The sequence below is a fragment of the Oryza sativa genome, chromosome 3, assembly GCF_034140825.1.
Source record: "Oryza sativa Japonica Group chromosome 3, ASM3414082v1".
NCBI classification, from domain to species: Eukaryota; Viridiplantae; Streptophyta; class Magnoliopsida; order Poales; family Poaceae; genus Oryza; species Oryza sativa.
This window is the reverse complement of record NC_089037.1, coordinates 19,613,757-19,674,654: the sequence shown is the minus strand read 5'-3', so window position 1 is coordinate 19,674,654 and position 60,898 is coordinate 19,613,757. Positions and strand designations below refer to the sequence as shown.

The window sequence follows — 60,898 nt, the reverse complement described above, 5'->3', positions numbered from 1 at the left end:
TTCTGGGTACGTCTATAGTACTCTCTTCTTTGTGTAAGATTATAGTTGAATTAATAGAATTATCTTATTAATTTATTTATACTCATATTTTTTATAATTCTTCATTAAGTATATTTCCTATGAGTAGTATATATTTTATTTATCTGCTTCATCCTAGGCTAGTCGAGCCATGGTACGGTAACGGTCCAATGAACTTTATAGGTTGCTCTAGCTCTAATTTGTTCATCCAAAAGGTAAGAGTCCTAGGGGAGATTGTGATAATGTTTACTAGCATAAACGTTGTGTTTAGGCAAGATAAACATCGTTGGATGTGGATGTATCCCACGGAAAATGAGGTAGGCGGCAGGTGGTGACAGCGCTGTGTTGGCAGATGTTAAATGCCAATTTTATGCCGCCAATACTTGCATAAAACGTAGTTAATAAAGCATCCAACATAGTGGTAGGTTTAATTCTAACATATTCCATTTGGATCCAGGTGATAAACCACCAAAAGTTGAGATGAAATCCAGACTTATGTGAAGCAAGAATTCTATGCATACAAGAGTGGGCCTTAAACTTCATCGAAATATTAGAAAATGGGCCCAACTACATGAGAAATGGATAGGGCAGGCTAAGGGAGAGACATAGGCCAAGTTCTGGGCCTGTTGGGCTAAGCCAGGGTTTGGCCGAACCCCAATCTCAGTGGTTCGTGCTGGGGTTAGGCATGGACACTCCAAATGCTCTCCTGATGGTTGTGGGGGCATTTTCAACAATTCGCATTGTAGTAACCGTCATACCTGCCTATAAAAGGAGTTCATCACTTCCCTTCTCACACACACTCCAAGCTTCAGCTAAATTATAAGAGGCTCTATTCTACTTTACTGTATACTAGAATTAGGGAGAGAGTAGAGTAGAAGAAATCGGAGGAATTTTGGAGTTGTTGGTAATCCTCTCTTATTTCTTATACTTTGTTAATTACTCTACTTTAATAGTAATTAAGATATGCTCGGTGAGAATTAATTCTTGGTTAGTTCCTAAATTAGCGTGCGGGATCATTGATCACTATAGTCCAATAAAATATAGTGGTTGCTTTAGTGTTTAGCTAGCTCTAAAATAGTTATTAATTGCGTAGACATGGAGTCTTGGTAATTAATTTCCGGTGGTTGCTTCGTATCCCATAGTAGATTTGAGGTGGGTGTAGAGGTGGTGATAGCCCTCAATTACACTAAAGTCCTCCTTGCCCGAGTATGCAGCAGAGCGACATCTGGGAGCAGCGAGCTGGCCAGTGCCTGAAGTATCGCCTTAGGATTAAACTGAGCTTTCCGTAGACACTGTTTCTCACTAGTAAATCATCACTATCCTTTGCCTACCTTTGCTTCGTGTCCTAGGATGAACCTGACGAGGTGCTGAGCACACACGTTTCTTATGGAAATCGATACCTTGGAATACTCCCGGGTGAAGTGCTACATCGGTAACTTCCATACGATTGCGGATTTTATCTATGACGTTAAGAAATACCAACAAGCATTTCTAGCGTCGTTGCTGGGGAATGGTTGCTGTTCATCTCCGAACCTTGTCCATCCTCGTATCATTTTTACTTTTCTTTCTTCTACCTTCACCCCTGTCACACCCTAAAAATCCCAAATATATAAATTGTTGTCTAAATTGGAATTATTAGAATTTATTTTAAAAGCCTAGAAGAGAAGATCTAGTTTTAATTAATAAATTCCAATATAAAATGGGGCCAAATAAAATTTCATTAAATACTTTGCTTAATTCTATAATTCCTAGATTTTTCTGGGATTTATTTGAGCTAAGGAAGTATTTTTAATAAATGGAATTGCATTTCATGAATAATTTAAATTGGAAAAGGTTTTAAAGTTCTCTTTTGGCTTTGGGCCGAAAGTCGGCCCAAAACCTTCTCTCTCTCTCCTGGCCCAATCTGGCCCGCAGCCGAGCCGCCCGCTCGCGCGCGCGCGTCCGCCCGCCCACCTGTCAGGGCCGTCGTCTTCCTCGCGCCGTCGCCCGGCCGAACCCTAGCCGAGCCGCGCCGCCGTCTCCTTCCAAATCCGGCCGCCCCTTTCCGTTTCCGATGAAATTAGTAGAGGGGAAATGATCTTCGGGATCTTCTCTACCTTTTTCCTTTTGGAATCGATCGCCAATTCAGTTTGGAAATCCGTGGATTCGAGTTCGATTCGGATCGATCTCTCTCCTCCGAACCCTAGATTTTCCTTCGCGTCGCCGGTCGCCGTGGGCCTTCGCCGCCGCCTCCTTGCCCCTTTAAAAGGACCCCCAAGCCCGCCGCTACCTGCCGCCACCCTCGCCTTCGCCTCTCGTCGCCAGTAGAGCCCTAGCGCCGTGTAGCCTAGCGTCGCCGTCGCCGCCGTTCGTCCAGCCGTGCACCGCCGCTGCTCCGGTCGTTGTCGTCGCTCGGGAAGGCCGCCGTCGTGATCACCAAGCCATCGCTGACCTTGTCCGCCCCTCCGTCGTCGCCGTAGGCCGCCGGAACACCGTCGCCGTCGTCAAGCCGAAGGTCGCCGCCGCTTCTTCCTCGACGCCGTCGCCGTCCGTTGATCTTCCGCCGTCGTTTTGGTCACCGGTGAGTTCGCCGCGTCGCCCTCTACGTGTTGGTGTCCTCCGTTCGCATCATCGTGCCATCGTTCGCCGGCGAGCTTGCACGCCTGAGCCGCCGCCGGTGGTGACGTCACCGCTGACGTCATCGTCGTCGTTTCCCGTGGCCTGGTCGTGGACCGATGGATCTTGGCCGTCCCTTTTGGATGAATCGATCTCGGCCGTTCGTTTCCGTGATCCGCCGCCGTGCACCCGGTTCACCGCGAACCCTAGCCACTGACGCAATAATTCCCTTTTCCTTTTCAAAAATAATTCGTTATTGCGTCATAATTCAATTAAAACCCATATAAGTGTTTTAATCCGATTTAATCTTTAAAAATTCATAACTAATTCATTTTAGCTCGGATTTAGTTGGTTCAAGTCTCTAAATTTTTCTAAAATTGAGATCTACATGTTAAAAATATCCACATGTACTGTTCATGCTTTTTTATGTGTTGTTTTGGTGTTTTGCTCCTTTCTGTTTAGATTCCGATGTTTCCGGAGAGTCCGTTTTTGCAGGAGAAGAATTTGAAGAGTTCCAAGGCCAGCAAGGCAAGTCACACAGATCCCAAACAACCCTTTGAGCATGTTGATCCCGTTTAAAGCTATTGTTTCTATCCAACTATTGCATTTATTTTCGAATGTCATTGGGTGGAATTAACCTACTGTTTGTTATAGCCCTTTTGTTCTTGATTACTTTATTCCTTGATACCTTGGGTTATTATAACTTGACTAGTTGGGCTTTATATATTGGTTCAGCTATATATTAGATATGATTGCTTAGCCATGCTTAGAAACATTAGCACACTATTGGGATAACTTATAAATCACTATTATTTAATGATGGCTTAATGATAGTTCACGATGGTCAATTGTGATTGGTTAATTAATTAAATTGCCAACTAAAACTTGATAATGGTGGGTTGTGAGCACATGGTTTTGATGGTCGTGCTCATGACAATTAAGGACCGGTTCACGAGTTTCGGTTGTGAAACATTAACCGTGCCAACCACAAGCCAGCGTGGGCAACGGCTTTACCTTTTGTATAGCATGGTTCATTGCGGAGCACCAGACTAAGAAGTGGCGGAGATAAGCCCACGGGGGTCGCTGGGGAGTCCATGCCTTGTTTATAAGGGGGTGATTATGATCCAGGAACGGTGCGCTGTGGTGGATTGTATTGTGCGAGGGGTACTGTCACAGCTCCTTTCTGAGGTACCATGGTGGTATTGAGGCGCATGGTGACATGTTGTGGGGCTGTGTCTTGTGGGTACAGTGGTACACCTCTGGCCAGAGTAAAACTATTCGAATAGCCGTGCCCGCGGTTATGGACGGGTCTAACAATGTCTTTCGTGATTAGTTTCACACTTCTCACCATAATAAAAGATGCTATAACTGGTAATAATTTGATTAGCTCCTGGTTTAGAATGGTATATTCCTGGTTTGGAGATAGAACTGTGCAGCCGGGATGGTTGTTCAGAATGGTTGGGCCTATGCAATAGGGTATGTTGTATAGCGTTGGATTAATATTGTTTAATTATTACTTAACTGTTTTATTAAATTCTGAAATGTTCATTAAATGTTGTTTATGCAAATGAAACCCTACTATGCCATCCATTGTTATCCTGTGCAGTTGCATATTTGCTGCGTGGCTTACTGAGTATGTCATATACTCACCTTGCAATCATTCATCAGAGGAGGAGTTCTACAGTGATGCTGATGGTGTGGAGGATTAGGTGTAGCCCTGGTCACGCTGCCTGTGGAGTGGAGTCGTCTGCGCCGTTTATCTTATTTTTCCGCTGCTTAGATCTTTATTGATTGAGAGGAACTATCTACCTCTGTAATGACATTTTATTCGCTTATTAATTAGAGTAATAATTGTACTCTATTATCAATTTGTTATTGTGTGCCTCGGCTGATTCCTGGACGAGGGTTCACACACATGTAAGCGTTTGGAATTTTGGATAGAAATTCCGGGCGTGACAACCCCTGCTATCCCCGAGAAGTACTTCTGTAAAACTCCTCAACTATGGAGCCACAATCTATCTTTCAACTATCTACTCCGTGGGGCAAATCCAATGAGCCACCTCCTTTATCGGGGCCAATTTTTACAACTGGCTACAAAATTCTCCCCGAATTAATAAGTATGGTCAAGGAAAAACCTTTCCCTGGTCTCAACCAGGAAAATCATTTCCATCATCTGCGGGAATTTGAGCAGCTTTGCTCATGCCTTAAGATTCGAGGCATGAAGCAAGAAACTATGCGGTGGAAATTGTTTCCGTTCTCTCTACATGAGAGAGCAAAACAATGGTACACTGCTACCGTTGGGTATGTAACCGGTGACTGGGAGAAATTGCGAGACAGGTTCTGCCTCGCCTTTTTTCCAATAACCCATATTACTACTCTTTGGGTGGAAATTCTCAGTTTCCAGCAGATAAATAAAGAATCGATCGGTGCAGCCTGGTCCAGATTCACTAATTTAGTGTAGTCTGGTCCAACCTTATCCATACCTGATTATGTGCTATTGTAGCATTTTCACGCAGGTTTAGATAAGGAGTCTGCATTCTATCTAGACATCACTACCGGAGGATCATTCATGCCCAAAACTCCATCAGAAGGAAAAGTAATTCTAGATTGGATTCTAGAAAATACTTTTCTTCATGGATCAATGTAATGAACCCTTCCCAGAGGCGTCAGTGTCTAGGATTGAGGAACCTGTTGGCGGCTATTAAATGCCAATTTTAAGCCGACAATACCTGCGTAAATCAAGGAAATAAAACATCCAACATAGTGATAGGGTTTGATTCTGACATATTCCGCAAGTGTTGGTGTATATTTGAATGCAGGTAATAAACCGCCACAGTTGGATGAAAATCAGACTTAAGTGGAGATGAAGTCCTATCCATACAAAGAGTAGGCCAGAACCTATATTGAAATATGCTTAAATGGGCCTTCCACTTGCAGAAATGGATAGAAGAGGAGGAGGAGATGCAACAGGCCGAAGTGTGGGCCTGTTGGGCCAGGCCTGGGTTCGACCGAAACATGGGTTTGGCTGAACCACTCCCTCAGCCATCCGATTCAGGGTTTAGCAAGGACGGTCTGGATGTGCTCTTGAATGGCGGTTAGAGGGCAGAATGGACTTTTCGCGTTTAATAACCGTCATACCTACCCTATATAAAGACTTCACTTCACTCACTTCAAGACACACTCCAAGCTTGAGCTGAATTATAAGAGACTCTATTGTACTTTATTGTATACTAGATTAGGGAGAGAGTAGAGTAGAAAAAGTCGGAGGAGTTCCGGAGCTGTTGGTAATCCTCTTCTTATTTCTTTTGCTCTGTTAATTACTCTGGTTATAATAGAAATATGTTTTGAGTAATTTAGCTTTGCTTGGTGAGAATTATCTCTTGGTTAGTTCCTAATCAGCGTGCAGGATCATCGTTCACTATAATTCAGTAAAATATAGTGATTGCTTTAGTGTGTAGCTAACATTAAAGTAAGTAATTAACTGCTTAGACACGGTGTCTAGGTAGTTGATTCCTGGTGTTTACTCCGCATCCCACAGTAGGTGTGAGGTGGGTGTAGAGGTGGTGATAGCCCTCGAGATCACTAAAGTCCTCCCTTTCCGGGCGTGTAATAGAGCGGTATCTGGGAGCAACGAGCTCGCCAATGCCCGAAGTATCGCGTTAGGATTGCAGTTAAGAAATACCAAAGCATTTATGGCGCCGTTGCCGGGGAACATTTGTTGTCTATCTCCGAACCTTATTCATCCTCGTATCCTTTTTATTTTTCTTTCTTCTACCTTCACCCCTGCTATCCTAGAGAAGAATTCTACTAAAACCTTCTCGACCGGTGGAGCCATCATCAATTTTCCAACTATCTGCTCCACAGGGCGAATCTTACGAGCCACCTCCTTCATCGGAGCCAATTTATACAACTGGCTATGAGATTCGTCCCGAATTAATAAGCATGGTTAAGGAAAATCCTTTTTCTAGTCTCGACCAGGAGAATCCTTACCATCATCTGCGGGAATTTGAACAGCTATGTTGGTGCCTTAAGATTCGAGGCATGAAGCAAAATACTGTTTGGTGGAAATTGTTTTCGTTTTCTTTTCACGAGAGAGCAAAACAATGGTACACATTGTAACATCCTGAAAATTTATAATTTTCTAATTGTGCATCATGCCGGTTCTTATGTTATTATTAACATCTTAAACCTAGAATATTATAATTAGAGAGACCTCCTAAAACTAACTCAAAACCTCTCCTTTTATTTAATTTCTTTTTGTGGTTTTCATTTAAAACCATCTTGGGTTATTTCTCGATTTGATTTAATACTTTCCTCCAACCATGATTTCCTTTGTTTAAATTTAGTTCGAAAACCCTTTCTATTGTTATGAATTGTGGTCCAAGAAAATCCTTTAACCTAAACCATCATAATTCCAATTAGTATTGGGATTAATTCTCGATCTACCCTTTGATTCCAAATATATCCTTAGTTCCTTTTCCAAATTTCAAATATCTAAGTTCCCCCCTTTGATCTAGCCATCATTAATCTCTATGACTTGATTTCCTATTCGGCACAAGAATAGCAATATTACAAATATTGTGAATGATTGCTCTTGTGCTAAGAAAGTAGATTATATCCTTGTTATCTAAATTTCCTTTTAACATCAAACAATTCCTTGAAACCCATGCCATACATTTTGAGAGCTAAAAATCCTATTTATCTTCCACTATTTATTTCCCCTCCTCTCATTTGAGTGCATCAAATAAATTCCATTCTATCCCTCAAAATATTGCACTCAAACTAGAAAACATCCTTTTTGGGAATTATCTTTAAATATAATTTCCTTCCGAAATTTCCTATTCAAATTCCTCTAAATCAATTATCTAAATCTCTAGGAAATTAGACTTCCTTCCTTTTTGTTTTTGGGCCGAATTCTCTTTCTTTCCTGCTTGGCCCAGGTCGGCCCAACCGAGCCACCGCCCCCTCCCTTCCCTGTGGGCGTGTGCACCGCCCACAGCGCCACCGCCGTTCACAGCGCCACCGCCGCCCACGGCATGCGCGCCGCCGCCGCCAACTTGCGCCGACACCGACGTCGTGCCGTGTTCGCCCTCCTCCGCCGCCCAACATTCCCGAAGTCGCCGCGTGTGCACGCCGTCATGGCCGGCCAATGGAGTAGCGAAGCCGGCGCCGTTTTCTTCTCTTCCACTCCACCGGCGCCGTATTCCCCTTCGCCTTCTCCTCCGAAACCGCCATTAATCACCGCCCCTCGTCGCCTATACATAGCCGGCGAGCTCATCCCATTTCTTCCACATCCGAGCTCAAGCTCTTCTTCTCTCTCTCCTCCCCATGCCGGCCGTCGGCCGATCTCCCTCGTCGGAGCATTGCCGACCAAGCCCTCGCGCCAATACCTTCGCCTCGACGAGGCAAATCCATTCCCTAACCTTCCCCTTCCTTTCCCCTTCCGAGATTAGCCACCACCGTTACTTCCCAAACCGGCCGGGGCAAGCTTTTGGCCATCGCCGTTCCGGCCATCTCCCTTTTCCCCTTGGCTAGCCACCACCCTCCCCGGATGCGCGTCGCTCGGGAACACATTCCGCCACCGACGTCGCCGCCCCCCAACCACCAGATCCCTGGCGCCCCTCCTCCCCCACCTCTCGTTTGCTCGGCTGGAAGAGAAGAGGAAGACGACGGGAGGAAGAAGGAAAAGAAAAAGAAAAGGATAGGCTGACAGGTGGGCCCATGAACAGTGCACTTTCATCTTTTCTAGATTTAATTCAAAACCCAATCTTTAGAAGCCCATATCTCCTAAACCGTAGATCCGATTCCGATGAAACCTGGACCTAAATTCATATAAATTCAAAATCTACATTTTGATACCAAATTTGATATTTTAAGATTTTATTTGAATTTCCTTAATTTATTCAAATACCATTTGAATAAATATTTGATTTAAACTTATAATTGAAACTTATATTTACCTTTCAAATATTTCCTTTTACTTTCAAATTACCCTTAGTCACTAAACAACGACCGTTTGGAACTTTACGCCTTCCATGGGGATGTTCGCGCAGTCTACTGACCCCGACGTCGAACTGTTGGTTGTAAAGTCCGACAAAACCCAAACCTAAGGTTGAAATGCTGCTCCTGGCACCTTACGCCTTAACGCATATAACAGTCGGTGCTTCGCTATTCCCTCGACCTCCACAACACACCACACAGTTCGCTCTTGAACTCTGTGTGATCCTAGCCGCTCCGCCGCCACTCAAGGTTGTCAGAGTAACATTTCCTACACAAACTTCCTATTCCTCTAACCGTCATGCTGTTTGTTGACACCGGCTAGAGAAGACACCAAATCTAGTCGTTATGCTGCTCAACACTAGCATCGACTAGCACACAACCAAACCCTAGCCGATACTTTCTTAGTTAAATTCCAGTCATCATCTCAATTCCATACCTACCTATCCACCATACTCTCAGCCACCTATTCTCTTCACCCACCAAAACCTATACATAAAATATAAAGCCTAGCCGATATATTGCCCTATCCACAATCGGCTTAATATAACCAAACTCTAGGTATTATACTACCTAAACCTACCACTAGCCATATACCAGCTGAACCAGTTCAATTATCCAATATACATCCTATCCTTTCAACCAAGCCTTCACATAAAATATAAGCAACCTTAGTTACTTGATCCCCTCTCCACCTTAGCTTCCAACCCTTTAGAATCCTATACCCTTTAAAAGAGATAGGCTGTACCCTAAACCCTAGCCCTCATAACCGTTTATCGCTTTCTTGCTATTTTATGGCTTTTATTGAATTCGGTTCTTCCTCTTCTTCAGTAGAGTCTATTATATTTAGATGGCAACCTGTGGTATTTCGAGCATCAGATAATCAGGTTGCCTATCTCGGATTTATTTGCCTTTCTTCCTCTATATTCTTTACTTTCTGCAAGTAAACCTAGCTCTACATAAATATTACCATTTCATGCATTCATTGTTGATTAATATAATAGCTTGCTGAGTACGTTGTACTCACCCTTGCCTCAACCCCCTTTTAAGAGTCAATTTGGAGTTTTGCCGAAGCCGGGAGTTCAATCACATAAGTTAGTTTCCTTTAAACCTAATCCTCAAGTCTAGTATAGTTAGATGGTTTAATTCTATAGCAAAACAGCAGAGTTGGGTCATCGTATAGCTTCTGCTGTAATAGTTAGCCACAAACTTGTAAATGTCCTATTATTTTATATAAAGAAATCTCCTTTGGAGCCTTGTCAAAATGTATGCAATGAAGATCCAGGTTGTTGAACCTATATCAATCTACTGATCCAGGGCTTGATACAGTCTAAACATGTTGGTTACCGAATCATTAGTTTTGGGACCCGACACACATCTACCATCGGATGTGTGAACGGTGACTAGGAAAAGCTGCGAGACAGATTATGCTTTGCCTTCTTTCCGGTAACCCATGTCACTACTCTGCGGATAGAAATTCTGAGTTTCCAGCAGATAAATAAAGAATCAATTGGTGCAGCCTGGTCCAGATTCACTAACCTAGTACAATCTGGCCCAACCTTGTCTATACCCGACCATGTGCTGCTGCCACATTTTCATTCAGGACTAGACAAAGAGTCTGCATTCTATCTAGACGTTACTGCCGGAGGATCATTTATGCATAAAACTCCAATTGAAGGAAAGGTGATTCTAGATTGAATTCTAGAAAACACCTCCTTCATGGACCAATATAATGAGCCCCTCCCCGAGGCATCAGTGTCTAGAATAGAGGAACCTCCGGTTCTCGAATCCGAGCCCGAAGTTTCTACTTCTCTTGTTTCGACCAGAGAACTTCCTCCTAAGCCATCACTCGTTGAGACCGAGGAAATTCAAACTCCGGGCTGTGCTATCTTGTTCAGGGATGGATTTGATGAAGATTACGGGAACACCCTAAACTACTTCAGTAAGAGAAAACCACCAGTTCCCTTAGCACCTCCTGATCCGATAGAGTTCCAGTTTCTTAAGGAAACAGTTCGGGAGTTGACCTCTATTATGAGTGACGAATGGCTAAAGGATGCTGAGCTTTCTTCCGAAGAAATTCGGATAAATACCGCTCCTCGGCTCATTCCTTGTCACTTAGAGGGGAACGATGTTGGGATTCTCTACAGCCCAACAGTCAGTGTCAATATTGTCTCAAAATCCTTTGTGTTTGCATACCTGAGTAATAAGACAATTACACAGACTGACAAATTCTTCAAGCAACCCAATGGGAGCATTATTGAAGAATTTGGGGTTGTCCAAGATGTGCCGGTCATTCATGACGGCAAGGAGGCAATCCTGGATTTCCACGTTTTTGAAGTCCGGGATTTTGATGTCCTAATCGGGTACCATTTGAGCAGTCAAGGTTTGCCTTGACTGACTCCCTGCCCGAAGAAGAGTATGCAGAGGAAGTAGCAGCTATTCTACCATCCAAGTCTCCTGAATCACTCCTCGACGATGATGTCCCTGACTTTGTCGTAGAAGAAGATGACTCTGGAGAAACTCTTGATCTTCCTACTCTAGAAGCGCAGCCGTGACCTCCGCTTGAGCTCAAACCCCCTTCCTCAAGGGCTACGCTATGCTTTTCTACATGGCGACAAGGAAGCTCCCGTTGTCATTAGTGACAAGCTTTCTAAGGACGAAATCAATCGTCTTCTAGCCATGTTGGAAAAACATCGCTCTGTTCTTGGCTACTCCCTTCAAGATCTCAAGGGAATTAATCCCGCTCTTTGCACACATCGCATTCCTATTGAGCCTGAGAGTTCGCCCTCCAGGGAACCTCAACGACGGCTTAATAATGAGATGCGTGAAGTTGTGAAGAAGGAGATCCTGAAACTCCTGCACGCTGGGATTGTCTATCCCGTGCCGTACAGTGGGTGGGTTATTCCAGTGCAAGTAGTACCTAAGAAAGGAGGAATGACGGTCGTTGCAAATGCCACCAATGAGCTAATCCCTCAACGTATCGCCACGGGATAGAGGATATGTGTTGTCGAATGGACAACTATGCCACGTCGAAAGGCGTGGTTCTCTCAACAACAGTTGGAATGTAAAAGCAATTGTATTGATTCGTAAAATTTTTTGGGGATCCCCCCATTACATGGCCCTAGAGGTCTATTTATAGCCTTAGCACAAGCTTGCACCTTCTAAGGTTTAGGGTTACAGGGGATTTTACATGGTTGCCCTTATGAAAGGGACATTTACATGGGTACGCAGTGTCATTTGCACATATGGGCCTTTAATGGGCTGATAGGCTGGGCTTGGTCTATGGCGATCGGGCCTAAAAGGCCGGGGGCGGCCTGTTGGGCCTCCTTGATGCCGAACTCGTCATGGCGAAGTCTTTGTAGTTCGCCCGAGATGCCTTTACTTTCGGAGTACCGACGCGGCTTTCCAGCCTTCGCCATCTTCGCTTATGGCTTTCGCCATAGGGCTTCGCCAGAATGGTCTTGACGTCTTTGGCTTGAATCCTTGCTGGTACTATGGTTTCGGCAGGTCCGGCCGAAAGGCTTCATGGCATGCCTCCAACAAGCCCCTCACGGGCAAGGGTGAGAAAGGAGCTTCGCCGGAGACCGTGTAAACTATACGGTATGGCATGAGGTGCCCCCTTTCGGCCGATGTTCCTGCTGAAACCTCTTGTTTGACTCCTGCAGAAAGAAAATAAATATGAACACTGGCGTTCGCCTTTCGAGAATGGCGAAGCTGTATATGACACTGGGTGAGTATATTTTGCCAAGTTTGTTTGCTTTGCGCGATTCTTGACTTGTTTTTTTTCCTTTCCCCTTTTCCCTATTGTTTTAGCGGGGATTTCGCCGAAAGTCATGCGTTCGACCACCTTTCGGGGATTGGCGAGAAGATTTGTTGACTTTTCAGCTTTCGACTTCCGTTTTCGACTCGTAGCATTTTGCGCTGGGAAAAACGCTTGTGTTTTGCGTAAGTTGAATGTAACGGCATTCGATATCTTTATTTCGAAACAAGCTGTCGCGGTTTCAACGTTCAGCGAGCGATGCTTCAGCCGATTCGTTTCGCCCCCCTGGCGTTTTCGTCGATCAAGCGTTCGCCTTTTATGTAGCTATGTGGTTGTCAAAATAGCGAATTGGAGGCGAAGACATCTTGGTCGAACCTTAGAGGATTACGACCGGTGCCACATCCAGCGTCGCGATGACATTGCCACACTTTGGTTAGACTACAAAATGACTAATCGTCAAGCTGCTATCGCTTGGTGTCGGTGTGTATTTCGCCTCCTTCCCCCCTTAAAGTCGTGTACAGTATAGAAGACGAACCGTGTTTGCCGGACTTAGTAGGGGCGAGGCAAAAATGTCCTGAAACGGATGATGTAATATACTCATAAAATTTTTTGCTCCTTTGTATAACATGTATGTGCTTTTGCCCGATGGAGCTTGTGCGTGTTTTTAAGTTTCTTTTCGCTATCATCGCATTTTGTAACTTGTACGTTCGGAAGGGCGAAGCGTGTCGGCCCCCTTGCGTGTTAGCGAAAGGAATTCACATTGACTTTTCAGCCCTCATCATTCGCTCTCGACTTTTGGCATATGCGTCCAGAAACTCTTAAGTATTTGCATAAGTTGAGTGTAGCGACGATCGGTATGTTTTCCGAAAACGAGCCAGCGGTTTCAACGTTCGGCGAGCTGTGCTTCGGCCGATTCGTATTGACCCCCTAGCGTTTTCGTCGATCAAACATTTGCCTTGGGGTTTTTCCACGAAATATCATACACAAAAAAGGAGAAGACGCCCATGAATTTTGTATGACTGAGCGTCAGTTTGCATAATCCACGTTTTTCCTTCTTCACCACTTAAAAATTTTTTTTGTGTTGATCTAACAACTAGCGATGAAGAAGATGCTCAAGGGGTAGTCCTTCGCCATTGAGGACTGCTTTTGCTGATGAATCGGATGTAAAGACTGAATGCCTTTTGGCGGGCAATGGAATTTATCTGTAACTTGTGCTTTTTGGCAAATAAATGGGGTGTGGTGCGTGTTATGGCTGTTCAGCTCGTACTTTCCCCTTTTTGCCTTTGGCATAGGTATTTTTAGGTACTTTGATCGTTTTGACCGTTGTCGACTTTCGGTCTTTTTAGTACTTCGACCTTTTAACTATTACCGGCTTTCGGTCTTTTCTTTAGTGCTGCTAGGGTTTTGCCGTTTGTCCCTTTCGGCTGCCCCGTTCGTCTGCGGGTGTGCAACCGATGCGAACTTGATTTCAAGTTTTAGCCCCTCGCACATTTTCTTGGACTTCTCGGACTCAAACTGCTTGTTATTGTCGGTAATGAACTCTTTTGGCAAACCGAATCAGCAAAAAATGTTTTTCCGAACGGATTTTTACACTAGTGCCGAAGGTACTACCTTAGCCCATCGAAGGCGGCTTGACACTCAGGTGTCCAATTGAGTTTGCCGGCTCCTCAGAGCATCTTCAAAAATGATAAATCTTTTTCAGATGCTCTTGGGAGCAACTCCTTAACTCATTTTCGCCCCCAGCCCTTATCGCCGTACCTCGCTGGTACTGTGGCGAAGGGTGTGGGTGTGGCGAAAGGCTCTAGAGGCTAGGGTGGCTTCGTAGCCCCCTAGCTTGGAAGCAACTTATTTTCGCCCTCAGCCTTTGACGCCATACCTTATTGGTACTATGGCGAAGGGCGTGGCGTGTGGCGAAACCTCTTCGCCCGCAGCCCTTGACGCCGTACCTTATTGGTACTATGGCGAAGGGCGTGGGTCGGCGAAACCTGTTCGCCCGCAGCCCTTGACTTGACATCGGGTTGAATTGAGGTGCTTCAAGGTGATTGCCGCACATGGATAGAGTCCTGAGAAGGCAATTGTATCTATTAATTAGGATGTTTTATGTAATTTCCTTAGAGATATGCTTGGGCAAAAATCTGCCGCAAAGACTTATGGTATCTTAGAGTTTGTTAGAGATAGTTGTCGTGTCCGTTATGGACATATCTTGTAATTTTCGGGTATAAATAGACCCGAGCCCTATGTAACTTTTAACACACATGTTCAATACAATCTCGGCGCATCGCCACCTTTATGCTTTAGTTTTATTTCGACGAGTTCTTGCTTTCGGGTTGAGCTGCATCGGTTTCGATCTTCAACAAGAGGTAAAACTTGTTATGGCGGCTTGCGTTCTCGGGATTAGTGCTTCCATCTTTATGACACTCTAATCTTGTTTATGTAATTCGTCGAGTTATCATATATCCTACATAATCCTTGGCAATATCGATATCCAACCTACAATCGGCTAATATCCGTCAATAGAAGGCAGCCGATTAGGTTAAATACCGATGTTGACTTAGATTATATAGGATATCTACCACTCCATGACACATCCAACGGCTTGATTGTCTAGATATTGTCCTTCTTTTCATACTTATAGCTGCATCAGTTAAGTTTGATCTTATGAGTCGTGATTAGAATCTCAATCTCTAGCCCGCTTCTTGGTTGCTGATTAGGGTAGTATCGGAGTTTCAGCCGATCTTACCTGATTTAACTACTTTTTATCCTATATGCTTGATTGACATGTTAAATCTGCCATTTACGTTAAGATCTTGCTACATTTAAGTATATTAGGCTGTTGATTAGTATATTCTACTTGCTTTAATATCTTAATATAAGGTGGTATCGGGGTATTAGCCGATACATGCTAGATCTATCTGATCGGCTATGCTATGAATGTATATAGTCTCATTGTTAATATATATTTCGATCTAAGTGATTTATACTGTCTCGGCATGGCGACTGATCTATCCCAATCACTTGATTTAAGTATATATCGATATAAAGATTATATATTGGTAATATATGCAGCCGATCGAGTAGATTCAGTCCTTTCTTATTTATTAATGACTGTCGATCGATGCATATACGACATCAGCTCAAAGATAAATAATATGTCATCGGCACCTAGCCAATCGGCTATCATTTATAGATTTAACTGCGGTTTCTTTGCTTCTATTTCTTGTTGATTACAGGATCAAATCAACTGGCACGCTCATACATTCGAAAGCGAGCTTTGGACCTGCACTGGAGTTAAGCAGATCTCCCAGGCCTCGTGTTTTCCGTCTACAACGCCGTACCTTATTGGCACTATGGCGAAGGGCGTGGCGTGTGGCGAAACCTGTTCGCCCGTAGCCCTTGACGCGGTACCTTATTGGCACTATGGCGATGGGCGTGGGTGGGCAAAACCTGTTCGCCCGCAGCCCTTGACGCCGAACCTTATTGGCACTATGGCGAAGGGCGTGGGTGGAACCTGTTCGCCCACAGCCCTTGACGCCATACCTTATTGGCACTATATCGAAGGGCGTGGGTGGGCGAAACCTGTTCGCCCGTAACCCTTGACGTCATACCTTATTGGTACTATGGCGAAGGGCGTGGGTGGGCGAAACCTGTTTGCCCGCAGCCCTTGACACCATACCTTATTGGCACTATGGTGAAGGGTGTGGGTGGGCGAAACCTGTTCGCCCACAGCCCTTTATGCCGTACCTTTTTGGTACTGTGGCGAAGGGCGTGTGTGTGGCGAAACCTCTTCGCCTGCAGCCCTTGACGCCGTACCTTATTGGTACTTTGGCAAAGGGCTTGGCGTGTGGCGAAAAGGGTCCCATTTCGCCCTTTCGGTATGGGTATCCCCACGGACGGCGCCAGCTATTGTCGAATGGAAAACTATGCCACGTCAAAAGGCGTGGTTCTCTTAACAGTAGTTGGAATGTAAAAGCAATTGTATTGATTCGTAAAATTTTTTAGGGATCCCCCCATTACATGGCTCTAGAGGTCTATCTATAGCCTTAGCACAAGCTTGCACCTTCTAAGGTTTAGGGTTACAGGGGATTTTACATGGTTGCCCTTATGAAAGGGACATTTACATGGGTACGCAGTGTCATTTGCACATATGGGCCTTTAATGGGCTGATAGGCTGGGCCTGGTCTATGGCGAACAGGCCTAAAAAGCCGGGGGCGGCCTGTTAGGCCTCCTTGATGCCGAACTCGTCATGGCGAAGTCTTTGTAGTTCGCCCGAGATGCCTTTAATTTCGGAGTACCGACGCAGCTTTCCAGCCTTTGCCATCTTCGTTTATGGCTTTCGCCATAGGGCTTCGCCTAAATGGTCTTGACGTCTTCGGCTTGAATCCTTGCTGGTACTATGGTTTCGGCAGGTCCGACCGAAGGGCTTCATGGCATGCCTCCAACAATATGTATTGACTACTAGAAACTTAACGAGGCCACAAAGAAGGACCATTTTCCACTACCCTTCATCGATGAAATGTTGGGACGGATAGCATATCACTCCTTCTTCTGTTTCCTTGATGGGTATTCCGGGTATCATTAAATTCCCATTCATCCCGAAGACCAAAGCAAGACCACGTTCACATGCTCGTATGGAACCTATGCTTATCGTAGGATGTCATTTGGACTATGCAACGCTCCCGCCCCTTTTCAGAGGTGTATGATGTCCATCTTTTCAGACATGATCGAAGAAATCGTGGAAGTCTTCATGGATGACTTCTCAGTCTATGGGAAGACCTTCGATCTCTCCAAAATTTGGACAAGTCCTTGCAGCAATGCCAAGAAAAGGACCTGGTATTTAATTGGGACAACTGTCACTTTATGGTCCGCGAAGGGATTGTTCTTGGCCATCGAGTCTCTGAGAGAGGTATCAAAGTTGATCGTGCAAAAATCGAAGTCATAGATCAACTTCCACCTCTCGTCAATATCAAAGGAATCAGTAGCATCCTTGATCACACTGGCTTTTATAGAAGGTTCATCAAGGACTTCTCTACAATCACCAGACCGCTAACAAACTTGTTGGCTAAGGATGCCCCCATTGATTTTAACGATGTGTGCCTTAGATACTTTGAAACTCTAAAAAAGGCTCTCGTTTCCGCGCCAATCATTCAACCTCTTGATTGGACGCTTCCTTTCAAAATAATGTGTGATGCCAACGACTTTGTTGTTGGTGCGGTTTTGGGCCAAACCAAGGATAAAAAGCATCATGCAATCTACTACGCTAGCAAAACTCTAACCGGAGCTCAGTTGAATTATGCAACTACTGAAAAAGAGTTTCTTGCGGTTGTTTTTGCTATCGATAAGTTCATACCTTACTTAGTGGGTGCCAAAGTAATCAATTACACTAATCATGCTGCTCTGAAATACCTGCTCACTAAGAAATATGCTAAGCCACGTCTCTTGAGATGGATCCTCTTACCCCCAAGAATTTGACTTAGAAATTAAGGATAAAAAGAGAGTAGAGAATTATGTAGCAGATCATTTGTCGAGGTTGCAGATCACTAACATGCAGGAACCCTCGATAAATGATTTCCTACGAGACGACATACTAATGGCAGTATGCAACTCCGACCCGTGGTATGCCAAAATCGTCAACTACATGGTTTCTAAGTACGTACCACCAGGAGAGAATCAAAGGAAATTGAAAATGACAGTCATCGCCACATCTGGGATGAGCCATACCTATACTGCGTCTGCTCAGATGGACTCTTAAGGAGATGTGTGCCAATAGAAGAAGGGTTTAAGAAATAGAGAGATGCCACGCAACACCTTATGGTGGGAACTACGGTGCATTCTGCACACAAGCCAAAGGCAAGGAACTACGGTGCCAACAATGTATGAAGATTCGAAGGAATTCGTCAGACGTTGCTAGAGCTGCCAAAGGCAAGGAGGGATCACTACTCGAGATGCGATGCCCCTCACATACAATCTACAAGTAGAAATCTTTGATGTATGGGGCATCAACTTCATGGGACCATTCCCTAAGTCCCAAAACTGCGAGTATATCCTGGTGGCAGTCGACTACGTGTCCAAGTGGGTGGAAGCGATGCCATGCAGAGCTGCAGATGCAAAGCATGCTGAAAGGATGTTCTCGGAGATCATTTTCTCTCACTTTGGGACCCCGAGAATGGTTATAAGCGATGGGGGATCTCATTTCATCGACAAGACCTTTAGAACTCCTGCGCAAGATGGGCGCCAAGCATAACATCACCACACCTTACCATCCTCAGACCAGTGGCAAGGCAGAAACATCAAACAAACAGATCAAGAATATTCTGCAGAAAACGGTCCATGCAATGGGAACAGGATGGAAGGATAAGTTACCCGATGCTCTCTGGGCCATAGTAAAAAAGAACTGACCGGGGGTCGACCCGCTCTGGCCGTTGGTTCACCGGTTCAACGGTCGAACCGCCAGTTTTAATTTATTAATATTATATTTGATTTGCATTATTTTTAATATAGAACCATCACAAATTGGTGAAAATATGAATAAATAAACCAGTATATCTATTATTACATGGTCACAGCATAAAAAAAATAAATGTGGTGTGGTAACATGATAAATTCATCATGTCATACTGCCATAGGAAAAATAAAAACCAGTTCGATACTTAAACACCCGTCACCGGTTCAAGGAAAAACCGGTCGGTTCACCGGTTTTTTACCGGTTCGATTGCAGGGGCGGTCTTTTAGCAGAACCGAGCCGGCAAGGTGGCTGGTTCCCTTTTTTTGGGTCCACCGCTGGTCCGGTCCGGTTTTTTTAACTATGAATGTCACTATAGGTTATAAATTTTGGACATGCTTCTCTCAATGTGTCATTAAAATCTCTTAGCACCACCTCTGGCTGGGATTTTTAACTATTTACCACTCTCCCGGATAGCCACTCTTCAAATACCACTCTTTTAGTTCTTCCTAATATTTTGCCATTATAGCGATGTGAAATGTCACTTTTGCCCCCCTTCCCCTTCCATATCTCTTCTTCCTCTCCCCCGGCAGCGAGACGAGATGGACGCTAGCGGCGGCGGAGCTCGAAGCCCGCAACGCCTCTTTCAGGCAGCCCAGAGTTGCTCTTCCATTTCTCTTCTCCCCCCTCTCTCTCGACAACAAGACTTGATGGGCTATAGCAGCGCGGGGACGACAATGACAGAGCTTGAAGTCCGCAGCAGCGGTGGCGAAGCTCAAGTCTAGTGGTGGCGACGGGGAGCTCGGAGTCTTTTCCTTCTGTTCCCGGTGACGGAGATTGAACTCGAGCTTCTGCGCAAGAACGGTGCGCCTCCATCGATGTGTTCCGTCGCTACTACGGGCCCTGAGCTCTGCCGCCGCCACTGTCGAGGTCTGCCACTATTGGCCTTGAGCTTCATCGTCGCCTATCTCGTCTCGCCACCGGGAGAGAGGGAGAAGAGAGATGGAAGGGAAGGACACAAAAGTGATATTTCACATCGCTATAGTGGCAAAAGATTAGGAAGAACAGAAAGAGTCGCATTTGAAGAGCGAGTGGCAAATAGTTAAAAATGCCCCCACTTGGACAGGCCTCTAGTTGGGAAGGAAAGGGAAGAAAAACGAGCGGATAAAGAAATCTAAGAAAAGAAAAGTCTTCTTCCTCTTCCTCCCCTCCTCCCGTCCCCATCGCCCAATTCACATGGCTCTGCGTCTCCACGGCCAATTCGATCCAACCCGCGAAGAGAGCCCCCGCTTCTCCCCATCCAATTCCGCCACCTGCTCGTTCTCCCAGTTCCTCCTCGCCGCCCCAGCTGACGACGGCCACCTCTGTTCGATCCACCGCTGACTGGTCCCCCCCGCTCCTGGTTTCGGGGGCGGTTCTTCGATTCTTGAGATCTTAGCTCCTTCTTCGACGGCCTCACCGCTGCCATGGGCAAGAGTTCGTATCATGTCATCCATTTCGTGGATTCCCCTTGCTGGTTCTTCGCTGCTCGGTGTCATTGGGAATTTTTTCCGTTGTTTCTTTAGGTAAGAAAAACAAGGGTGGTCGAGGAGGCGGCGGCGGTGGTGGAGAGGACCAATTTGACGGAGGTAGTGACGTGGATAGCGTGAGTTCGGTGTCGACGGCGCTGTCCGACCTCCAGCTCGCGCAGGCCACCGAGCAAGTTAGCTCGCAGGATTTTGTTCTTGACAAATACATCGACGATCTCTATGAGAAGAGGTGGATCATTCTCTTTTCCCTTAGCTGGATCAATGATGTCTGCTAGGAGCCTAGGAACTTATATTTTTCCGTTGTACGTTTTTTTATCAGCAGTTGAATATTTTGATAGACGGATAAGCTTTATGGAATATGTTTGATTTACATTAATGCTATGTACTTCGTGAAAGAAGCTATTCTATAACAACTGCAGTGCCGGCTGGCACCGGTCTTATACAGGATATCGCAATCGTCTCAAGCTGGGCATTGAATTCTGTTGTTATATTGCAATTTTACCTATGTTGCTCAAATTATCATTCACAATTGCTCTTTAAATGATGAATTGTGCATGGTTTCATCTAATAATTCCAATTAATTCTTGGCAGTTCATTTATGGTCTCGGAGATGCAACTAACAATCTAACAATTAGTCTATGTTGAACTGTCTCTATTTATTTGTAGAATTGGAGTAAATATTATTTACCAGCACATGGGTTTTTATCAATAGAGAGCATGTGCTATTGCTACCTCTACTGGTAAATTTGAGTTTCATAATGTGTTTTTCCATTAAAAATACTTGTGAATACATATGCTCTTGCACACTAGATTATCAAGTTATATTAACAATGCTTGAACCATTAAATCCTCTACTAATAATCTTTTTTCTGTATGTTAGTGAGATTATTAGTTTTAGTAAAGAATTCACATAGATTAATAGATAGTTCATATACACTAATGCAGCAAAGAATCCATCAATTCAAATTGCTCTTTGATTTCTTTGTTTATTAGTTTGATAAAGTAGATAGATTGTTTAATAATTGGAAAAAAAAAAGGCAAGTTGTGAGTAGAGTTCAAAGAGTCATCAAATGTCATTCTTACATTTAGCCAATTTGTTGGGTGTCTGGTCATCACATAAAGATACTAAAGTTTGAACAGAAGTACAACATTTCCAGTTTTCTGTTTTGTTAACCAACATTAAACGGTCACATTGTGTATCATATGAACATCTTGTTTAATTCTTCCCATTCTAGATCAACTCCATGAGATCCCTTTCCTTCAAAAAGATAAGAAGAGTCCTGCTGAGCCTTTATGCTCTTCAAAAAAGGAGATTTGGAGGGAGAGACGTCCCTCCAAACATTTTTAAGAGGAAATTGTGAGTGTGTTGTGGATTAAACACGAGACCTTGGGGTTGAAACCACATACCCCTTGCCACTGCACTATCAAGTGCATCAACCACACCCCTTTATGCTCTTCACACCACCATGTTCTTTCTTTGCGGTATTTATAAAATGAATGATGAAACAAGAACAGAATACTATTGAAAGAGTCAAGCTCTCCCAGAAAGTGAAAAGAATAAAGTACACACAAGTACTATAAATACTGCTTCCAGGTTGTGTACTTTTCAGTTTTTGCTTTTTGTAATAGTATAAAAGCACTACTATTTGTTTTATATTAACGCGCATATTAAATCAACTGCTGTGATTGGTCCAGGGGATCCACAAGAGAGGCAGCATTAGGCGCTCTTGTTGATGCTTTTGAAAGTTTTGTGCTACTTGATTTAGTGGAAAACAAGTAAGTTCATGGTTGTTAAATATTGTATGCAGCTATTGAACTGATGGGCATATGACTGTACTATTCATTCATGAGAATTTAGATTCAGCAATTTGCATAACCCAAATTTATTGTGTTCTAGTTTCAAGTATCTAGTGAGAAGTGAGATTACATGCAAGCTGATAAACTGTAGGTCCTATGGTTCAACCATACTAAGTCAAATATTACAGTAGCAAACTTCTGGATAAAGGCATTCCCTTTTATCTAGCAATTTACATCATACATAATGAGTTACTAGTGAACAGATTGGTATATGTCATTTCTATGTTCATTCATAGGATTGTACCTTCCTCCTTTCCATACTATTCAATATGTATAGTGAGCTTACGCATGCATTATTGCAAGCAGACAAGCATTCTTTCCATAGTTTAGCCACAGTTGGTCCAATCATAACTTTTTCTTCTATAGGAGTTGCAAGCATTTGAACAATGTCATGCCATCTTTTTTGTCAATCTATCCTGAAAGTTTACCTTTCTTTTTAATCTTTTGAAGGTATGCCACACTTTTGAGCCAATTTATCAATTCAATAAAAAAAGGATCCATAAAGGAGGTCTGTCTGGCTTGTCACACCACTGGTTAGTATCCTTCTCTGTCCATGGGTATTCGTAGTTTAGGCTGTGCAGCAGAATATCTGCTGTTCTGAACTTCTTTTGTTCTTTTTTAAACTTGCGAGGCTTACTGGCCATTACACTTGGTGCTGGAAGTAGTTCTCATGAAATAATGGATGAATCCCGTCTGCAGCTTCTGAGAGTCCTCCAAACTTGGCCTGATGCTTCAAAAATGATATCTGTATGTTTAGTTTGTTTTTTGTTCATCCAGCAACTGAATTTGGATTTTCAGGAGGCACCACTAACCTGAACTCTTATAGGCACTTGATTGCTTAGCTGTTGTCACATTTGTTGGTGCAACTGATCTATCTGAAACCCAGCTATCTATGAAAGCCATCTGGGATGTGATTCACCCTAAGTCAGGATCCAATGTAAGGGTGAATAACTTGTGGTGATGGCTTGGTAATAATTGCAAAATGTTATATCTGTTGTCATCTGAACTTAAATCTTTTGCATGGATTTTTATAGGTTGGAATTGTCAGAAAACCAAAGCCTCCCTTGTTAGCAGCTGCTGTGTCTGCATGGGCACTTCTTTTGACAACTATTGTTTCATCAAAAAGAAACGTTGACTCTTGGAAAGAGTTAGTGAAGCTCAGTCTCCGTTTTCTTCTCTGCACCAAACTATATGTCAAACTATGTCTTGATATTCTTCTTTTGGATGCAGGTCAATTACATTTCTTTCTGCTCTTCTAGAAGCGGAGGACCGTGCTGTGCGGATGGCTGCTGGTGAAGCATTAGCACTGTGCTTCGAGTTAAAACTGCTTGATGTTTTCTCCAATGAAGAAGTTGAGGTGGACACTGCAGAAGCTAGTGGTTCTAAGAACCAACTTTTCTTGAATATGCAAGCATTGAAGGCCAAAATATCTGGTCTAGTCTATAATCTCTCTATGGAAGCGGGGGGAAGAGGTGCTGACAAGAAAAATCTGAATGATCAAAGAGACTTATTCCAACGAATCTCAGATTTTATTAAGGTCTAACTTTATTGTATTCTTGTTGTATCATGAATGTTTTAATAGCTTTTTTTTCTGATCATCTAATTACCTTTTTTGCAGACTGGTGAGTGCCTTGAAGAATCACTTAGAATTGCAGGCAAGCATGGTATTTTAAGAGTTACATCATGGCGTGAATCAATACAGGTGTTTGTTTTATTTCAATGATTATCTGAACTTTTGTGCTTGCACATTTATAAATTTGCTAATTTGTGTATCTTTGGTTAGTTGAACTATTTGAGGCGGTTCCTTGGGCGAGGATTTCTGAAGCATGCACAAGTTAGTATCGGTGAAATTATGCATATTAATTTCTTTTCTATTACTTATATTTCTGCTTTATATTCAGACTGGCATTCATAATTTTTATGACAGGACAATGGATTGCTACATGATATCTTTGACATCAAAATGGATAAAACTGAAAACATGTCAACCACTGAAAAGGTAAGCTTTTCATAGCTTTGGACTTGCTTTGCATTCTGATTATGTTTTGTAGGGTGTTATTTAGAGTTTTGTTTGGTATGTCTGCTTGGCAATTTCCGGTGATATGTACTTTGATTTTCAGATACATTTTATACTTTTGGGTAGTGCTGCATCCAGGCTTCTCCGTGCAGTGTTGATTTATTTATAAGTTGCAGTGTTGCCCTCCTGGGGATAATCAATCACCAGTTTTATGGTACATATAGAATTGATTTGAATAGTCTATGCTCGCATATCAAGTTTTTATTAATTGATTAATTCGTTTCTTAACCTGTTACTGGCTTATATTTTAACTAGCAAAGTACCCATGCGTTGCGACGGATGAAGTCAATAATAATTGCATACATGGATGATTATAAGAAATATATTGATACTAACTTAAAAAAATTATATTTTACATATTACTAATTAAGTTTGTAACCATAAGTTTATTGGTATTAATTAGGTCACGTAATATTATTTTTATTTATTAATTACTTCATTCCAAATTTTTAATGGCAAAATTTAAAACGTGCACATCTCTTTCCAATGAAAACATCAACTGCCAACACTAGCTTTATCGTAAATTATTTGTCATATGTAGCACACGATAATTATGCAGTTCACACTCATCATACCAATATAAGGACCCCCTTAATCTCTCCTCATTTAGTATGTACGTTCTCCCAATATCAACTTTGTGTATAGGACCGGAGGTGCTCGACGATGGAGGCAGCGAAAGCTGTTCTAGTGCATGGCGAGCGCAGCGCTGGCGACAGTGGGTTTAGCGTGGAGTTTATCCACCAAGATTTTGCCAGGTCGCCGCTCCATGATCCCGTGCTGACCACGAAAATCCACGTGCTCAGTGCCGTACGTGTGACCGTTCATGGCATGTGTCGGCGTGCTCGCAGGATCTTTTGAAGTGGTGGATGATGGTGTCATGTCGAAGGTCGTGACCTGGTGATTTGAGTACCTGATGGCACTCACCGCCTCACCGACACGTTCAATGATCGTCATCGCCAACACAGGCAGTGAGGTTGAACTGGTTATGTGCAAGTAGGGGAGCAACCACACCAAAAGAGCACCCGGTGACGGAGTGACTCCGGTGATACAGTTTGACTGGCCAGCATGTTTGTTCCCTGGAGATAGGCATAGGCTGGTTGGCCTCAGCGTGCGCGCTCAACTTTGGCATAGGGCATGACAATCCTCAGTGTACCGTGTTCGACGTTACGAGGTGATCTGGCGATGGGTGAAAAAGGGAAAAGGACAGAAAGCGCGATGTAATCTGGCGTGATCTCAACTCAGTGGTCCCGCGTGATCTTTGAGAACGAGCTAGCACATCTCAATCTCGATCTTTAACGGACGACCTACAAAAGGACTTGCGGGGAAATAGGAATCGAATAAAGGGCTTCCACTCTCGTGAAGCTGTTTTCTACTAGCGATGGATGAAATCTTTTTTCCAAAATACTTACGTACTCCGTATTTTTTAAGTAGGTATAGATTTGTATATAGTCTATCCATACATATTCAAGCTTTTCCTTATATGTTACTCCGTTCATTTCCTATCTGTTACTGTTCTATTTTTGGCATGCTTGTGTGATAGACATCTAGACATGGACATTTTTGTTTTGGGCATGGAACCTAGACGTGTTTTTTTTAATCACAAGTGTGATCACCTGTTCTTGCAGAAAATCTATAGGTCTGGAGAAGAGAAAGGAAGAGCTCTAAAGTTGAATAAGGAGCGTCGTTTAGCCCAAGTAAGATAAACGTGCAATATTATCCATTTTGTTTTTGTTCACACTGGCAGAGTGCAAATCCACTTGATGTTATTCTTCAGCCTTATTAGTAGTTGTGGGATCTTCCAAATTTTTTAGGCTATATGTAGCAGTCGAAGCTCTTGATGAAAATCAAGTAGCATCTTTGATATAACTTACATTTCCTTGTTCAATATAGTTTGATGTTCCATTTCTAATTTGTTAATTCATTGTAGTAATGATTACTGATCAGGTTGAATGTTTTGCGTATGCACAGATGAGGAAGCAAAATATCTTAAACGAGCAATAAAGGATAGGGATGTTCTATTCTTCCTGGAATTTTGTATAGCCGAAATCCTATCAGATATTGAGTGTGTTTATAGGCCAATGTTAATTCATTCAAGAGCGTTACAAACTTAATACAATATACAATGTACTTATAAATTAGAACACAATGTTACTGAAAAAACACTTCTGAAGAATTATTTGTAACTTCCTGCTGGTACAGCAGATTTAAACACGCAGTTGTCTAAACAGTATTTTCCCTTTCTAGTTTGTTTGTACATTGTTAAAACTAGGTTATTGGCTTTATAGTACAATATAAGCATTTGATAATCAAATGCTTATAAACTTGTTTTCTTTTGCGTAAATTTGCTATGAGACACTGAAAAAACATGGTCTTTGCTGGACAACACTGCAAAAACGTAAATTTGTTCGAGGATACATAGGAAGCGTGATAATTTGCTGGCAGACACCATACTTATTATTTTATGATTTTGTACTATAGAGTAAACTTTTTCAATATCTGTGTTTTAGGGATGAAAACGGAGCGGATACGGACGGATAATGCTCATACCATATTCGTTTTCATATTTTTTACCGGATACGAAAACGAATACGGATAGCTCGAATACGGAAACAAATACGGATTATCTCGAATATGATCGGACACGAATACGGAAATAAATTTTTCTCGGAACACGAAAACCAACTCAACTTCTAATAGAAACAAATATCAACATATATAATTATATCATTTTATATAAAATTTAAATAATATTAATAGTATGGGCTAGTGTTAAGAGATAAACTACTATTAAAATCTATAAAGGTATATTGAAGGTTATAGAGTTAGAAAGAAATGGGGTATGTCTCATGGGTCCTGCGGATATCCGAATAGCACTGTTCACCGGATATCCGAATTATTATCCGTGTCCGACGGAAACCCTGATACCGTATTCGTATCCGGGAGAAAATATCCGTATTCGTATCCGTATCCGAAATATCCGAGAATTATCCGATCCGAAAGGTATCTGTATCCGTTTTTGTCCGGAGCGGACGGAAACTATCCGCTCCGTTTTCATCCCTACTGTGTTTAGATCCATGGGTGAAAATTTTTGCCGTGTCACATCGGATATACAGACACATATTTAAAGTATTAAACGTAGTTTAATAACAAAAACAAATTACAGATTCTGCCTATAAACTGCGAGAGGAAGTTATTAGCAAATGTTTAATGTAGCACCACATTGTTAAATCATAGAGTAATTAGGCTTACAAGATTTGTCTCGCAAATTAGTCGCAATCTATGCAATTAGTTATTTTTTTAGCTTATATTTAATACTTTATACAGATGTTCAAACGTTTGATGTGACAGGATGAAAAATTTTAGAGCAGGATCTAAACAAGGCCAAAATGACAGTTTTGTCCCTGGGAACAAACATTTTTTCCCAGTCAGCTTCCCGGTCAGCTTGTTTGACCCCATGATTAACGCTGTCAATCACTCAGAGCAAGTATAATAGTAGGTTGTAAGTCGGCTAAGGTGGGTGTTGGGGACCCATCTCCCATGCACGAAAAACGGAGCGATTCATTAGCGCGTGATTAATTAAGTATTAGCTTTTTTTTCAAAAATAGATCAATATAATTTTTTAAATAACTTTTGTATAGAAACTTTTTGCAAAAGACACACCGTTTAGCAGTTTGAAAAACGTGCTCACGGAAAACGAGAGGGGAGTGTTGGGAACTTGCTCTTGCAACCACACCCTAAATGCTGAGGTGGAGGAGAGAAGAGAGGAGAAGCAGGCTATAAACTTACAGTCGGCTTGGACACGAGAACGAAGAAATTCTTTGAGAGATACAAGTGGGCCCTATAAACTTGCAGCCGACTTGGACACAAGAACGAAGAAATTCTGTGAGAGATACAAGTGGGCCCTATATTAACTGTAAATAGCTAACTACTATATGTGGAGGCTAAGAGAAGACTAGAAAGAACCTTATAGTCAACAAGTCGGTGTATTATTAGCCTTGCTCTCAATCCCCATCGATCAACAGTTGTCTCTTGGTTTCTAATTTTCTAATCATTTTCTAGTTTTCTAATCTTTGTTCTGTTCCTCAATCAACAGTTGTCTCTTGGTTGGGATTGGGTGGTCATCGAAGGCCGGCAGGTACTATAGAAGTATAGATCGAAGGCCAGCGAGACGTTCACGGATCGGCGGTCGTGGCGCTCCGCCGGCGGCGGATTGGACGTCTGCGGACGATTCGCACTCCCGTTGGCTAGATTTCATTTGGCGGCGGTGGGAGGCTGAAAGCTCGTTCTCCAGCTACACGTTGGAGAGGCTCGAAGGCCGCTCATCTGCGGCGTGCTCAGGCGGCGCAGCTAAAAGGCTGCGACAGCAAAGTCTAATCGATAATGAAGCCATGGATTTATTGCAGCTCGGACCAAATGACACATTTTAATGGTAATCAGGATTATTGAACCATCACGTCGAACGCGGCGGTACCTCAACACTCTCACCGTCAGACACATCTAGTGGCAGCAGCTCAACACTCTCACCGTCAAACAAGGGACAGGAATCGAACTGGTTGCAGCCAACATACGGGAAAGAAGACGACGCGGCCACACATATGGTGATTCGACGGCCACTGGTTCACGCAGAAATCGAGAGGAGGACAATGGGTTGTGACCACGCTGCTGCGCCGTTGCCAACGCCGCTTCTCCTCTTCCGTTCAAGGACCGCTCCGTCATGAGATGGAGGCCCGAGGTAGCTGGGCTGCCAGCACAACCTGCTAAGGAGGAAGATGAGGATAAGGTAGAAGAAGATAAGGGTTTCTCTCCCCTTAACTAAGTGAATAGTATATTTTAATACTTGTGGTATTCTATATCAAATCACCATATTTTTTAGTGGTTTTGGACAAATTCACATTCCTGCACTGTCTCGTAGCAAACATCACATTTTTTTTTTAATGTCATGTAGCAAATTTTACCATTTCTTTTTGGCTCCTCTGTTTTAGCACAGAGCATAGAGTAATTAGGGCAGCCTATAGTTTGAGGCAATAAGTTGTGTGTATTCTATATACCTCGGTTAATTTATGAAGCAAAGAAAGATAAATTCGAGCACATGTAACATCAAGTACCCGCCTCGTCTGTTTCTCCGTTCATTTTATATATGTAATGCTATTCTGTGTTCCATGCCAATGTGCCATGCCCTGAATTGAATGTGCTTGAAGTCAGACTATTTTGAACCAATAAGTAAAACTTGGAGAATCTGTTTGGACAAAATGACATGTGGGGCAAAACTTGAGTAACCATTGTTAATTTTACTCTGAAAAATATGACTAGGCTTTTGCTCTTCTCTGTATCTATGGTACTTATGGTCTTCAGTGGAAGTCGCTAGCTAGCATACTGACGCCTGCCACCAGTGAGCACGGAGGTGATGGTGCGTGACGGCGAGGAGTGGTGGAAATCATGCAGCGGGCCATTGGGATGGCAACTGCCAACAACGGCAACCCTCCAGCTCATTGTCATTGTTTTCTGGCCACGGCAGTTCATAATTCCCGCCAGGATAACTCAACAGATTGCTCACCGACCCAGGGTCGGGGGCGGCAAGGTTATAGTCCAGCAACATTAGGCCATAACGTGAGGAGGAGAGCTCAACGTTGTGGTCCGGCAACTACCCGGTGCATCATAATCCGGTAAGGCAGGGGCTGTAATCTAGCGAGTTGGGGGTATAATCCAGCAAGGGGAAGTTACCAAATTAAAGAATCGGATTCCAATGACCAGGGAGGAATGCAATTATAATCCCACGGTGAAACAAGCTGGCGACGAATAATAACCCGGTGAGACTAGCAGGTCCAGTGGCGGTGCAATGGTGGCGAACCAATGCGCGTATCCCGCCGACGAGAGCGGCTCCTGCTGATCCGATGTGCTGCTTGTGCTTCGAGATGACTCTGGATATGGCAGTGACGCAATGTCTGCGAGAACGCGAGAGCTTATTCTCCCCTCTCCTCGGTGGATCTACGATAGATTGCCTTAGAGCTGGTATGTGGTATGGTGTTATACTGAAGGGTATGCGCGATGCCTCGCCACGCACGACAATGTTTGCATGGGCTTAATAAGTGCAAGGCAACGCATGTTCAAGTAGTAATATCAAATAAGGATATTTATTAGATTACCTTCGAGTGAACATGAGCCGTTCATTGTATTAGATCGTACAGATGATAGTATTTCTACTACACCTATTAGTTTGTGTAGTAGGTGTAGTAGAAGGGTATTTGTGAGAAAAAAAATACATGGAATTGTTGTAAATATGTAGTTTCGATAGGGTTCCCGTGTGAACATGATTTTTGTGATGTGTTCCTCGCCCTCCAACGAGGCGCCGGTCACCACCCCGATGATCGAGGCCAGGGCTTGACATGTTGTGCTAAGTCGCCATCGCCGTTGCCGCCACCACCGTCCTATTCGTCGTCCTAGGCTCCTAGCGCTGCACCAAGACCGCGACCCTCATCAGCTCCAACTCTACCACCACAGATGAGCAGGAGGGGCACGTCTCCGGCGAGCTCCCCCATCATATCCCACCATCCCATTGTGCTCGCCCCTCTCCACAATGCACGCCACCTCCTTGGTCGTTGTGTGTGGGGGGTGGATCGAACTCGGCATCGACAATGGGATCTTTGTGTCCATCTCGGCTGCCCTAAGATCAGAATGGGGGAACATGGCATAGACGGCGAAGAGTCCGCCTCCAATGCAGCTGCCACCTTGGTGACCACTACGGCTTCTCCCATAGTGGTGGCCGCTGCAGCGCAGCGCGAGCAGCCAGATCGAGGCAGCATGGTGGAGACCGCTCTGCCGATGCGCTGGATTGTGATTCCTAGCTCTAATAGCATTTGATATTGAACTCTGAGACGTTTATGTTATCCTGTATAGCATGTAGATGCAGTTTTTAAAGCCAATATTAACGTTTGCACAAATAAATTTACTTGAAAAATCGATGGGTGCATCAGAATAACACAAGATTAAGGGAAGAAGCAGTACTCATGGAGTGAGTACTGGAAGGTCAATTAGAATGTAGATCGTGCTTGCAGCGGTGTGCCTCCGGATCTTATGCAATGTTGGCGGTGTTGTTCGTGACACATCGCATGCGTTGCGCCAGCGGCTGAGCATAGAGGAGGGGCGCCGCATCTAAGAGAGAGGATTCGCATGGCCGCCGTCGGTTCAGTCAACAAGGGTCGCCGGCCATTGGGCACACAGTTGCGTGGAGCCATGGGTTTACCCGCGAACCTAGGCAAAAATAGTGCGTAACCCACCGGTTTGACTAGCGGGTTAACTATGAATTTGACTTATAAATGGGTTTATAGATCGATCCACTTATATATTTAGATGCGGCAAGCCGGGCCACGACGCGAAAACCCTATAAATTATTATTTATTTAAACTCGCGGGTCGGCCCGCTTGCACCCCCACTGCCACGGCGGTCAACGTGGTCGCACGAGGGGAGCTCGGGAGGGCGAATGAGAACGTCGTGCAAGAGCGACAAGGGGTGCCCCCACGATGATGGCATCTGCATCACGAGATGACCATGACTTGGGCCTAGCCGAGCGATTGCAGGCCCGTCTTGCCCCGGGTATGCCTAAAATACCCTTCCACCTTAATAGTGCAAAAGCCTAAAATACCCATGATAATCGGCGTTCAGATTTGAAGGACAGGGATAGGGATGGTGGGGAGCGCGATGAGGATGGGGGCATGGACCATTTCTTTGCTTTTAATTTCTCATTGACACCCGCGCTCCTCCACTGCCCGCTTACCCCACCGCCGGATACTGCATTGCCTACCTACGTGGTATATATACCCTCCTATCAAAAACAAAACACATAACATGTGGGGATGAAACATAACCAAAAACTAAAATAATACATACATATGTACATGTAAGTGTATATCTCCGGAGCTGCATATCTACCACTAAACTAATAATTCTATATCTAACTAAAAAAATACATAAGGTTTCTGGGATTTTTTTTTGTCTGTTATCAATATTTTCATTTTTGTCCATCCGCGAGATCCGCATAGAGGTAATGATCTCGGCCTAAATAGAGAGAGAGAGAGAGAGTAATACCCCTTACAAAGTTGTGTTGTGGTTCCAATTTACATCTGTTAGGATTACAAATATCGGTTTATCCGTTTGTCACTCAAATTTTCGTCTGTCGCCTTATGTGCAAAGGCAACCACATATTTCGCCCATCCATTACTCCCATGCTATAATCATCGGGCTCACATGTCAGAAGCATCATTCACATTCCATACGTATAGAGAAGATTAATTGTCCAAGAACAAATATGCCTTTGTGATCACAGTACACATCACTGATGCTTATGATCAGGCTTAGTTGCTTGGATAAATTGTTGAGATCAAACATTACTCATCCTGGTACTAACCAGTGCAACGCAGGTGTATTTTTCTAGTCTAAAAAAAAACTGGTCAACTCGGCCCATGCCGAGACAACGGACCAATCCTATCGTACCGTCGGTCTCACCCTCTCTCCGCTTCCTTTCCGGTTCTCAAAACCTTCGGCTCCCCGTCGTCCTCCTCATCCTCCTCACTCTGCCCGTTGCAAATTCAAATTTGGATTCCCCTTCCTCCCCACACGCTCCCCTCCTCCTGCCGAGCCGAAACCCTAACGATCCAATTCCTCCTCCCTTTGGGCCTCCCACCATGAGCGCCGCCGCCGCCCCAGCAGCCGCCGTCGGCAGCGGCAAGGAGCTCGCCAACCCGCCGACGGACGGGATCTCCAACCTCCGGTTCTCCAACCACAGTGACCACCTCCTCGTCTCCTCCTGGGACAAGGTCAGCGACGATGCGCGTCCCTCTCCGTTCCTTGCGGTCTTGGTGGCCCGTAAGTAAACCCTAGCCCCCCTTTGATTTGGAAGATCTGACCGGGGTTTGGTTCCTTGCGATCTCTTTTAGACGGTGCGCCTCTACGACGCCGACGCGAACGTGCTCAAGGGTGAGTTCGTACACGCCGGGGCCGTGCTCGACTGCTGCTTCCACGACGACTCCTCCGGGTTTAGCGCCGGCGCCGACCACACCGTGCGTAGGTCAGCCATTTTGAGTTAACCCCGTTCTCCTGCCTCATTCAACTCTTTGCACGCGGTTGATTTGACGGTTCAGGAGGTTTGTTCTGGATACTGTCATTTTCAACAATTGCTCCTTTATATGCTTGCTCATGATGGTTTGGGATAGTACTCCCTCGAGTCAACTTGGAGCATCAGTACTATCGTAACCAGATTTGAGTAGATTTTTTTTCTCAATCTCATGACACTATAATTTTATTTAGTTTCCAAATTGTATTGTTATATAAAATAGTGCTTAAAGTTGTCTTTCATAAGCTGTGTTACCGTCCAACGGCCAGAAAAACAAATTGGGATGCAATTGACACAGATGATAGAAAATGTTAAGGGTTGTTAATTCGGGATCCTAGTTAGAGGCTGGAGAAATGGAGTAGATTTTATGCTCAATGGACCATGTTACAATGCCATGGATGTATTTCCCCGTATAACAATTAACATGTATGCACATATATGTATATATTCAAATACATATAATCAGCTACTAGCGTCATTAAGCAACCATGAACACATGAGTGAACTAAATGTTTCTTGTAAATTCAGTTGTCTAAACTCAACACTTTGTTGCTTGTAAATAGGCTTATATTTTTTCTTATTGATATCATCATTAGCTCATCCTTATTATATTCTACCATAACGTGAAGACTTGGTAAGACTAACAAGCAATGGGGCACGTGACTTCCAGGTTAGTATTTGGTTCAGCAAAAGAGGATCTTTTAGGACGGCATGATGCTCCTGTTCGCTGCGTGGAGTACTCTTATGCTGCAGGTACTTCGATTTTACTGAACACACATTCCTGCATTAAAATCTTCAACCTTAGGAGTTTAACTGGCTGTTTACTGGAGTAATCAAGTTCTCATTATTTTGGATGTCATGCACATTTTCTGGCTGAATTGTTATTTGAATTCTATATTGTACTATTAGTTTGTACTTGAGCATGAAAAAATCGATCATAGTGCTTAACTCTTTGGATAGAGGATTCGGCGAATGCCCATGTCAGTTTGTTGTTTATGTTTCATACTAATTCTCTATCTGGTAGTGATGTTGGTGTTCTTACCTGCTTTAGTGCTGAGTGCTGACTTAATTTCTCGTGACACATCTTGCAGACATGATTATCGAACTTTCAAATCTTTTGAGTATCGATGTCTATTTGAAATCTTTTAGAGAGAATGACCTGCATTACTGGTGGGAGTAGCAAGTTAGGGTAGCATCCATTTCTTTTAATTTAAGGGCAAACACCAGTCAGCAGATGATTCATGAATGAATTTCTTCCTGTCCTCGGTTCTGCTTGTTTTAGTGAATATGCTATACAGATTGGCTAAAGTAACCAAACTTCTAGTTGGTAAATTTCTGGAAATTGTGCAAAACTTGATTCTGTGGCATTGCATATATTAGCATGTACTACGATCTGGTTGTCATGTATAATTTGTTACATCCTAAAAACAATACAGAAATTAACTATTCATTTGTGGATATTGAAATTACCTGTTCATTTATGGATTTTTATCTATGCAGGTCAAGTCATCACTGGCAGCTGGGATAAGACTATCAAGTGTTGGGATCCAAGAGGTGTAAGTGGACCAGAGCGTACGCTTGTTGGGACATATGCTCAACCTGAGCGTGTATATTCTCTGTCGTTAGTGGGGAATAGGTTGGTTGTTGCAACAGCAGGAAGACATGTCAATATTTATGATCTGCGTAATATGTCTCAACATGAGCAAAAAAGGGACTCTTCTTTGAAATATCAAACACGTTGTGTTCGATGTTTCCCCAATGGAACAGGTAATATGCTCTCTTTTGATTACTTATGCTGCAGGACAGTACATTTCCAGTTGTCTCCCATGTTTCAAACACTAGCTAAATGCCCTTATGCTTGTGATGGACAATTTGATTTTGCACCAAACATGTCCTTGATTTCCTTTTTTGTTACAAGAGCATTTGATGGTGTTTACATGTATTACCTATGAAGTTAACTCATGCATTACATATAAACTAAGACATTTTTAACATTTTAGAGTTTTCCTGGGACTTGTTAAATTATGATTTTAGAAAAATACAAATAAAGATAGAATAACATATAAATGATATATTACGTAATATTAGAAAAAAATTTGGTAGCAATCTGTACAAGATGTAGTGGGAGCTAATAGGGTGTTAGATTCACTACCACCATCACCACTACATTTAATGTAATGTGGGGGGGGGGGTATAGATGAATTTCCTTCTGTCTTGATGCTAGATAATATGTCTATTTTGTCTGTGCGTGTGCACAGACAAGATGAATAGCATTAGATAATCTAAGCTTCTTTCCATCTATTTTGATTTGAGCCTTATGGTATAAGTTCCTTTAGAGTGGCTGTTGATCTTATACATGGTTTTTTTTTGTGTGTAAGTTTTGGAATCAATACAGTCACCTTGCTTTTATTCTGTGGATTGCATTGTTCATTATTATTTTTCCTACTACAGTGAAATATATTTTGTTGACTGACCTTGATCTTTCTTGTCAATGCTTCAGGATATGCCCTAAGTTCTGTTGAAGGACGAGTTTCTATGGAATTCTTTGATCTATCTGAGTCTGCTCAATCTAAAAAGTATGTTTTCTGCATCTTAGCTTGCGTTTTAAAACATTTGTTTCTTGGAGCATGTTAATTAAGACTTAATATAATGGACTAAGAATCTTCCATCCAAACAGCTTTTCTGTTTTTACAGAACAATTTTTAGTTTCCTGTCCTCCATTGCTTCTTCTCTACCTATTATAAAAATTGAAGATGTTTTTGCCGTAGTTTTCGTACGTCGCCTGCGTCCGATTGCGTCTGATATTGTCTCCGCGCGCGAAGCAGTTCGCGTCCGATTCCTGTGTATAACACGCGACGCCACACGTTCGTTGAAGATTTGCATTGCCTCTGCCCTTTTTCCGTGTTGACCACGCCGACCGAATCCGTTTCTGTCAGGAGGCAAGAGACAGCGATGGGCCAGCCAATCCATCTACCGCACGGCTCACGAGAAGGCCAAGCAAAGTTAATTCGCTGCCCCTGTCACTCTACAGTGGGTGATTTTCTGGTGAATTGCTACGTCCACCCAAGCTTGTGCACCAGAAGATTTATAGATTGTCGCTTCGTGCATGTACAGGGAATTAATTCATCTGCATTGCTTTCGTTCTGTTTGGGTAAATCAAATTTAGGTTCAGTTTTTGCTAAGCTCATATGCCAGATTACTATGAGGTTTTTATGAAGATCAAAATACTTCTTTTTTCACCCAAAGTGCATCGCGTTTCTGCTAGGTTTACGCAAGTTTATACCAATAAATTCAGAATTTATTCCCAATGGCGAGTTTGAAGTATGGTATACCTCTTATAGATTAAGGGTGTTATGGTTTTATTGTCCAAGTGACTATTTCGCACACAATGATTTTGTCACATCATGAGTTTGTTTGGAGATTAAAGATTTTTATGCTACAAGACGAAATTTGTCTCAAGGTAGAGATTGTGAAATATGTTAACTAAATTTTAGCATACAATATATTCGGGTTAGTTACCTAATAGGACTTTGTATTACATATTAGGACTCATAGATTTCTCCTTTTATATATCTCTTGTATGCCGCATGGGAAGGATGCGACAACACTATGTGTCATCTACGTTTGTATTCAACTCCTCTATACTGATCATTGCCGATCGTCGCCCATAGTTTTTTCCCATAAGGATTTTTCATATAAAATTCGTGTATCCGTTATGCATCTATTTTCATAACAAGGAAGACTTAACTATCTAACTGGATGTTATAGGTTGTGCATGGATGCAAAAACCATAGCAGGGCTCCCATTTTCATCGAGCAAATAATGGCCAGCTCCTTTTGATCAACCTTGAGCTTAGAGTAGGATATCTTGAACTTAAGTAATATGTAAGACTAAAATTCCTGTAACCCGTTGCAATGCACGGGTATTTTTTCTAGTTATTATAAAAACATGAAATATCTAACATACATAAAGACATCCAGTTTAAACTGGTAGCTAGTTCCTAGTTGCAATCATGCGTACCTCACTTTGGGTTGTGCAAAAACTCAACATTAGACCATAAATTATGAGTTACTTTATCTATCATTTCAAAATTTCTTGATAATTTTATTTCTGAACTTGGGACGTTTTGGTGATCTAAGTGTAACCATTTGTATCCATGGTTTGATGACCAAAAAGTAGTCGTCTGATCACTACTATGTGGCTGCATTGGAGATTTCTAGGTCAAAGGAAATGGTTTTTGTGGTTAGAAACTTGCGCTGTTCTCAGTTCTAAAGGTGTTACAAAAGGGGTGACTTGCAGTCCTGATCAACTAGTTGACCAACTAGTAAACCAAGGTTGTAAATATGGGTTTTGGGAAAAAATACTGGTCACTCCATGAAACAGTTAGCCGCTTGTTTTAGCAGCGTTTATCACTTTCCAGTTCTTGACCGGACAAAAGTCTGAATCCATGTTTTTGAATTCAAAATTCAAATTGGTTACTGCTATAGACAAGGCATAAATTGAACAAGGCATGTGTTGAGCTAAGTTTTGTCAATATGCAAGATGCATAGACACTTGTAGAACATGGAAGGAAGTTGTTTTGGGCTTTTCAAAGTTGACAAACATAACTTTCAAATCAGTACTTGATTCTTTTGCAAAAAAAAAAAAACTTAAGTCAGACAAGTATAATCTTAGGAATGCTTTTGTTAGGACTTAGGACGGACTTGGCATCACCATTTTAAACAGTATTTATGGTCAGTGTTGACTTATGTTGGCGGCACACATCCCAAAATGACTTTATTTTATGACTGGAGGGAGTAGAACAAGAGCACTTGATCATGTCTGAGCATGTCATCAACATAGAGAAGGTGTAGAATATGGTTCTCAGTGGGCAAGAATGAATATCACTAGCTGCTGCTCCATGTTCCTTTGAAAGTCATATTGGATTGGCAAGTTAGATTTCTTTCATCGAACCTTGCTCATGTAGCTAAAAGGCTCTGTTTGGGGGAGCTTAAGATTCTAAGAAGCCGGCCATCTTGCTTATGAATAACAAACACCAACTTGCTTAATTTCATGTGCTGTAACCAGTTTTCCCATTTTGGTTCTTCAAACACAAAACACAAAAGGCATCTCAAAGCTGTCTATAATCAACACAATTAAATACTCATTGAGGTGGAGATGGAATTGACCTTGACTGCTGACTAGGGATTGAAGAGATGATGACATTGGTGCTAGCTAGCTTCCATTTATTTTTATTTCTTGAAGAATAGGGGTAGTTAGGCCATGCTGCTTGCTTAGGAGTTTGAAATTTGTGTGCAGAGAGCTCAGGTAAAACCTCGACACCCACGTATCAAGTTGCATGAGCTTGAGCCTAAAATTGAGATTGGCTAATTTTTAGCTTGAGCAGGTTACGAGCCTGCATCTTTTGTCTGCCTATCACTGTTGACTTAGGTGTCATATAGATTGTTGCTATGAATGAGCAGAGCGGAATCATATTTAAAATTTCACTGTCAGATTTCTTTTTCCAGAAAACCAAGTAGGAACATCCAAATTATCTTACTAAATCCCATTTGGCCATCAAGGCCCAACCAAATTGCTTTTGGGTTGCTTTACGGGTGGGGGTAATGAAAAGTAGGGTGCTCAGTTGATACTAGTAACGAAAAGTATTATGAAATGCAGAATTTTCAGTACTTGTATTATACACAGAAGTTGACTTTCTGTATTACACAGCACTGCATCATTGAACGAACATCTATGTCATATTTTAACTTTATTAAGGCAGCTGTAGAAGATAATGCAGTCAACTCAGAATATAATATCAGTGTACCTTCCCTCTGATCTATCGTAGGTGATATCCTGTGAAAAATTACTTGTTGGCTCATCTGATAATCCTATGCAGGTATGCTTTCAAGTGTCATCGGAAATCAGAAGCTGGCCGGGACACCGTTTATCCTGTCAATGCAATTGCATTCCATCCAATGTAAAGGCTTGACATGCCTTTTGTCAGCTTTTGATTTATAGAATTGCTCGTTGTCTTTAACTTGGGTCTTTTGTATCCTCTGCAGATATGGTACATTTGCCACTGGTGGGTGTGACGGATTTGTGAATGTATGGGATGGCATTAACAAGAAAAGACTATATCAGGTACAAGTGATACTATCTCAATGAAGACAAGGGCTAAAATAGTTGCCATTAATGTTCTTCTTTTATTGCAGTATTCAAAGTATGCGTCAAGCATAGCTGCTTTGTCATTTAGTAAGGATGGGCACCTGCTCGCTGTGGCATCCAGCTACACTTATGAAGAGGGAGAAAAATCGTAAGATTTTACTTTGTTTTCTTCCTGTCATTAGGAGGACATTGTCCATTATCTAAAAGAACAACAATAGTGGAATCTTGACATACTATGTGGTTTTCCTGTTCAGCCATGAACCTGATGCAATATTTATCCGGTCAGTGAATGAAGTGGAAGTAAAGCCGAAGCCTAAGGCACTGGCAGCACCTTAGAAGTGTTTTAGTTGTCTCACGACAGGGGTAATCGTGTGGTTTGATGTGTATGGTGAGAGTAAAGCGTCATTCAAATTAGTATTTTTGTATCCTCGCAAGAAAAAAAGTATTTATGTCGGACACTCCATTTCCCTAGTTCTCTTAAGTTCATGTCAACCACATCTGTTGACGAAATTCCTTGTTTATGTTGAAGGGATGGTCAGCATCTAACTCTGTTGCCTCTGCCTGTTCATTTCGCTTGGAACCTCTAGAAATATTTGCTTAAATGTTGATGTATTCCATATTATTGTATATTATGGTACCATGTTCATTTATTCTGTTTTAAGTTTTGGAACTGGGATCTTATATCAGTCGTCTTGTTGAACCTGTCTCTGGATAGAAGCACTATGTAGTTATATGTAAACACCACAAGTTCCAAGCTGGACTACTAAGTTGCCGTTTTCTCGTTTGATGTAGAAGACACTCCAAGTCTCCAACTGCCCTACATTTTTGAATTCGTTAAAAAGATTGAAGCATGGTTCAAGTACATTTCTTGCTTCTGAACCTGGTGGAGTCACATTTGATCTTGGTTTTTGAAACTCCCTTAGGCCTTGTTTGTTTACACGGGATTTGTTCTGGGCCTGGAATGATAGAACAAGAAATTTATAATAGGTACAACAAAAGACCAGGATTTATTTTGGGTCGGGAACCAATTTACTCATATTAGGTACAACAAAACATCCGGATTAGTTTTATACCTCTTGACTAGTGGATTGATTCCCGGTCGCTTATTGTTCCTATCATGAGTAAATTGGTTCTTGGCCCGGAATAAATCCCGGTCTCTCGTTGTATCTATCATAATTGAATCCGGCGTAACCGAACAAGACCTTATGGTCACTGTGCAACAAACCGGAAATCGGTGGGTGTCGATTTGTAGGGTAAAATATGATGCCTATACAACTGAGAACATTGCCATGTCTAGTTCACTTGTCAAGAATTCCTTCTGTTCCGGTTTAGTCCACTTAAGAACAATGATGACGTCCTCCATGGTCCGTGGGTCAAGTTGCCAGTTGCCACCATCCCTGCTGTGTGTGGGAAAGGCACCGCTGCCACTTGATGTCGAACAGGAGGTCGGGAGTTTAGATCACCGTAGATCTAGGATTTGGGCTGTCAATGCTAATAGCGTTGACATCGGTGACGTATGCTGCGCACCTTTGTATAGGGGATTTTTGGGTGAAAGCCTAGTCTCAGGTATTCAGAATAGTGACGATTATATGTCTTGTGGTAGGCTTTTTGTGTGAAAACGTAGTTCCGGGTATTCAGAATAGTTGCGATGATTTTTTGAGACTAGATGCTGGGGCGCGCCAATGGCGCGCCGCCTGTGCACAGCTAGTTTAAATTTCAAGGGCACACACAAATAGCTGTATAATTGGTGTTTATCTATGATTAGTGAAAATCATTGTTCATTAGCAAAAGTCATCAGACAAACCACCACAGTTGCTAGTAGTGATAGTTACAGCACAATCATTTTTCTTTGGGCATAATTACAACAAAAGTCCTAATAACAATTAACCCATATGAAAGAGTATTGCAGATAATCCACATTCATTCAAAGCCACATCACTGTTGGTTCTCTGGATAACCACAGGGTCTTCAACTCGTTCAGGTAGTTCTGGTACTCGTGCATATCAAATACGATGAAAAGGTATAGCTGCACTTTAAACTGTTAAAAAAATGTTTCCATCGAAGGGCTAGGCATTTGTGATGTATGGTTAAACTTGCTTCAGGAAATCTGAAAACAGAAAATGAAAGCAAACATTTCAAACATTCAATGGAATCACTCCCTGCTTCTTATCCTCCACCAATTGCTTTTTCTTCACCAAAAGCTCCACCAAATTTCAGCACCATCTATGGGTATAATATTCCGCAGTCGGAACCGTGGGGCCTATATAGCAAGAGCAAACAATCATTAACACAGCCATTTCATCTAGGCTGCGTTTCGGCACAATCACATTGTGAGTTTGTTTGTTCCGTTTTCCGCGTGCACGCTTCCGAAATATTTTCTATAGGAAAGTTTACTTTAAAAAATCATATTAATCCATTTTTGAAATTTAAAATAGTTAATACTCAATTAATCATGCGCTAATGGCTCACCTCGTTTTATGTATCTTCCCAATCTTCTCAATCCTCTTCTCCTCAACCTCAGCAAAAGAAATCCATAAACATGTACATAAAAGAAAATTGTAGGCATGTAATTGTCCTCTAAAGAGGGCTATTAATATTATATGACAAATTTTATCCTTACTATATTAATTTTCATTAGAAATATTTATGGCACAGGATATGGTTCGTTATTTGGTCATGATACATAGGAGGAAATCCAGTAGGGTTAAATTTCTCCGTGATTCTTTTTTAAGTGTCACTAAACATGGATGTTATCATAAAAAGAATTTAATATTAATACATTAATAATGCATACAATACACATAATGGAAGAAAGGTCTAAAAGCCTAAGCTTATTTCAACTATTAAATGTCAGTCATATCTTAGTATGATTCAGTAAACAGAGAAACAACGAGACTAGTGAAAGCAATCATCAACCTTCACCAAGACCACTTTAGGAAATCAGAAATACAGTACTACACATAACAGGGGATGGAGATCCATTAGTGCCGAGGTGGGCCTTGATGGGGATGGAGATCCATTAGTGCCAAGGTGGGCCTTGATTTTTGTTTATCAAGCTTGTAAGATCCATTAGTGCCAAGGTGGGCCTTGATTTTTGTTTAACAAGCTTGGCTACAAGAGAATCACTTTCGAGACACTTACCCAATCCTCTTGAGAATAATAACTTGTCCCCTTGTGATCATAGATCAAACCTTGGAGAACAAAATTGTTGGTTTCTGCTTTCTTTCGATTCTGCAGTTAATGACCATAAAAATTATTGTGTAAATGATAATGACCTAGTCAGATATTGTACGACTGACACCAAATATTACAAATCAATAGCACAAAAGGAAGTACTTGTATTTTAGAAACGCGAACTTTCAAGGCACAAAAGAATAGGACTAAAGAGTTCTCTCACAACTGGTGCAGATGATGAAATTTCAAGAACTGTCTGCTGATATTTTTTTTCCTCTGATTGAATTGTTGAATCTCCGTTCAGAATTTTTCCTCTCAGCAAATTAAGGCAGTAGTCAAATCAGACCATCAGAAGAACTTCAATGCTTACAAAAAAAAATCATCAACAAATTCAAGGCCATGGACAAATGCTACATGGTCATACTCTAGTAGATTCATAGCATGTGCCTATGTGGTGCAGTGAAGTTGATTTTAATTAAACAAACTGAAATAATAACTCTTCCAGTAGCACAGATTTTAAGATTCTGAATTCTGGGAAAAACACCATTCAGAAATATAACTTTGTAGAAAGCAGTAACTGGTAACATGTTAAGAACTATTTAGATTGGAGGCCATCAACTAAAGAATTTCAAGTCGTGAAGATGTAAGATTGTTTATTACAATGCAAATAGAAACTGTTCCATAAACAATGTTGTTGCTCTGGGTCGCACCCTTTTGCGCCTCCTGTATACAACTCGTCCTATATAATTTGATTGATCAAAAGTCAACAAATGTAAAGAGAGAATTGCATCTTTTTTTATAAACAGGAATAAGCAAATAAAAAGGAGCCATGAACATGTAGGATGGTAATTTCAATACATAAAGGATATCATAGCCTTGCCGTTAATACAAGCCAGGTACTGTACAGACAACATATTGTCGAACCCAATGGTAAGGACTAAGTACAAAGAACTTCATATTTTCTAATGTACATATGGTCATTCATGTACAACAGCACTGCTAGTATAAATTAAACAAGCACATACAACAGATGCTATTTTAAACATAAAGACATGTCCAAAATCATGACAATGAAGATATTTCTCCGTAATGCAATGGAGGAGAAATGAGAGTAATATAACAGCTATGAGGTACTAAAGACAATTATAACTTTTTAAGCACAGATCTTGATTTGTGTTACTGTAAATTAATTTGAAATGCAAATGTGGATGAATAATTTGGAAATGGATGATAAAACTTATGTGGATTCTTGGAACTGCATTGAAACCACGCCTATATCCAAGCTAGTATACGTGGGGTTTTATTCTGACATTTACAGAGTGATCCATAGACACGTGGTAATACTACTGTGACACAAAAAGGAAAATCTTTATGCATAGACAAACCAGCTCACCAAGGCAGTATCACATAATAACACATTGGAACAACCATTTTAGACTTGCCATCAAGTTGATTTCAGCCTGTCTAATCTAAACTTGGCCTGAAAAATGAGCAGATAATATGCAACTTCACTAAAAGCAAATATTTTGATCTTTGTAAGGTGAATTCAGTATCAATACAATCATAGTTGTGCAGGACAAGTGCGATGGAAAAACAGTCATTTTCGACAAAAAAAAAATGGTACACTTAGATTCAATGGACCCTGACCAATCATAGGTTGCTAAAGAGATCCAATGCTGCAATGACTTCAGAATGATCATGCATGCAGTTTCTACAAGGTGTGCAAAGCTTTGCGGTGCAATAGTGAATCCATGCATCTAGTGATGTTAGAGAAGATAACTATTAATATGAAGAGGTATGCAAGGTTGAAATTTGTAGGTAGCAAAACTCCATAAGAGAAGAACTAAAGCCCATTATATGCTATGTGTGAGTTTACCTACTAAGCCAAAAAAGAGCTCTTGCACAACTATCAAACTTCCTTTCGGTGGCCTCCTCCACCTTCTTCTCCAGTATTTCCTCTAGAGTATTTAAATGGGCTCAACAGGTACAAATCCTGCAGCCTCTGCAATAGGAAGGAACAGTTTAGGGAAAAAAAGAGATGCGCACGGATTTTTTTCCCAAAGTAAACAGAAGGGGATGTTCATATTTCAGAATGCATGCATATGCTTAAAGATTCACAGAAATGTCCAAAAGAACATTGTTGTCAGCCAGAATCACTTATTAGTAAATAGTTGACACCAATAATATGCAGCATATACAGGATAATAACATTTTCACATCATTAGTAGGACCCTATAGCATAATATCATTAGCTCATTAGTTCTTTTAAGCCAACAAGAAAATCTATCTATAGCTCGTTAGTATTTTTAAGCAAAAATAACAAAGACAATTTATAGGAAATCTTGCAATGCTAAATTGCTAATGACAAAAAAAATAGTGACAGTCTATAGGAAATCTTTAGCAAGATGAAACTTGCACTTAAATTTTAATATGCCATTCTGGCAATCAGTCGAAAATGCAATTAAGTATCAGAAATGTCACCGTGGCACAAAGGGTGAAACAGGGACCTAGCCCCCAAGTCAAAGCTACCAGTAGTTCACAGGATGAAGAACTTTAATAAAGGGAATAGCAATCATGAAAGTGTCACGCATCTAAATACAGAGAGCTAAACTTAAATCAGTGATCGATATGTTAGCTAACTAAACATGAACTGCATTTGATTTCTTTGATGAGTATTCGAAAAGTCTATTTCTAACTTAATGAACCAGCCAGGAGTATTTCATTTGCAAAGTTGTTAAATAGTCATGAACAATTAAGTGCTACAATGTGCATGTGAGAGACCAGAATATTCATGGAGAAAAATCTTTATAGTGTTTGGTTTATACTGGTCATAGGATATTTATAACCAGAAAATCTATAGCAGGTTATGTTGCTTGTGACACAAGATTATTATTAGTTGACAACAAAAAATATGGTGTGCTGCTGACAGTAAATACTTCACAGGAGGAATAAAGCAGATTGCAAGCAACTATTACCCAGAATGGAGATGAAATATGTGAACTACTGGGGACAGATTAGTTGCTAGACCATCTGCACATACTCCCTCCGTCCCAAAAAAAGACAAACCCTGGGCTTCCGTGTCCAACATTTGACCGTCCGTCTTATTTGAAAAAATTATGAAAAAAATTAAAAAGACAAGTCACGTATAAAGTATTAATCATGTTTTATCATCTAACAACAATAAAAATACTAATTATAAAAAAATTCATATAAGACGGACAGTCAAACGTTGGACACGGAAACCCAAGGTTTGTCTTTTTTTGGGACGGAGGGAGTACAACATTAAAAACATCTATTTTGATTGTTCCATCCATATGCAACCAAATTTCGGAAGCAAAAGGTCCATGGGTGGTCATTTGCATGTCATGTAAGGACAAGCCTGCTAGTACTACTTGATGATAAGCTTGCGAAGTTGGCGAGTTGTAGGGCACCTTGAGATCAGGTTCTAGTTTGGAAACCAACTACTATGCATCAGTCCTAATTGAAGACCACCACCAGTAGGTGCATTAACAGTCACCTCTGTTTACTTCTTGCAAAACCAAATAAAAGTTTTTTATCCGTTGCTTCCAGTTTTACTAATAACAAGTTGTGATTATCAGAAGGGCCCAAACTTAGACAAATTTGTTTTTATTTCATGTTTTCCTCCTTTGTATGTTTGAGCTCAATTATATACATATCCTACTTCAGCAAAATTGTTCATTAAGTCTACCAATAGCTGGTACAAATGAACAGTGCAAGAAAATAATTATTTCTTATGTTTTAAACTTTATGATATATATCTAAAAAGAAAAATTTAATCTATATGAATTATGTTTACTACGTAACTATGAAAACTGGTGTACATCGCCATCAGTACTGAAGGCTAGCTATGCATGGAAATTACATTATGTTTTGTTATTTCTACAAAAATATAGCTAATTAGCCATATTTTTTTAGATAATAGAAGCTTTATTGAACCCAGCCATGGTGTTCAACGGAAAGAATTATTAAGGATATTGTTTAGTAACTCAATATACCTCTTCACGTTCGATGTATCAAGTTCCTCTCAGATCTTACAATCTAAATGCAGTAACAGCAAGAGGGAATACTGTCAGATGCCAAACACATGAATGATATATGAATAAAATGAAGATTAAAATGACATGAACAGAAGACAAAGTTTGAGTGCAAACAACTCCAGGATGTTGAAAAGCAAATCATGACAAAAGATGCAGATGATTCTTGGCTTATGCCAGAATACTCTGACCGACTAACTGACCTATTTCTGCTTCTATCTTTTAAAAATCCTTGATTACCAGCAAGTATTGTTTTCAGGTAGCGACTAAGCTATTTCTTAAGACACTGAGAAAAGAAGATTGTAATTAAGTAGTAAATACACCACATTAATTCTGACAGCTTTAACCATATGCAATGTGGAAGGGTATTTCTTACAGGCAATCTTCTCTGCCAAAGGCATTTCCGGGTGAAAAATGTCAATGGATTGAACAAACTCCCCGAAATCAGTAATGCCATTGCGCTTAAGATCAAAGAGATCAAATATCTGCTTGAAATGAGAAGATTCAGTCAGTTTTTCACACATCTGAAATTGTTCTATAATTCAACCGAAACCATAAAATTGTGCTTAATTAGCTCACAAAAGCTTTTGCCGCGAGACAGCAGAATACACAGAAATTGAAAAAAAGGCAAACCGACCCGATCAGCGAAAAGGTTCTTCTTGTTGCTGTTCCTAAAGAGTGCTAGCTGGAACTCCTCCTGTTCAAGAAAATGGCAGTTCAGAATTGACCAAAAAAAAACAGAATTTCAATACCAGATGGCCACTTTTGTCAAAAATATGGCCTCAACTAAAAGTGAAATTCAAGAGAGTTAACCTTGTGAATGAACCCATCTTTGAATTCTTGAACAGCTCACACAGGATAATCAGTATTTTCAGTACCTGTATATCCGTTCCTGCTCTAGCATGAACTGCCGATGTCAGTTATCCTAGTGAGCTGCACAAAAAAAACAATTATGAATATATTTCCATGTTTTCATGCGCACCAGACCATTTAATGAACAATTAGATCTGAAAAAAACCATAAAAATTGCAGCAACCTCAAAATGCTCAATAACCCTAAAAATTGAAGCAACCTCATTATGCGTCAGTTAAGGTTTCACAGTATGAAAAAAAAGAATAACAATAAACACAACTGCAAACAGTTTCTAGCAAAACAGATCAAATCTTTATCCTTACCAAGCCGTTGCATCCGATTCACGAGCATCATGTCGTCTGGCCGCGCAGTGGTGGCGGTGGCAGTGAACTCATCGGCGAGGGCTTGAGGCAGCGTCATGGTCTAGCGCCAAATCGAGGGATCCATACTCATGGGGTGCTTCAGGCTGGCAGAGAAGTGTGAGGAGGAAGGGGATGGTGCAGAGGAGGTGGATGCCTTGCCGTGCCGGCGATGGTGCTTCAGGCTGGCAGAGAAGTGTGAGGAGGAAGGGGATGGTGCAGAGGAGGTGGATGCCTTGCCGTGCCGGCGATGGTGGTGGCGGCAGCACCAGTTAAACGTGAATGCACGACGGAGAGGAGAGTGAGCACCTCCATCCGCCAGACCAACAGCCCCTCCATTAGCCGCCAGGCTACCGGATCTGGCGGCCACGACCTCGCCGCCATCAGATCCAGCAAGCCTCTATTTACTGTAAAAAGAAAGAAGGAAAATGTGTGACAAGTCTTTCTTAGAAAAATGTGATAACATCAAACAAGGGGAGGAGAAGAGGTGAGCCTACTCGGCGCCGCCGGCGAGGTTGACGCCATCGCTCAATCCGCCAAGGTTGAGCTCGTCGCCACCGTGGAGCCCCTTGTCCACTACAACGCGAAAATGGTGATACCGGCTTGTGGGAGGACAACGGTGGCTCCATCAACCGCCAAACAATCGACAGCCACGTGCTCGCCACCATCAGATCCGACCACTCTGATGGCAGCGAGCGGCTAGACCGGCAAGGTGACGACGGCGATGACGGCGGCAAAGCAGCGCTCCTCGCAGGCAGAGGAGAGACAAGAGGGGAAGAGGAAGGAGCGTTCGCCTCCTCGATTTCTCCGCGTCCGCCTCGAAGCCCGTGCTCAGGGACGGCGATTGGGCGATGAAGGGCGTGGTGGCAGGGAGTGGCGACCGCGACGGCTACGCGAGGCGGAGGCGGGGACGAGGGCGCAGGCGCGAGGTGACGGGGACGGCGTTGGCGATGGCGCGAGGCGGCGGCGGCGAGAGAGGGAGAGGGAGAGACGAGAGTGAGGAGGGCGTGAGCGGCGGCGGCGACTAGGGTTGGGGGGTAGGGTTAGTGGGCACCGTTTTGCAAAAAAAGCCCCTCTCCTTCAAAGTTTTACATCGTGGTCCAATTTGTTGATTTTTATCTCCTTCACATGTAATATCCGGTACTTAGAAGGACCTCCACGTAAAATCTCGACTCAAAGGTACTTTGCGGAAGGGATCAACATCGAATTACGCGCAACATGGAGGGGTTTTTGCAAAATTGCCACCCCGCGCACTATTCCTATCCGATGTGGCGTAGCTCAGCGTCCGCCCCTTCCGCCGCTCTTAATGGTTTCTAATGACCTGACCTTAGAGGCAATGCGTTGGAGGTTACATGTCAATGCAACGGTCTTATTGGTTGTGTTTTTGTTGGATCGGCTTTGATGGTTATGGCGGTGACCAATTCCGAGCGAATGGCTGAGTTATAGCTCGATTACTTTTCGATATTATCTTCCGCTTTGGTTTGATGTCTGTCGTCGATGGTGGTGTGTGTGAAATTTGATTGACTCAATGATTGGCCGCTGATTTTGGAGATTATGTGTTTAGGTTGAGAATGATAAATATTACATGCAGCTTATGAGTTGTTGGGAAGAAGCAATAGTTATGCAAATCCGCACCAACTATAGATGGAAAATCTTTATCTTTGAGGTGGTATGCTAAGTAGTTTTTTTTCTAATCAAGGTTTTTTAGTTCACAATTATTCATCCTCCAACATCTGTAATAATCAGCTATAGCATGTTTGAAGCAAAGGACATAATATATTTTATTGATAAAAAGAGGTTTAGCTCTACTGTTTCAAGGGAACAATGGTTTCTACTACTATCTACTTTCCAAATATAAGGGATTTTGCCTATTCAATTATATGGATAAAATCCCTTATATTTTAAAGCAATTTAGTCTTCAATAAGAACGGATGTAGGGTTCAAGCCTTTGGTTCAAACAAGATGCAACTGAAAAGCTTACCCCATTAAATAACATGAAAATGGAGGAATCAAATTAACTTTTACCTCAAGAAATACATGTGTAATGTTCTGCTTTATCTCAAGGCACTAATTGTCTAATTTACGTTCCTTCAATAATTGTGATCTCCACAGCAATGTGCACAAGAGTGTCACTCTTTTTTAATTGCTATACATCTGCCTGCAAATTTTTTTTTTTGGTTTTGTCAGCTGAATTTGTGACCATTGGATGTTGCTTTTTAAGATTCGTGTGTCCTACTCGGACCCACACCCAACCTGTCTATTTTGACAACCCTAGTTAAGATGAGAGTGCGGCTTGTGGAAGTGTAGCCTGGCCCAACATAGGTGGGGTGCCCACGTTGTCATCTTGTCCTCTTCTCATCTAGACACACACGCTGTATAACTAGAGAAATTCCTATCTTCCCAATTTTTTCTCGGTTTCTTCGTGCACGGCAAGAGAGAAGTGTCTTCACCGGCGACGACAGGGCAAGCGACCGTGATGCTCTCGGTGTTCTCCGGCAAGGGTAGGACCTAAGCTTGGTGGCGTCGCGCCATGTTTTGTTTGTGAGGCAGGGATTGCCATTCCCAAGGTTGTTGGAGAGGTAATCGGGGAGGGACTGTCCCGATGGTCGTCCCTAGTGGATACATGGAGCCTCTCGCTGGTGTTGGCAATAGATGCAGCTACTGCTCTTCTAGTGTGCCATCTCTCAGCGTCAAGGCCATGATTTCTGGACTGGCAAGCATCGTTGAGGCAAGCAAGGTGAGCTAGTTCTCTTTTCTTCTAAAATAAGAATGTTTACATGTGTTGGTATTTTGAGCAATGATTCGAACGGGAGTGGTAAGTACCTTAGATTTTTTTGATTAACTACATGTGCAAAAGCAGGATCTAGTGGGATTCGAAATGGATTTCCTTTTTTGTTTACCTGGGTAGCGGGAATTATGTGTGATTGGAGTTTGATTTCACACATTTTTTCTGCGCAAACTCATGTGCTTCATCTAAGTTAGGAATAAGAAACGGTATGTTTTAATGGATGATCTTTGTGATTAGAGTTTTGCTCAAATGCATTGAGAGCCAATGAGTTTTGGTTACCTTGTTTCAAGCCCGTTTTTAGGTCTGTTTTTGGTTGACGTTTTGTTTTATTTGTAACTACAAGAAAGTACTCTATCAAATTAACTATGTGCTGTAATGAATTAACTAGAGAGAATCCATTAAATGCCATCGAGTTTGTCAGAAGTCTATGATTTACCACTGATTTTGTCACGCTCTATAATATACCATCGACTTTTGCTTAACTTCTATGATTTACCATCGTCGTCCGGTTAGCCTCTCCATTAGTACTGTACAATTTTATCCAAATGACCAAAATACCCATAGGATAAAAACTTCCAACATTTGGACAAAAATTCTGAAATATTAGATTTTAAGTTTTTGGCCAAATTTTGGATGTTTACAATCTTATGCTTCTAATATGGTATTTTGGAATTTTTGTCCAAGTTATGGAAGTTTTTGTCCTAGGGGTATTTTGATCATTTGGACAAAATTATATAGTGCTAACGGAGGCTAACCGGACGGTAATGATAAATCGTAGAAGTTAAGCAAAAGTAGATGGCATATTGTAGAACGTGACAAAGTCAGTGGCAAATCATAGACCCGTGACAAACTCAGTGGTGTATAATGGTTTCTCGCAATTAACTAGCCCAAGCTATAGATGTGTTTAATCTTCATTTTACCCTTTATGTAGTTGAGCGCTTCTGTTTTTGCTTCAAATTAACAGCGCTCTACTGATATTTCTTATGGTCATAGAAAAATCCGTAAGCGCACGGATACCGTTATTGCATTTCACTCAGGAGTATTCTAAGGGTATCGTATTTATGTTTCCATAGGGAAGGGGTGGTGTAAAAATAGACTTCATATATTCTTCATCAAGCTAAACTAAATATACTAAAGTCTAAACAAGAGTTAAGATAATAATGATAGTTAGTGTGCCACACAAGAGATTTATCTCTAATAAATATTCACTGCATGTTGCCATTCAACAAGAAAGAACATTTCCCTGTTTGCTGTTGTTCTTTTATTTGTCTTCTGGAGTAAAATTTTATTTCAAATTTACGTAAGTGGATGGTACGTACATCCTTTAGTATGTTTGATCTTACTTTATGCGTGGCTGCAGGTTGGTAGAGCTCCATGAGATTCGGACGGAACACGTTTTCCGAACATGCTGGAAGGTGAGTGCGAAGGTGGTGTTCAAATCTCCCATGCAGCAAAACAAATTTGGCACTCGGTATATTTGGTTTATACTCAAGGGCGCAATGGTATGTCAAACACAACAACTCTCTTCTCCTAATTGCTGAAGATTATGGCGCTATGTGCAAAAATGTTATGGAAATTTAGGTTGTGGATTCCATGTCTTTATTCTATACAATTGAAACGTAGGAGACAAGGATGGAAGTGCTAGCCTACGACCTGCTAGCAGATCATTTTAATTGAACCATACACAGTGGCTTAGTCTATGATTTTTCTAACGTGGGTTTTCAACTGACTGATGTGCCTAGTTATGTGAACCTAACCATGCAAGCTAAGTTTTGTCTGATTCTAACCATGCAAGCTAAGTTTTGTCTGATTCTATGAAAGCCTCGTTTCGTAGACTATAGTGCTATTTTTACCAAGGCGATAAGGGATGATATGGTCATATGTAAAGCAAATAACTTGAATTTCTATTTTCAGCTTTTTTTTAACTCTATAGTTATGTTCCTTACATATATATTCATATATTCGTTCAGATGTCGTTGGTGTGATATATGTGGGAGAAGTTCAGCATCTCCAACGTTATGGACGAAGCAGACCTACAAAGATATTGCCTTGTTAATCGTCGGTGAGTTCACTTTCAGTTTTTTTTTTAAAAAAAGAACACATTCTCATAGTGTGAGCGATCCCTAATCCATTTTTAATAGTACAAATATCAAGTGATCTTTGTTCGAATTTAGGATGAAGATGCATCCCCATGAGCAGGTAAAATATATGAGACATGAGACTAGGCATTGCCATGCCGATCTAATCCTCTTTCTCACACTTTTTTCATGCTTTTCTGTTTTTTATATTAGGGAACAAAACTGTGAATCATTTATGAGCGGCCTTCTGCTATGTGTTGTTTTTGCAATCTATCATCAATGCGATTTTGACCTTGTTTGCATCACGAATTTTGCCAATTTTTGGAACGATCGAGAAAGAATAGAGGCTCCTAATTCTGAAGGAAGCAACTCTTGTTTTCTTGCAATATACAATTTGTGATTCCAGTGAACGTCTAAGTTTGGAGGACAACCAGCACCAGCGTGGTGGTTGTGTTTGGCGAGTTGGCATGTTGCCATCGGCTGCATTTTTTTTACTCCTTAATCAAGATGAATATGTGTACTTATCTCCCCTGTGTAATGATACCGGTGCTGGTTGTGGTGTTTGGGATGTTGTCAGCAGCATCACTTTTCTCTCTTTTTTTTTCTTAGATCATTATGGATGTGTATATTTATCTCTCATGTGTAATATTGATGGTCATATGATAGAACCAAAATTCAATTTTCATGATATCACCATGTTCTTCTTGTTGTTAATATGATTAGTAAAATAAATACTACTTGCAAATAACTGGCGATATTTTTTTTTACCGAATCATGTTACATGTCACAATGGAGTGAACAAATTGCTAAACACAAATGGAGTAAATACATACATATCTATAAATATATGGGAAGTACAAATATTACTAAGATATTAAAATTATGAATATACTTGGGAACAAAAATATTACTACCATAATGGAGTTGACCAACTTCTGATCCAACGTCAAGTAAAAAAATATCACTATTAGATACCATCTATCAGTATATGGGTTTCCTGCATGGACTTAGTCTTCTTGTTAGTAATTGTTTTACCCGTTGACTAACAACCTCATTAATATATTTTTTTTACTATGGGCCGATAGGAAATCTAACTTTTTTTTATCTATGGACCGATACGAAATCCGGCTCGCAAATTTAGTATTTTTTTTGTTAGTAACTCACTCATTTACTCATGGACTCGGTAATTTCTTTACCCACATGTCAGTTAGAGAAGCAATATGACTCATTTACACCAGCAGTGTGAAAAAACAATTACTAGGAGTAATTTATTTACGGAGAGAAGTTGCAGAGGGAAGAGTTCACTAGGAGTAATTTATTTACAGAGAGAAGTTGCAGAGGGAAGAGCGTGGGTTGGTGGGAACCGAAAAAAGGTACGGGAATGGAGGAGAGAGAAAGGTGCGGGTGGAGGGGTGGTTGGGGGGTTGGGGGTGGGGGTGGGGGTTGGGGAGGGGGTATGTGAGGGGAGCGTTTAGTTATTGTGCACCCAAGTGCGTTTTAGCGTATCCCTATATATATTTGTAATTCACTATATAATTTATTTGTTTTCCAACATAATAATATGTCGGGTAATATCTACTTGCACGGTAAAAAGAAACTTCGTTTAATAAAAAAAGATAAGATATATGATCAACTTTTTTTTGTTCAGTTAAGAATTACACATGTGTAACATGATGAGAAAGTACATCTCCTGTCCAATTGTCCATAAAGTTGAGCATGAACAGTCCACACGAAGAACTGCTTTGTTGTAAAACATGAGTACAACAATTCAAAATTATACAGGAGTACACCAATTAAAATATATCTTTATTATTATTTTAATATTCCAAGAGAATATGATTTGTACTATACCTGTCTCCTTGCATTTTTCTTGAAATTGTTCTATGTTTGGCCACGTCATAACATTGAGGTCCCCCAATTTGTAGCTAGGCAAGTCCTATTGCCGTACAATAATATTAAGATGGTTATGTAGTCTTGTATCTGCTCAATTATCACATTTTCGGTCAGCGATAGACATAAGTGAATTATAATCTAAAAACATAAGAGAGTAAACATGTCATATACACTAACCGTATTAGCGAGGTTAGAGAGGTCAACATAATCGAAGTATCAACACAAAGAATTAAGTACATGTATCTCTTGTTTTGTTTTTTCATGTTGACAACCACTAAATACCAATGTACATCTTTGATATTTATTGGTAGAAAAATCTAAGCAAGTCATACATAAAGAAATATCAAATATGTACATTGATATTTAGCGGTTGTCAACACGAAAAAACAAGAGATACAGGTACTTGATTCTTTGTGTTGAGACTTCGATTATGTTGACCTCACTAATACGGTTAGTGTATATGACATGTTTACTCTCTTATGTTTTTAGATTATAATTGTCACACCCTAAAAATCCAAAATATATAAATTGTTGTTTAATTAGAATTATTAGAATTTATTTTAAAAGCCTAGAAGAGAATATCTAATTTTAATTAATAAATTCCAATATAAAATGGGGCCAGATAAAATTTCATTAAATACTTTGCTTAATTCTATAATTCCTAGATTTTTCTGGGATTTATTTGAGCTAAGGAAGTATTTTTAATAAATGGAATTGCATTTCATGAATAATTTAAATTGAAAAAGGTTTTTAAAAGTCTCTTTTGGCTTTGGGCCGAAAGTCGGCCCAAAACCTCTCTTTTTTTTTTCTCTCTCCTCGGCCCAAGTCGGCCCGCAACCGAGCCGCCGCTCTCCTCTCTCTCTCTCCCGCTGACAGGTGGGCCCCACCTGTCAGGGTCGTCGTCAACCTCGCGCCGCCGCAGCCGTGCCCTAGCTGCGCAAGCCGCCGCCGCCCTTCCAAATTCCGTCGCTCCTTTCCATCTCCGGCCGAATCGATAGAGGGGAAATGATCCTCGCGATCCACTCTATCATTTCTCTTATGGAATCGTCGGCTAATTTCGTTTGGAAATCCGTGGATTCGAGTTCGATTCGGATCGATCTCTCTCCTCCGAACCCTAATCTTTCCTTCTCGTCGCCGGTCGCCGTGGGCCTTCGCCGCCGCCTCCTTGCCTCTTTAAAAGGACCCCCAAGCCCGCCGCTACCCGTCGCCACCCTTGCCTTCGTCTCTCGTCGTCCGTAGCGCCCTAGCCCCGTGAGACCTCGCGCCGCCGTCGTCGCCGCTGCTCCAGCCGTGCGCCGCCGTCGCTCCAGTCGTCGCCGTCGCTCGGGAAGGCCACCATCGTAGTCGCCGTTGCGTCGCCGTCCTCGTCCGCCCCTCCGCCGTCGCTGTCGACCGCCGGAACACCGCCGTCGTCGTCAAGCCGAAGGTCGCCGCCGCTTCTTCCTCGACGCCGTCGCCATCCGTTGATCTTCCGCCGCCGTTTTGGTCACCGGTGAGTTCGCCGTGCCGTCTGCTACCCGTGGGTGCTCTCCGTTCGCGCCGCCGCGCCGTCGTTCACCGGCGAGCATGCACGCCCGAGCCGCCGCCGGTGGTGACGTCACCGCTGACGTCATCGTCGTCGTTCCCCGTGGCCTGGTCGTGGACCGATGGATCTTGGCCGTCCGTTTTGGATGGATGAATCTCGGCCGTTCGTTTCCGTGAGCCGCAGCCGTGCACCCGGTCCACCGCAAACCCTAGCCGCTGACGCAATAATTCCTTTTTCCTTTTCAAAAATAATTCATTATTGCGTCATAATTCATTTAAAATCCATATAAGTGTTTTAATCCGATTTAATCTTTAAAAATTCATAACTAATTCATCTTAGCTCGGATTTAGTTGGTTCAAGTCTCTAAATTTTTCTAAAATTGAGATCTACATGTTAAAAATATCCACATGTACTGTTCATGCTTGTTTATGTGCTGTTTGGTGATTTTGCTCCTTTCTGTTTAGATTCCGACGTTTCCGGAGAGTCCGTTTTCGCAGGAGAAGAATTTGAAGAGTTCCAAGGCCAGCAAGGCAAGTCACACAGATCCCAAACAACCCTTTGAGCATGTTGATCCCGTTTAAAGCTACTGTTTCTATTCAACTATTGCATTTATTTTTGAATGTCATTGGGTGGAATTAACCTATTGTTTGTTATAGCCCTTTTTGTTCTTGATTACTTTACTCCTTGATACCTTGGGTGATTATAACTTGACTAGTTGGGCTATATATATTGGTTCAGCTAGATATTAGATATGATTGCTTAGCCATGCCTAGAAACATTAGCACACTATTGGGATAATTTATGATTCACTATTATTTAATGATGGCTTAATGATAGTTCACGATGGTCAATCGTGATTGGTTAATTAATTATTTGCCAACTAAAACTTGATAATGGTGGGTTGTGAGCACATGGTTTTGAGAGTCGTGCTCATGACAATTAAGGACCGGTTCACGAGTTTCGGTTGTGAAACATTAACCGTGCCAACCACAAGCCAGCGTGGGCAACGGCTTTACCTTTTGTATAGCATGGTTCATTGCGGAGCACCAGACTGAGAAGTGGCGGAGATAAGCCCACGGGGGTCGCTGGGGAGTCCATGCCTTGTTTATAAGGGGGTGATTATGATCCAGGAATGGTGCGCTGTGGTGGATTGTGTTGTGCGAGGGGTACTGTCACAGCTCCTTTCCGAGGTACCGTGGTGGTATTGAGGCACATGGTGACATGATGTGGGGCTGTGTCTTGTGGGTACAGTAGTACACCTCTGGCCAGAGTAAAACTATTCGAATAGCCGTGCCCGCGGTTATGGGCGGGTCTAACAATGTCTTTCGTGATTAGTTTCACACTTCTCATCGTAATAAAAGATGCTATAACTGATAATAATTTGATTAGCTCCTGGTTTGGAATGGTATATTCCTGGTTTGGAGATAGAACTGTGCAGCCGGGATGGTTGTTCAGAATGGTTGGGCCTATGCAACAGGGTATGTTGTATAGCGTTGGATTAATATTGTTTAATTATCACTTAACTGTTTTATTAAATTCTGAAATGTTTATTAAATGCTGTTTATGCAAATGAAACCCTACTATGCCATCCTTTGTTATCCTGAGCACTTGCATATTTGCTGCGTGGCTTGCTGAGTATGTCATATATTCACCTTGCAATCATTCATCAGAGGAAGAGTTCTACAGTGATGCTGATGGTGTGGAGGTTTAGGTGTAGCCCTGGTCAAGCTGCCTGTGGAGTGGAGTCGTCTGCGCCGTTTATCTTATTTTCCGCTGCTTAGATCTTTATTGATTGAGAGGAACTATCTACCTCTGTAATGACATTTTATTCGCTTATTAATTAGAGTAATAATTGTACTCTATTATCAATTTGTTATTGTGTGCCTCGGCTGATTCCTGGACGAGGGTTCACACACATGTAAGCGTTTGGAATTTTGGATAGAAATTCCGGGCGTGACAATAATTCACTTATGTCTATCGCCGACCGCAAATGTGATAATTGAGCAACTACAAGGACTACATAACCATCTTTATTTATTATGGTAGTTGACGATCGAAATTGGTACTTAATGACCGTCAACACGCTGTACTGAAATTAACTAGCCCAAGTCACAAATTAATGCAATAATTGGGTTATTTCTCATGAAGGAGAACTCATCATGCAGAAATCTCACAGGATTAGGAATTATTGAAGAAACATATTCACTTCAGTTTTGTTTCCAACCTGAAATATAGTTTACGGAGAAATATGTCTTGTTACCAAAGAAAAGTAGTTATTTTTTCTTTCATTTTTTTGTTTTGTCAGTTTTCTTAACAAGTATCTAATATTGCATATAATATGCTAGTTTTGTCTGTACTCGATTAAATGGTAAAAAAATGCTTAGTTTTGTTTGTTGTTAGTTTTGTCAGCCATTAGTTAGATAACTGTGGCATGATGGCTAGTTAATTTTGTCAGTTTTGTCAGCCATTAATTAGAAACTTGTAGCATGAGGACTAATTTGTTTTGTTTGTTTTGTTAGTTAGTTTTTCGATTTTTTTCCATTCACTATTTTCTGTGTTTTGCTTCAAAATTTAGTCATGTATATATGGAAGGTTAGGATCATGTGTTTAGTCTCGATTCATTATTCTCTAATATTTGTTTTGTTATATAGTCACCTCATTATTTTTTTAGTAGAACTTCTAAGCTGGTTTAATTAGCATGCATCTAATGTATTCATCTCAAGTTTTATTAGTTTTGTTAGCAGTGAACATGTAAGTTCAAGTGCCTTAATTTGGTTTCGGTGATTAATGACAAATCTAATTATATGAGACTAACGTTTTTATGAGCCTTTCTTTGACTAGTCTCATTTGGATATGAAAGTAAAAATGATGAGAGGTATGTATTAAACTTCATATATTCTAACTTGGTCTCTCTTGTGGATCCAAAATATAGTGTGAGCTTTCTATTTGATCTTTATTGATTATGTGCATATGCGTTCCTTCATATCCATATGTATGCACATCTTGAGGGGGAGCTTATTCTATATTTTGTTTATTATAAGATTTCTATCTTGATTTGAAATCATTTTTCATCTCATCTCTCTATATTGTTTATATCGGGTTATTATCCATCACCAAAGAGAGAAAAGATTGAAAGATCTTGGATTAAACAATTTGTGTAATTGTTACTTTGGTGATAGATGATAAACCGATGTTTATGAGATTAACCTCTCTTTTGCATAAGTTGTCTACTAGGTTATTTCCCGATAATGAGATGTGGAAGACATGCATTCTTTTGTGATGGACCTTAATCATGACAAGGATGAAATGCATGGAGATAGAACGATATGTACCACTTCTTATCTCCTACCTTTTGATAGGTTCATATATATGATTTGCATGTTATTGATATATAAGTGTGAGACTAATGTTTACTCGAATGTTATCTTATTTAGTCTCATTTACATTGAGAAAATGGAGATCATGAAGGTATATGTTTTATGTTGGTCTACATCATTACTACATATGCCTTCTCTATATGTATAGGATAAACCCTCATTGGTCATTCTCTAATTATGCATACACTTGCATCTCTTGTATATTTATTTGTATGCATATATTTAGGGGGAGCAAATCCTATACATTTATTGTGCATGTTCTAGATCCATGTTGTTCACTTATTATTTATATCGGATCTTTGCACTTGAGCTTGCATACGAGTATATGACACTTGTGATGTTAATGAATACTCAACAAACATATCCATATCTTTCATATGCAACCGGTTGGTCATGAAGTGAAGGATGACAACCGATTTGTTGAGACTAATGTTCTCCTTTGAGGTGTGAAAAGGAATAGGTCCCACTACGATGAGGTTAATGAATGACACCATGGGTTAGTACTCACCAAGCCAAGGACATCGTCATGTTGGCAAGAATAAAGTCAAGCTTGTGATGAGAATAAAGTCTTGACAAAGGATGCACAAGACCTCGGCATAAACATGGTTCAACCGGATGGTCACAAGTGTTGATCTCGGCTCAAGCTTGACCCAAGATGGATGGCGCATGGCAAAGGTATAATGTAGCTAAGAATGTTTTCTTAGTCTTTTCCCGGTCTTGGTGTTTGGTGTAGACCGGATTTGCTAGATAGACGCCGTACTATCAAGAGGGGTCTATGAAGCGAGCTTGTGGATGATCTTGTGCCATATTAGTTCATATGCATGTAGATGCATTTTGTGGGCTTGTCTAACCAAGTGTGATGAGTTTTCTCAAGTCCTAAACTAAGAGAGAAGTGGGCATGTCCAATAGGAGTGAGTGACATCTTGTGGGTATGTCCGGTGGATATCCTTTGGAGTGTGAGCCCTTTATCCTTGACTTAAGTTGTGTTTCTTGGATGGATTTTTCATGGGTTGGATGGCCCTTTGAATAAGCTTTCCATAGAGTCTAAGAACGCCAAATTCCGAGACCCGAGTCAAGAGATATCGCCGTTTTACTAACGGTCGGTTGAGCCGAAAAGTGACCTGCGGTCTGACCGTGGGCCTTAGGCCGGTCTGACCGGGTCTGTTAGCCGGTCTGACCGGCGTGGTAAGGCCGGTCTGACCGGCCCCACTGGTCTGTTGCACTGGTCTGGTTTTTGGTGGCGATACAGAGCCGCTAGAGTCGCAACCAGTC

The 60,898-nt window shown here is 41.7% G+C and overlaps 2 protein-coding genes and 1 long non-coding RNA gene across 13 annotated transcripts; 2 read left to right on the top strand and 1 right to left on the bottom strand.

The window, feature by feature from the left end:
* The first annotated feature begins 20,025 nt into the window (after positions 1-20,025).
* Positions 20,026-26,515, top strand: LOC4333231 (uncharacterized). 3 transcript variants are annotated; one of them, XR_010740124.1, is made up of 13 exons: positions 20,026-20,285; positions 20,375-20,567; positions 22,034-22,114; positions 22,646-22,728; positions 22,827-22,942; positions 23,022-23,132; positions 23,230-23,342; positions 23,426-23,732; positions 23,814-23,897; positions 23,979-24,029; positions 24,123-24,194; positions 24,918-25,966; positions 26,241-26,515. XR_010740124.1 is itself a non-coding variant. In XM_015777133.3 (13 exons), the coding sequence occupies exons 1-13, from the start codon at positions 20,276-20,278 to the stop codon at positions 26,271-26,273; spliced, it is 1,323 nt and encodes a 440-aa protein (XP_015632619.1). In that variant the 5' UTR covers positions 20,026-20,275; the 3' UTR covers positions 26,274-26,515. The 3 variants fall into 3 exon arrangements, 2 of the variants coding, with proteins under 2 accessions (XP_015632619.1, XP_015632618.1); XM_015777133.3 differs by having other exon boundaries at positions 25,898-25,966; XM_015777132.3 differs by having other exon boundaries at positions 25,898-25,966; positions 26,217-26,515.
* Positions 26,516-32,856: 6,341 nt separating this feature from the next.
* On the top strand, positions 32,857-40,175 carry LOC4333230 (mitotic checkpoint protein BUB3.1). Its single transcript, XM_015777785.3, has 9 exons — positions 32,857-33,082; positions 33,203-33,333; positions 34,049-34,131; positions 34,879-35,145; positions 35,879-35,954; positions 39,257-39,337; positions 39,423-39,501; positions 39,573-39,673; positions 39,780-40,175. Exons 1-9 carry the CDS (start codon positions 32,951-32,953, stop codon positions 39,859-39,861), a joined length of 1,032 nt encoding a protein of 343 aa, XP_015633271.1. The 5' UTR covers positions 32,857-32,950; the 3' UTR covers positions 39,862-40,175.
* Positions 40,176-41,258: 1,083 nt separating this feature from the next.
* LOC4333229 (uncharacterized) lies at positions 41,259-48,933 on the bottom strand. 9 transcript variants are annotated; one of them, XR_010740005.1, is made up of 9 exons: positions 48,463-48,933; positions 47,930-48,372; positions 47,568-47,687; positions 47,392-47,451; positions 47,131-47,239; positions 46,716-46,758; positions 44,576-44,701; positions 41,995-42,756; positions 41,259-41,785 (listed from the first exon to the last, which is right to left on the bottom strand). It is a non-coding gene; the product is annotated as an uncharacterized lncRNA (long non-coding RNA). The 9 variants fall into 9 exon arrangements; XR_010740004.1 differs by lacking the exons at positions 41,259-41,785; positions 41,995-42,756 and adding exons at positions 43,536-44,179; positions 45,675-45,799; XR_010740001.1 differs by lacking the exon at positions 46,716-46,758.
* Positions 48,934-60,898: the final 11,965 nt, after the last annotated feature.

Excerpts from the sequence above, each read along its gene's own strand:
- LOC4333231 (XM_015777132.3), top strand. Across the intron at positions 22,729-22,826 it reads TCTGGCTTGTCACACCACTG|GCTTACTGGCCATTACACTT; the intron begins GTTAGTATCCTT and ends TAAACTTGCGAG. Across the intron at positions 22,943-23,021 it reads ATGCTTCAAAAATGATATCT|GCACTTGATTGCTTAGCTGT; the intron begins GTATGTTTAGTT and ends GAACTCTTATAG.
- LOC4333230 (XM_015777785.3), top strand. The coding sequence starts at position 32,951 with ATGAGCGCCGCCGCCGCCCCAGCAGCCGCCGTCGGCAGCGGCAAGGAG. Across the intron at positions 33,083-33,202 it reads TCGTCTCCTCCTGGGACAAG|ACGGTGCGCCTCTACGACGC; the intron begins GTCAGCGACGAT and ends GATCTCTTTTAG. Across the intron at positions 35,955-39,256 it reads GAGTCTGCTCAATCTAAAAA|GTATGCTTTCAAGTGTCATC; the intron begins GTATGTTTTCTG and ends AATCCTATGCAG.